Source organism: Lissotriton helveticus, chromosome 12 (assembly GCF_964261635.1).
Source record: "Lissotriton helveticus chromosome 12, aLisHel1.1, whole genome shotgun sequence".
NCBI lineage: Eukaryota > Metazoa > Chordata > Amphibia > Caudata > Salamandridae > Lissotriton > Lissotriton helveticus.
The window spans coordinates 409,449,675-409,521,763 of NC_136073.1; positions in this window are offsets into that span (position 1 = coordinate 409,449,675).

Here is a 72,089-nt window from a genome sequence, read left to right on the forward strand (position 1 = left end):
AGACAGACCTTGGTCCTGATAGCCGCCAAACCACTTCTATTCTATCCACTCTTAATACATTCACTTTCCAAATTGTTTTTTTCTCCTAGTTTGGACAATCTCTCCTTGTTCCACCACTTTCCATCACTTACCCTCACCACCTTATCCTTTACTGTTACAATTTTCATGGGCTGTGAGAACTTAGAATGCCTCTTGGATAAAATTCCAGGAAGTCTCACTTTAACCCCATCATCTTTATTAAAAATTGACTGTTATCGTCCCATGTCAGTGATGGAGCATGATTTTTGTAAATAAAATCTGCTCAATGTAGTCTGCCTGAAAGTGTGAATTAACATAAACTAATAAAATGGATTATAGTGAAACATTAAAACATAATGAAGAATGCAAAAATGTGTAAAGGAGAATCGACTAAAGTTTTCCTGAGTAATGAAATTAACTTAATGAAAACTATACAATGATAGTTCAGAAACGTAGGTGATTGGTATTTAATGAATACATGAAGAATAATCTTGTCTGTTAATTGAATATGATTTATGTCTCCTAAAATGAAGAAACATGACAAACATAGAATAAAAACTTTTCTTCTTCGTGAAAGACTTCATAAATCTTTTAGGAAATTATTTTCCCTTTTGCTAAAAAATTTAGACCTTAGAAAATGTTAGAGGATGTGCTTACGTACTCCTGTCCTTCAAAAGATTCAAATGTTTCCTTAGAATGTAGATATTAGGCTATTTCTGAATAAACTTTTTAGGTTTTTGCTGTCTAGACGAGAGATGAGGTAGTTCTAGGTAGTTCTAGTATAATTGTTTCAACATTTATATACTTATGTATTAAGGACTTTCTTTACCTTCCTCTGAAGTTGATGAAATAAAGTTTAGACAATAGTCGTTTAGAAATATTTGTAAAGTGGAACTTGGAATACTGTCTCCCCATGCAAAATGACCAATGAGGATGCGAGGAGAAGAGAGAAAATGAAACATTTAATGGAGATAAAAGAGTGATGTACTCTAAGAACTACGGTGAGAAAATGTTCATTGGGTCGTTCACAAGATTAGTGACCTGTCCCTGCATTCATTGGTATACTGAATGTCGTGCTGATTTTGTTTCCTGCAATCCTAAAGACTTTCCTAATGACTCTGCACATCATCAGCTGATGCTTGTGCTATACCCTTTCGGCCGAGAGGCTTGCTTTTCAGACTACATGCACGCCATGCATTTGTTTTTCTAGGTTCATATGAGAAACTGATATTCTTTCATATTTGTCTTTACAATGCTTTTTCTCTCTCCCTCTCACACCGCTGTACCTTTTGCTGACGTATTTGGATGTTTTGTTTATTATTGTGAATTTATCCTGTAACATCGAATCTGAGAGCTGACATTCTAATCTATGTACTTGTGTTTGACATTCATATTGTGAACTAACAAGAAGAATTAACAAGATACAAATTAGTGTTTGTCTTTATTCATGAGTTATTGAGTTATTCGACATGGTATTGATGATTACTGACGTTTAACCTATTTCTTTATTGTAGTTTCTCAGGAGTGAATAGCATTCCAACTTTCATTACTTAGACCTTTTAGCTCTATCAAAGATCCATCAGAGGACCTGTGTTACAGCTAACTATGTGATAATGACTTTTGGGTCCATCATTAGAGTTTCTGATCATTTTAAAAAGGTTGGTGTGGGACGTAAGATGATAAAAACCCCCACAGGCTTCCGCTGAATCTGTTTTTGGTAGTTGCATCAGATGGTTTGTTTAGACTAAAATACTAGGTAATGAAGAGGCGGAGTTAAAAACAGGACAGATTCAAACAGTTTCAAACGTATGTTAAATTTGTACCTTTATGTCATATTGTGGTCTGTCTGACCTCAATGGAAAGAAGTTAGTGGGTCCGCCGTAGGCCCAAGATCCTGGCATAAGCCCAAGGGCAGTCTTAGTGTGGCATATACTAAGTTTATGTGCGTTGTCAGCTGTTGATGCGGTACTAGGTGGTAGTCGAACTGAAAGTTACTGCACAGGGAACTTTGCTGAATGAAACAGTGGAGGTTTATTTGGGTCACTTCAGAAAGCGCAACTGGGGAAGTCCCGAGAATTTTCCATTTGTAAGAGAGCATAATCACGCTGGTCAAGGTTGTGCCGGAGTGTAGAATTTCCTTGAGTATATGAAATACTTTTGTATTTCCTTTAGTGGAGCAGACATGCTGTCTTTAAGTAGTTTGCTATTTTAAGTCAAAGACTTGGAAAGACACTGATGCTGATTTTGTAAAGGAAGGGTCAGTAGTAGGAGATATACTGATGTTACAGAGAGCCATGCTGGTATTGGTGAGTTGATGAGAAAACCGTCACTGAGGGGCCGCGCTGCTACAGGTTAGTTAGTGTGAGTCACGTTGGGATTGGCGGCATAAATACCTTTGATTGGAAGCAGAGAAAACATAAGATTTATTTACTAATACAATTCATAGTTAGTATAGCAACATGAAGTTGTTAAAATTGTTGAAAACATTGTTTAGTAATGATGAACCGATACCCGTTAGAGAAGGAATTCAAATAGATCCTGAACGAATGCCGGCATCATACATGGTTTTAGAAAGGGGTTATCATACATGTACCTGGCTAGAAAATTAAAGGAGATATACAGAGCAGGATGGTAATTTGGCTTCTCCAGAAAATAGTACTTTTAATAAAAACATTTTAGAAAATTTGAGAAGACGAATGAATAATTTGAGTGCAAATCCGAGACCTTTGCAGTACGACGTTCTTGAAGAGTTGGTTTATGAGGCATATAAAAGAGAAAGAGAGAGACAACAGAATAGATATATGAATACAGTGAGTAGGTATTCTGAAGCAAAATGGGACGTTCATAAGAAAATGTGGAGAAGAAACACTGTTGAAGGAATTAGAATGTTTCTAGTCATGACAGCTGAAACAAGTGAATGGGGAAAATGTAATGTTATTTATTTTTATAACACGCACAGAACGCGCAAAGATACTCCGAAGCCTTGAGGAGTAGGGAGAGGCTGTTCAAACAAAGACTAATGTTTTCAGATTTATCTTGAAAAGATTGGGGTCCTGGATGCTACGAAGAGCAAACGGTAATGAATTCCAAGCCAGGGCAGCTTTCAAGGCAAGGGAGCTGCCACCCATTCTTTGATGTTTGAAGGGGGAACCCTGGCCAGGGGTTGTGAAGTGGAGTGCAGTTCTCTCAAAGGAGTATAAAAAGAGAACCACATTTGTAGATAGATAGGGCCTGAGCCATGAAGAGTGCGATGTGCAATGACTATGGATTTGTATTTATCCTGTTGTGCAATGGGAAGTCAGGGTAGTGGGCACAGTCGTAATTGTTATCTCACGTTGCTTCTGATAGGGAAATTGAGGAGAAGCCGGGCCGCAGCATTTTGAACTACCTGTAGCTTATTAAGCAGATAGCCAGGAATGCTTGCATACTGGGTGTTAGCATAGTCTAACCGGGATAAGATCAGGGCACAGGTGACCGTTTCTTTAGCCGCCCTCGGGAGAAGAGGAAGAAAATTCCTCAGGGTTTTAACTAGCCCAAAACAATTACCTGCAAGCTTCTTGATCTGGGTAGAGAACAAAAAGTTCTCCACAAACCAAACCCCCAGATTCTAATCAGGTTTCCCTGGCCGGCATAGCAAACTCAGATGGCCAGAGCGTTTCTCTGAACTGAAGGGTAAACTCTCCATAGAGGAGTATTTCTGATTTCTCTTCATTACTCTTAAATTGAGCAGAGGCCAGCCAATGAATGACTGTGGTCAGACAAATTTTGCAGAGGAGAGGGAGCCCTAATTTTTTAACCATGTGAACAGGAGCTGGGTGTCGTCAGTGTAAGCAATAATTTTTGCCCCCAAGTTCTCAGCTAATTGGAACAAGGGGGTAACATAAATGTTAAAAAGAAGGGGACTAAGGAAAGCCCCCTGTGGGACACCGGTGGCCACTATCTGAGGAGATGAAGTAAGATGGAGGGAGCCATACCTGTTGCATCCGCCCCTCTAAAACGGACTTAAGCCAGCCCTAAGCTGCGCCAGATATGCCAATCTCAGCAAGTCAAGTGAGCGGATGTATAATGTTACAACGCGATCATTTAGATCACAGTACATTACATCGCTGTTTTTACAATGCAAGGCGTTACAACGACTTGCGCTGTAGGGCGTCTGCCTTAGGAATAGTATGATTTACTATTCCAACTTCAGCCTACGTACAGTAGCGAAGGTGTTGGAATAGTGAATTACACTATTCATTAATCTAGAGCGCCCTCCAGTGCAAGTCGTGGTAACGACTTGCATTGTAAAAGCAGTGATGTAAATGTATTGCAGTGTTTTGACCTCGTTGTTAAGGTTGTTTCCCCGAGTGAGCAGCAAGGAGTGAGGAACAGTGTCAAACGCCGCCGACAGGTCAAGCAAAATCAATGCCACCCTCCCGCCGGCATCCAGACACTCCGGGGTGACCTCAGAAACTTCCACCAGGACTGACTCAGTGCTATAGGAAGCCCTGAACCCCGACTTGGCCGGATGTTAAAGGCCCAAGCTTTCGCTGAACTCTGTAAGCTGTTTAGTAACCACCTTTTCACACACTTTTGCCACACTGGGCAAAAGGGAAATAAGACGGTAATTCGCTGGGCTCAAAGGGTCAAGTGATGGCTTTTTCAAAAAGGGTAGAGTATTAGTTTGCTTCCAGACTGTCGGCACAAGAGCCTCCTGAAGAGATATATTAATGATGCTGTTAATGTCTGGGTTAACAGTCTCGGCAGTGGCTGCCAGAAGTCTGGCTGTACAGGGGTCCGAGGGAAAGCCTGATTTCAAGCCCTTAAGAATCCTAAGTGAGCTAGACCGTTCGATGAGGGAATGAGTGGGAACAGCCGTTGGAGCCCTAGAAGGTAGGGGCCCAGATATACCTGTGTGACAGGAGGTAAAAGATGCCTGGATAGTATGTATTTTGACCATGAAAAAGCTTGAGAGATTCTCGCACCAAGAGTCTGAGGATGGGAGGGTACTCAATTGGGCTGTGGGTGCCAGGAAACTCTGCACGATGGAGAACATTTCCTTGGTATTGTTCCTGGCCATGTCAATGCGGGCTGAATAGTAAAGCCTTTTAGCATGGGCTAAAACAGAGTAATACATTTTTCCTGCGCATTTGCTTGGCCGAACGCCGCCAGTCTCGTTCTAATTTCTTCAACTCCTGTTTTAGTGCTTTCAGGTCTAGCGTAAACCATGGTTTCCATGGCGACTCCCTAGCAAGCCTATGGAGGGAGTCAGAGGATAAGAACCAATTGTATTTAAAATCCAGTTAGTAAAGCTGGAAATCCCCCTTAAAGGTTCTTAGCAAGAGAACGGGCCTGGAGACCGCCAAGGCCTGACTAAACACAAGCAGATCAATCTTGCCAAACGCCGGTTTGCGATTGGTTAGAGGCAGAGGTCAGCGTTAGTTGCCACCCAGGAGAAATAATTCAGGAAGTGGTCAGACCAAGGTACCAGGAGGGGAGCATCTACTGAGATTGGAAAATTAGAGCAAATTGGATCGAGGATATGACCCTCTCGGTGTGTCAGGAGACTAATCTATTGTGAGAGCTGGGCAAGGTGTAGCATATCGAGAAATTCAAGAGTGTCCCCAGCAGCTGCCTTATCAAGGTGGATGTTTAGGTCACCAAGGACAGTATAGTGGGAGAAGCGAAGAGCCCGGGGAACAATAGCATCCCCCAGCGCTTTGAGAAAGGCCCCAGCTGGGACTGCATGCCTATATATCAGAGACCCTCCCAGAGTGAAGTGAGCCGAGAAGCAGATGCTGAAATCCAAAGCTTCGCATCAACCCCATGAACTGTCTTCATCCTGGTGGAGTACCGACTTGAACTTGTCCCTATATATAATGGCCAACCCCGCCCTCTTCCCCCTGAGCGATCAGCTCTAGAGATCCTGTAGCCAGCAGGAATAGCCATTGTGACAGTTGGATTCGAAAAATCATCCAGCCGTGCCTCCACAATAAACAGGAGATCAACTGGTTTATCCACGAGGAGGTCAAAGTCATCCTGATGGTGTTTTTTCGAGTGAACGTGCGTTCACTCAAACTGGTGGGGGCACTGGGTTGGACTGAATTAGCCAGGCCAGAGCCCAACCTGAAATCACGGGTTGTACAAATGGACTCATGGCACATCCCATCTGCTAACAAGAGGGCATGGCTGAGGGCGAAGTGACTGCAATTGTTTGCTGCTATCGCGCCACCTACCCTCTTGATGGGGGTCATGGCGGGCAGTGTGGCTGGCGTTGGCCGCTTCTGCGATGCTGGTGGACGCAGACAGGCTTGCCTTAGGCGCACCTTAGGCGCGCAAGCGGGTCTCCCGCTGCTCTACCGCGCAGCGCACATATTTATAGTCCCGATTTCCCAACAACTAGAGAGCACACTGCCCCAAAATGCGTCTCTCAATGGCCAGTGGGAGAACCAGGAAGTTGTCACCCCTCCGGAACGCAGCACATCCTATTCAATACTACAGTACAGTGGAATACAAATTTAAATATCTCGATCCATCTCTGGAAATGCGCCCAAAATCTGGAACTGCATCCCAGTCCTTATCAGGACCACCCCCTCCTTTGTAAACTTAAAAAGGCAACTCAGAGACCTCTTTCTCAACTGATCCGTACACAAACTCCTGCACACTGCAGCACTCCGCCACCTGAACACTAAAACTTCTACCTCACCCACCTCCCGAATGGTCCCTGGAAAGGGTCCCCACACAAGTCAATTTGTATACTACTCCTATAAACTGAGATTTCCTGCTAGCAATGTGATATTATACTCTCAGACTTTTAATTCGCCATGACTCAATATGTATAATACTGTTTTTCTTTGATTGATTTCACCACTACTTATGTTGTAAAGCGCTCCAATACCTTCGGGTCTGGCTAGCGCTATATAAAACTCCTAAATAAAAAAACTAAATCAATGGTTAAAATATGTGAAGAGCTCTTAGGAGTAGTAGCAAGTGAAATGTGTAAATATTGCAGAATGAGGAAGAAATCTGAGATTAGTGGACGGAGTAACCCCACAAGGTGCCTGCATCCGCCCAGGGCCATATTTATAGACCCGATCTCCCAACAACTAGAGAGCGCACTGCCGCAAAATGGCATCTCTCGATGGCCAGCTGGAGAACCAGTAAGTTGTCATCCCTCTGGAAAGCAGCACATGAAATTCACTACCGCAGTACAGTGGAATTCACATTTTGAAACCTAAATCAATTGTTAAAATATGTGAAGAACTCTTAGGAGTAGCAGCAAGCGAAATGTGCAAATATCTCAGAATGAGGAGAAATCGGAGAACAGTCGATGGAGTAACCCCTCAAGACGCCTGTGTCCGCGCAGGGCACATATTTATAGTCCAGATCTCCCAACAACTAGAGAGCGCATTGCCCCAAAATGGCGTCTCTATATGGCCAGCGGAAAAACTAGTAAGTTGTTACCCCTCCAGAACGCAGCACATCAAAATGTAAAGGGAAAGAGAAAAACCTTGATCTACAAGAAAAACATACAGGTTGAATTGGTAGTACAGAAGAAATTGATGAGGATTTCTTGAATGAATTATTAATGAACAGACCTCCACCATACCAAGAGGAGCAATGGAGTAATGCAAACACTAGTGTTGTTGTTTCACCAAGAGCTCCTTTAATCCAAATTGAAGAGCAAGTGAATAGCCAGTCTGAAGAAGACAGATTCAAAATTTGAATAGGCAAGAATCAGTGAGATTGAAAAAGCCAATCAATCCAGATGTTTAGTCAGTGCCAGTGATCATTGGTCCAATAGTCCCATTATATAAGGATGGGCAAGGACTTACTTGAATACATGCTTTAGCAGTTCCGGAAAGGAGTAATGAACATTCCCATACAATTTATTGGGAGACAACTAGAATTAATGATAGATCAAATGGAAATAGTGGAATGAATATGAGTGTTGTCACGGGAGAAGTAGGACAATTGACTGATATTTCAGAAAGGTGAAGTGAAACACCAAAACAAGTTATATATCTTGATCCCCAGAAATGAATGCAAGTTGAACAGAGAGTGATGCATTCACAAACACTGGGTAAGCCAAGAAGTGATGCAGATGAAGATATACAGAGATCATTAAGTCCATCGCCAGAAGAATTAGATGATTTGATTGGAGAAATAGCTCCTCATTGCAGTGGGCAAAATAAAGAGGCATATATCAATGTGAGTAAATTAAAAGCAGATTTGGAAGAAATCATTGCAGTAACAATAAGTCCAGAAAGATTGAATAAAGATCAGGAAGATGAATTGTTCTTTATGTGTAAAAATATTACAAAAAAAGCAAGAAGCTTGCATGCTACATTTGCTGAAGTTGCACAAATGTATGGCGTTGATATTGAAAAATCAAAAGCTTTACAGAAGGCATATAGATTAGACTTTACTGACAAAGACTTGGAGAATCTGAATGTTTCAGAGAAGCGATAGCAGATTAAAGAATTAATAAGTACATTGAAACGATGGTGAGAACTAGATAGAGGGAAAGGAAGATGGGCTAAAAAGAAGTATGATGTATGCTGTTTTGCCATTGTATCCTGTAAGAGTGTAGTGTTTTATCTAGGACCCTGAATCGATATTCCTATTTTATGCCCTTGTCCGGTCCGGTTATAATCAATACTATCCATACAACGGCATAATAAACATATCCATAATTCAGTCGTAGCACATGCTGTCACATTAAGCAAGGTTACTTCTCTGGCCCCCTAGTAAGCACACCGAGTTCTCTAAACAAAACAAAGCCTCCAGCAACCTGGGAAATCCCCCTTGCTTTTGTTTTGATTTCATCCTAGAACTCCTGTAAAGCACTGTAAGAACGGCCAGTTCTTAGTGACATCTTTATTGACGTCTTATGTCCAACCTTACGTCAAACCCAGGCACCTTTCAGGTATAAATATACCAATGTTGCCTTAAGCAAACACACGGTGGTGATTCTGGAGCAGAGCAGCTATGTACTTGCCCGAGAGCCCAGCTGATGCGAGAGCCCACGGACGCTGCCCCTCCCCTTTGATGCGCTGAGAGAGACGCTGTCTTTTCTCCTGCCGAGAAATCCAGCTCCAGTGTTTCCAGATACCTTCACGGGTTACTGGGATATCGAGTCCTGAGAAAGAGATACAAGACCTCCTGCTTTCTATTACCCAGGTACGGAACTGACTAAACCCTTACAGAGAATTCTTGAGTCAGATTCTTGGCAAAACAAACTTACCTTAAACTGCTACTTACTTACTCCTTCCCACGTATTAGGCTTAGGTCAGGTACACCGGGGTAGGCGTATTTAGAAGCACCAGTTGAGTATGATTAGTCAATGTATATATGTATGTATATATTTTATCTATTTTAAAGTATCATATGGCTAAGAAACCATATCAATGCTTTTACCATATTATTTTATACTCCTCCTTTTACTGTACGCACTTTACTTTACCATGAGTATTACAATCGTGGCAATTCATTTCTCTTGTATGAGAAAAAAGACTGCTCAATAAATACCACCTTTTATTGAAAACGCCCGTCTCTCTTTTCTCTGCATTCTGGTGAAACTAAGTACGCACATTTGACTGAGTGAAATAGCTGTCTATTGTTTTCACACGACTCTAGAGATACACTCTTATTCAGGGAGAGCAAAGTTGTCATGTTTTATGGTTGTCAGAAGCTAATCCCTTCTTGTCTATCCAGGGAGGTTAAACTCCTCCTTGTTTATTCGAGAAAGTTTCTAGTGACCTCTGAGCTAGCTGGCAAACCTTAAGTCTAATATAGTCAGTAGAGACCTAGATAACCTCAGTCATACGTCTACACTGCTGAATATATTATTCCAATGCGCAGAGCCTATTGGGAATATAGGAACTACACTACATGGCGCCCAACGTTTGGTAAGGCGATAAATCTAACGCAAGACGTTAGAGTAACTCAGTCGTGCTTTTTCACACAGACCCTTTTTCCCGTAAATACTCCAAAAGACGTCTGGAGTGGGTAAAAGGTAAAAAATCCGCCGAAACTTAGTAGGAAGAGATTTCTATGTATAGTTTTTGGTTTAGTCAACGTTGAAGGATACAGTGTTCCAAAAATATTGTGCACCTAATCTTTGTTTCCTTGAAACTTGATCTGCAACAAAAACCTTTCCGCCAGTAAAATGGGAGAAAGTGAAGACGAAAGGGAGGCAGCTAGAATAGCAGCTCGCGTCCTAGAGGATGACACAAGTCTCCTACAGAATGACCCGAATGCAATACTCATTCCGGTCAACATAAGAAAAACTATAACTCTTAAACTTATAGAAAATGGACTAACATCGAGAGGTGGTACAGTCATATTTGTAATTGAGGCACATGAATATCGGCAGACAGAGGTATTCTATTCATGGATAAACTTTCCAGCAGCAAACGCTGTCACGCACGAATTCCACTATTACAAAATAGAGGAACCTCCGGATGAATACACTCCTTTCGAGGAGGTGGAAATCCCATTAAAATACCAAGAGCACCTGCTCTGGTTTAACGGCGCCCTAAAACATAATAATCACATCACCAGGCTCGGTCCACTAGGTAGACCAGGAGCAACGTGGCCGGTTCTAGCCGGTTCTAGCCAGCTACACACCCCATCCAGACATTGAAAAAATGTCAAGTGAAGAACTCTTAGGAAGAGATAGTTTGGGTGGGAAACCAGTAAAACCCCAACTAACTGAGAATCCTGAAAAAATATTTATTAAAAATAATCTAAACACTCCAAAAAACAGCTGGGATGGAAATAAACAATCCACTCCCAAAGAAAAAAGATTCCAGTCCAGAGGAAGGTCTCCTCGGCGAAGAGAAATATCTCTGGACCAAGGATACAAGTCTCCCCAGAGGGAGCCCTCTGAGAAAAGATACAACCTTAGAAATAGGGATAATATGAAGAAACCTGATAGATATCAAGATATTGATACACGTCCCTCTCGATCTTTTCAGACTTCCTCGCAGAAATCGGAAAAAAAAGGACGGTCAGAACACAGGGAAGAGCACGTCACGTCCAAAGACAAGGTACCTGCTCATCAAACATGCCGAGGATACTGAGGACACAGCTGAAAAATGGAGAGTGGGCCCAGGCAGTGCTAGACAGCGCATTAGAAGTGACCATAGCTCGCAAGATCCTGATGAATCATCTGGAGACAGTGGACACGAATGAATACATTCAAGTGGAAACTGCAGACAGCAGAGTTAGCAAACCTCATAGAATATACGAGATAACATTACGTATAGAGGGAGATAAGACTAGGAAGGTAAGGGGTCTATTTTGGGATAACCTTTCCAAAGGCTATGACATCCTTTTAGCTGAAAAGGACTGGCCACCAAAGTTTGTCAGGGAGTGCCCTCATGGCGAAGGAATGATTATGCCTGCATTCTCAAATCACATTCCAAGTCATAAAAATATACACTTGCAAGAAAGTGGGCAGTAGCCCAAGCTCCTGCATTATATAAAAATCATGTAGGATGGGATGAGGACTCTCCTCCTCACAAAATCCAATTAAAATGTCAACCAACTGCACAAAGGCAGTACCCAATTAAGCAAGAAGCTAAAAAACAGGTCAGGGAGATCTTAGATCAACTTGAATACCAGGGGGTGATAGAAACATGCACCTCACAAATGAACAATCCTTTGTTTCCTGTCTCCAAGCCAGACGATTCATATCGTCTGGTTTTGGACTACAGACACCTTAACTCATGTTGCAAGACATTTGCAGTACAAAACTCACACAGTGCAGCACTAATGAATAACATTGTACGCAAAAAATACAAAACAACATTAGACATCTCTAATGGATTCTTTTGTCAAAACATTGCACCTGAAAGCAGGTATTTGACCACTTTCTCAATAATGGTCTCGCAGAAAAATGTCTGTCGACTGCCACAGGGGTTCAAGAACAGCCCAGGATTATTCTCAGCAAGGGTAACAGAGTTACTTCAAATATATGATGATGAGGCATTATCTTATGTCGATGACATCTATCTGACAGATGATGACTTGGATACTCACTTGAAAAGAGTGAACGCCATAATACTTGGGTTCGCAGCAGAGGGTTACAAATTCAACTTTAAAAAATCACGAATTGCCCATCTGACTGTCCTGTTTTTAGGATACAAATTATCAAGTGAAGGCAAAAGCCTAGCAGACAATTTCTTAGAGAAGTGTGCTGTACTCCAAGCACCAAAAACGCTGAGGAACTTACAATGAATACTAGGTTTCCTGAATTTCTGAAGAACTTACATTCTAAATTATGCAGAGAGGGTTAAACCTCTCTATGAATTAATAAAACCTGATTTTAAACCAATCAATTGGACTCAAAAACACACAGAAATTTAGAGATCATTGCAAACAGATATGTTAGCAAAAACAAAATTGCAAACTCGCGATAATACACGCAACCTTGTAATCCGAGTCATCCCAGGAAGATGCGGATTCACGTACCTGACCTCTAATGAGGGAGAAAAGGTACCAATAGCATACAAATCACACTTGTACTCACAAGCTGAAAAAACATTCAGTCTTGCGGAAAATGTTGTAAATGCGGTTCAAACAGCTGTAGCAAAAGAAAGAGCCCAGGCCCAAGGCAGACAGATTACTGTTTTAACAGCAGAATCAGCCTTCGAGGCATTAACAAGCCCACGCAATTTAACTACCGTGGCATTAGATCCAAAATGGATACAATGGGAAAATTCTCTTGCAACAGAAAAAGTGAAATACTATTTTGACCCAGAAATGAAGAAATTAAAATATCTAACTTATGAAAGAGAATATCCTCTGCCAATCGAAATTCTGCCCATACAACCTTACGCCTGTGTAATATACACAGATGGATATGCACAGCCCTCAGTTTGGGGAAAACAGGCTTATAACGCTACGTGCGAGGTTGTCAAATGCCGGTGGCGCGGAGGTAAATTGAGACCACTGGTAACGATGTCACAATCTGTAAAAGACAGTTCAGGTCAACAAACTGAATTAATAGCTTTAAAAATGGTGCTCGACATTGCCGATCGCGAATTCCCGACACTAATAGTGTGCGATTCGCATTCATGTTTCAACTCATACAATAACGACTTGCAGAAATGGGTTCAAAATGGTTACAAAGATGACACAGGTGCCACAATCAAGCAAAAATCGCTTTGGGAACAAGTAGTTCTTTTGAAGAAAGAACTACAAAAGACTCACGTGATCCATACACTGAGTCATCAGCGTGATGGCGTTCACGCTGCAGGGAATTCATTGGCTGAGACAGCCACAGCGGAAGTAACTAATCCGGCTTCTGTAGCCACAAAAAAGCGTTCAGAAAAATACATAGATGGGGAAACCATGCTGGCGGTAAAAACGTCTTTAAAAGGCGACTGTGCAGCATTACCCGTGAACTATCCACTCAATTATACATACATAATCGATGCAAACTCCGTTCCTTTTGCTCGAATCCCTGGAGTGGGGGATAGAGTAATTCCAAACACGAACAGGAGGATCTTCTTAATACAAGAACCACATATGGGATTAGGTCTAAGGCATCAGATGATCAAGGATTCTCTGACAGAATTACAATCAGAATACTGGTGGTCGGGAATGAGCTTGCTTAATCACAAATTTGCGAAAAATTGTGAAAACTGCAACAGAGATCGCAGTGGCGAACCGGCCGAAGTAGTGCCAGAACACCAAATAGAAAGCATAAGGCGATCTATACGCATGATTAAACAGGAAACATGCGTCCCAATGTATATTATTTAAGACTAGATTCACTTAAAATGTAGACACTAGCGCTCGACTGACGCCAGAACTGTTATAAAAGATTTGCGAGTCTATATCGGCACATACGCAATTGGCATGCTACATTCTGACCAGGGTCCTGCTTTTAGCTCTCGAGCTTATAAGGAGGCCATGACCAGCATGGGCATTGCATTGCGGTACTCTTGTCCCTTCCATCCTGAGGGAAACGGGATTGTGGAAAGAAAAAACCGAGACATAAAGCAATCTATAACGGCAAGGGTATTAGGTCGGGTGATGGGTGGGTCCAACATTTAACAAGTGTCCAACGTAGTCTTAACAATCTGCCAAGAAATTCTCTAAAAGGTTTCAGTCTGTATGAACTATTGTTCGGGACTAGAATGCACATTCAAGACCTCGATAGTCAGACTTCAGTGGTAGAAGAAAAATGCTTTGATATCAAAGATCGTTTGGCTATTTTACAGGACTTAAATGAAACAAGAAAAGACCTGAGCAACGTAAAGCTGAAACAGCAGCCAACAGCCACTGAAGAGAACCCACCTGTCCCAGCAAGGCCTGCCTGGATACCAAAGATTGGGGATCTGGTCAGAGAGAAGATCGCGGTGAAGAAGGAATTTAGGCCTTCTTACAGAAAAGCAGTACCTGTCTTAGCTGTCAACGGAACAAGATCAGTTGTACTACCGCCCCTTGCTGGTAAAAAGGAGAACCGAGTTGTATCCATCGACCTGGTAAAACCACAATCATGTGGCCGATAATAAGTAGTAGGCCCAGTGGACTCCCAAGAAAAGGCAGAACACCAAAGTTTGCTACAATACAAGAGGTTCAAACTGAGAGACTAATCACATTTGATAAACCTGCATTGATTAAAAAAGGACTATGCAATAATGCCATGGAACTTGTGCCTCTTGAAACCCAAATTGCAACAGTTCATCAAGAAACGCTTGTCTACAACGATGTAGCCACAGACTATGCTAATGAAACAAAGAAAATTCCAAAAGCAGATACAAATCCGGAAGCGATTCCAACAATTGATAGAACTGCATCTGGCTACTTCATCAATTTTGATGACTTTTCTGAGGATCCAAGCGAGCCTGAAGAACAGCCAACAACTAAATCTTTTAAAAACAAAGTAACAGAACTCTTTCATCAACTCAAAGAAACCTATCTGATTTCTCCATGGATTGAATTTTGGATTGTGTTAGGGGTACCTTTCCTCCTGCTTTGGCTCATCATGGTTCTTTGTTTGGGAAAATTCATTGAGGGAAAATATAGTACAATGCACACAGCAAGTCAGAACATCAACTTGGTCCTAAAGCCACACAAGTCATCGCACGTCGAGAAAAGAGAACTATCGTCTGTGAATGTCACAGCCAAACCAATACCCGGTGGGGCAGCTTGGGACAAAATAAATTATGACATTTATGGCCCGGTCGAACTCTTGAAGTATCCACACCAGTTTAATATTTCATTGAGTGACTTTGTAAAACCGAGCACATTTTCTGATGATTGGGACTTTAAAAGTATTAATGATATGATGTCGGATTTAGTTATGTCAGCAAAATTTACAGAACATGATTACTTGCAGGGTTCATCTAATTATGAAGCTATGTACTGCTACAACCACTTTGCACATCACTATTTGCATAAATCTGCTCAACCTAGAAATGTTTTAAATTATAATCAATTGGAACATTGTGCAACTTCACCAAAAGGCAGTTCAAAAACATTTTATGAGAGATTCCCATACTTCTCAGGGTTTAACACAAGTGAAGCAGAAAACTTTTATTTTAAAATGTTAAATAAGACAGGAATGAAAACGATGCTGACAAACACTAAATTTATCTATTCAGTAGCATTTTATGAAAAAATTACTACATTTGTTTTTGATTTTTGGAAAAACAATATTGAAACAAAAACGATCTGGGGTACCAAAGATTGGCAGGTACAAGGTATAGAATCATTATTCAGAGCCTGCATGATCCCAGAACAAATTATATTCTTGAATGATACCATTCAACTGACAACCTGTCTTGGCCTAGCCAAAATTAAAGACTTAAACAAACCGTCTATTCCAAAGCCAACACCTGACAATAATAGCACTACAGATGTTGAGATAGACGTATCCCATATTTCTAACCGAAACAGAACACATCTGATTGGAAAAAATGGTTGATCTGGCCCACAGACACAAATAACTGTCAAGATAGATTCCTGAACAAAATACAGGGGTTCAAATTGACCAGGCCAGACCCTAGATACTCCCAGAGACAACATCCAGGGATAGTTACAACATACAGTGTAGGAAAACTCTGCCTCGAATGGCTACAGAAATCCACACTGGCAGAAATTAAGCAACACTTGACTTTACTAAAAGACGGTGCTGACTTGCGTGATTTCATAATGGGACCACGCAAACAGCGTCCGAAACGTTTCATAGCGGCAGGTATATATGCAGCTTACAACGAAGCTTGGAAAGAAACGCAAATTGCAACAGCAGAAAAAATACGGGAAATTGACCGTATTAATTTGGAAAAATCACTTTCTGTTGTGGACAATGGGTTAATGACTCTGTCTTCCAGAATATATTCACTGGACAGTATTGTATCATCTGCTATAGATATAATAGAGCAGGACTTGCTAATGTTGCAACACGGTCGTCCCAATTACGTTCTATAGTACAGCTTGGCTGGACGTTACAAAATCTGCGTTCAGGCTACGTGCCTTGGCGTTTAATTAACACAACGTCATTATTCTCTATCTTTAACCTTACTGATACACAAATCAGCTTGGCACAGAAAGGAGCAGAATATACAATTCTGAGCATTGAAAAACTTGAGAGATTACCATTGACAATGTCAGAACGACCTGTCATTGAATGGATAATACACGGAATAATAACAATTCCAATAACAACTTTCCAATTTAAATTCTGTCAACGGTATATACCAGCAGGCCAGTATGAAAGGTTGGGTAAAGGGTACATTAAATCATCATGGAAATTACCTTACACACACACATGTTATAGTGAAAAGGAACAGAATGTATTTCTTAGTGGTAATAATTGTAAAAAGTCACTAAGTGGTATACTTCTGTGTCAAGGTATTAACCTGCATGGGGACTGTGAGGGGACTTCAAATAACCTTTCATGTCACCAGCATGGCGCACCTGCAACTCGAATTGAGCCATTCTTTAGACGGCTTTCTAACGGGAGCTATATTCTAATAGTGGACCACAGATGTTGTGGCATGGTGCCAGGAAAAGCGTATCTCGTGAGCGTTAGTTCCATGGTCACTTGCTGTATGCAAGTATTGTTTCCAAACAGCACTCCAGACAGGGAGGCAAAAATTTGGCCTTTTTTGAATATCTCTTCTATTCGAATTGATACTTTAAGCAGAATGAAGTCTGTCCTTTTGCAGACGACTGTGCCCTTGACGTCATCAAAAGAAACGTATGATCTACAAGTTGCAAGGACAATGGCAGAAATACATACACTATTATCAACAAATTGCCCCCTACATTTCGCAGAAATGTTAAGCCAAATCCTAAATATGTCTGACACGAGCAGTATCCCACATGTATTTAAGAAAAAAAATTCGGGACTGTTAACACCCTTCACAACAGTTCTGGGCATTTTTCCTAATTTTGTCCATTCTGTCTTTGGCAGCCTACCACTCCTGTTGGGACTCATAGCAGGCATTTTATTTTTGATACTTCTGCTTCGTTATGGCAAGCCAAAACGCAGACAAAACTCCAGCAACAATGGAAGAAACGATCCTAGCTATACGCTATCGGGACCGCATAACTAACGTCCTTGGATTAGCCCGGCTAAGAGATCTAAATATGACCTGGTTTCTTTCATTTAGACCCATCTGGCAGAATTGTATCTTACCTGTGCTTCGATGTATGCTATGCGGAGAAGAATGCGTGTTGGACGTCTGTCTTACACTACAATCAGCAGTACCATTGGATACGGATACCTTGCTAAGTCCTGTAACGGCTCATGCATCGTGTTGTCCCCAGCGGTTACCAATCCTGATGACGGCATTCGTTGAGACTTCACCACTGCGATTAAAGGTTAGTGAAGTACGAGATGAGAGCAACATCACCCAGGTACGACCTTCTGTGAGCATTGCTGATCCTGACATCGATGATAGCAATCATTCTCACGACTGCACAGTTGCGGCATTTTCCAACTTGGTCGAACTTTCACCTGAAGCGGTAAACCACTTTTTTGAAAGTCTGTCTGAAATGATGTTTTCCCCCGAACAAAAAGAATAACTTTTAAGCAAACCAGTACACAGCGTTCCCTGAACTCTGAATTCGGCCGTCGGCTTTGATAAACAAAAGCTACTGAACATATTTGGAACAATATTTTTTCTCTCTCCACTGAAAGCTAAATAATTTTTTTTCACGAATCCAAAATATTTACCTTTTTTTTTTGGGCACATGTACTCTGCTTGAAGTAGAACTATTCTTAGAGAACAGAGCTTCTATTTTAGGAACTCTTAAAGACATTATATCACGTCAGCCTCTAGCACATTTACAGCAACTATATTTATATGTGATGGAATGGTCTCGACCCTTTTTTCTGTATTAAGAGCCATTTCATGTGTAAATTTCGCAAATCATTCATGCTGATATATATATGCATCCTTTTTAATGAATGATTACACTGCTTGAAAAGCGTACAGTACCTATAATCATTTTCATGTATTTCACATACACCATTTCAAATGCAAAACTGTATTTTGGGGTGGGTTGGTATACACATGCACCTTTTATGTTTACTATTGCTTAAGTTTTAGTAATGATGGACATTCATTCGTGGAGTGGGTGTAGTGTTTTATCTAGGACCCTGAATCGATATTCCTATTTTATGCCCTTGTCCGGTTATAATCAATACTATCCATACAACGGCATAATAAACATATCCATAATTCAGTCGTAGCACATGCTGTCACATTAAGCAAGGCTACTTCTCCGGCCCCCTAGTAAGCACACCGAGTTCTCTAAACAAAACCAAGCCTCCAGCAACCTGGGAAATCCCCTTTGCTTTTGTTTTGATTTCGTCCTAGAACTCCTGTAAAGCACTGTAAGAACGGCCAGTTCTTAGTGACATCTTTATTGACGTCTTATGTCCAACCTTACGTCAAACCCAGGCACCTTTCAGGTATAAATATACCAATGTTGCCTTAAGCAAACACACGGTGGTGATTCTGGAGCAGAGCAGCTATCTACTTGCCCGAGAGCCCAGCTGATGCGAGAGCCCACAGACGCTGCCCCTCCCCTTTGACGCACTGAGAGAGACGCTGTCTTTTCTCCTGCCGAGAAATCCAGCTCCGGTGTTTCCAGATACCTTCGCGGGTTACTGGGATATCGAGTCCTGAGAAAGAGATACAAGACCTCCTGCTTTCTATTACCCAGGTACGGAACTGACTAAACCCTTACAGAGAATTCTTGAGTCAGATTCTTGGCAAAACAAACTTACCTTAAACTGCTACTTACTTACTCCTTCCCACATATTAGGCTTAGGTCAGGTACACCAGGTTAGGCGTATTTAGAAGCACCAGTTGAGTACGATTAGTCAATGTATATATGTATGTATATATTTTATCTATTTTAAAGTATCGTATGGCTAAGAAACCATATCAATGCTTTTACCGTATTATTTTATACTCCTCCTTTTACTGTACGCACTTTACTTTACCATGAGTATTACAATTTTGGCAATTCATTTCTCTTGTATGAGACAGAAGACTGCTCAATAAATACCACCTTTTATTGAAAACGCCCGTCTCTCTTTTCTCTGCATTCTGGTGAAACTAAGTACGCACATTTGACTGAGTGAAATAGCTGTCTATTGTTTTCACACGACTCTAGAGATACACTCTTATTCAGGGAGAGCAAAGTTGTCATGTTTTATGGTTGTCAGAAGCTAATCCCTTCTTGTCTATCCAGGGAGGTTAAACTCCTCCTCATTTATTCGAGAACGTTTCTAGGGACCTCTGAGCTAGCTGGCAAACCTTAACTCTAATATAGTCAGTAGAGACCTAGATAACCTCAGTCCTACGTCTACACTGCTGAATATATTATTTCAATGCGCAGAGCCTATTGGGAATATAGGAACTACACTACAAGAGAAGCAGTTGGGAAAGAAACAGTTAAGGTTGTTACAGCATACCCAATGAGGTACCGGGAGGTGGTTTCGTTCATTTTCAATGGTCAAGACAGGATATATTATCATTTACGAATAATTTCCCTAGATTGAGAGAAAAGCCTGTTGAGTGGTACAAACAAGTTGAGAGATTTGTTAAAGTTTTAAAGGTTTTGTGGAAAGACTTAGATGGTAATTTTGATATTGTGGTTCCAACAGATTTATGGATTGAGTGTAAAATTGCTGTAGATTGGCCAAAAAAAGAATATCCATGAGCTCGAAAAACAGGAGCATGAAAAATATAATCAGGTTATTACATATTTAAAAGGGAAACATTCTCCAAAAGGAGCAGATTGGGTGAGGATTGATAGGACTACTCAAGTGTTGAAAGAATCAGTACATGCATATTATGAGAGGCTTCTTCAAGTGTTTAAGCAGTTCAGTGGCATAGAAAATATCACAGAGAAATATATGGGGCATTTTATACACAGGTTTGTCTATGGTTTGAGACCAGAAATAAGTGCTATGATTCAGCAGCATTTGATCTGTTGGCAAATTAAATCAATCAATTAAATACTTCATTATGCGAAGTACTGCTGTGATGACATAGAAATGAGACATAAAAAGTTAAAAGAGAAATTAATGTAAGCACAAATGAAAGCAGTAAAGGAAGGAGGATACTAAAACGGTGATTTGATTGATGTATACCAAGGAATTGGTCAGACTACTACTGGTATGAAAGGTGTAGTTTCAAATGGCAATACTGTTATGCAAATGATACCGATGACACAGGGAAGGGGTAGCGGTAATTTCAGAGACAAAGAAGAATTGAAAAAGAAATGCTCTTGTCATGGTTGCGGTAAATTTGGGCATTGGCGACGCAAGTGTAGGGGTCTGCTGATCAATACAGGAGAGTCATGAACATTTGATCAGAATCAGATGCAGAATCAAAAACATCAGGTGCAAGTGAATAAGATAAATCAAATGCAAAACCAAAAATCAAAGGTACAGGTATCCAATGGTAGAGTTCAGGGATTGCAAATATCACAAGCTCATTTGTCAAATCAGGAGATGAATGGTCAAGTACAAAGATATAATTCAAAGATGGGTTTTCATACGAATGGTCAAGTAAATTCAAATGTGCAGGTAGCTTCACAATATTTTATGCAAACAGAAGAAAATGATTCAGATACATCACAATGACAGTGCCTGAGGGGGGAGGAAGAGTGCGTTCTTGGTGCATATCTAGAAGTAGATCACTCAGGTCCCTATGTGGATGATGAGGTTGATGGTAATGCTATTACATTCTTCATAGATACTGGTGCTACCCATTCCACCATGAGAACTGTGGAAATCCCAAACCTACCCCTCTTGCAGAAAGTATCCAAGTTGTAGGAGTTTCAAGCAAATGAATTAAAATGCCAGTAACAAAACTAATGAAAGTTCAAATTGGAAATTTCCAAGAACTGCAAAAATTTGCTGTGTGTGATGCACGTCCAGTTAATTTACTAGAAACTGACATGCTCTGTAAAATGAATTGCTCCATCTATTGTACTCCAGATGGAATAGTATGTCATACAAAAGATGAATATGTTATTTTTAAGTTAGAAAGGCTGGGAACAAAAGTGAAGGATTTGTATACATTATTTACAGCGAATGATTTGCCTGTTGAATTGAAAGATATGGTGTTGTCTGAAGTGTGTGACTTTACAGGGAAAAACATTGGATTCATGAAAGGAGTTGGTCCTATTCAGATTACAGTAAAACCTAATGCAGAAGTTCCAAAATACCACCCTATAAAAAGAGTCCTGAGACCATTGCAGGAGTGACACCTGTGATTGATATGCTAATTGAACAAGGAATACTAAAAGAGATTTTAGGGAGTCATGCAATTCGCCTATAATGGGAATTCTCAAGCCTAACAGGAAATATAGGATAATATAGGACCTGAGAAAGGTAAACCAAATTGTTATACCTTGTTGTCCAATTGTACCGAATCCAGCTGTGATACTCTATCAAATTCCATGTGATGGAGAGTGGTTTTCAGCAATCGATCTGTGTCAAGCATTTTTCTCGATCCCCTTACATCTGGATAGTCATCATTTATTTGCAATCCGGTTCAGAAACTGTGTTTTAGCATGGTGCAGAGTCCCTCAAGGGTATACAGAGAGACCCTCAATCTTTAATCAGATATTGAAGAAATGTTTAGAGACAATGATAATGCCTATAGACTCAGTTCTAGTACAATATATTTATGACTTTTGGTTACATCGAAGACGAAAGAAGACAGTAGGACAGATACAATTGCTCTACTGAACCATTTGGCAGTAGGTGGGCATAAAGTGTCACAGGCAAAGTTACAATTTCGTACTAAAGAAGTTCTTTATTTGGGACATATCATTGAAAATGGAATCAGGAAAGTCTCTCAAGATCAGATTAATGCTATTCTGCGAAGGAATCCACTAAAAACACAGAAATAAGTTAGAATGTTTTTAGGGAATGGTTGGATATTGCAGGCAGTGGATGTTACATTTTTCATTGATAGCCAAGCCATTACAGAGATTGACTCACAAAGATGTGACAGATCCAATAGATTTCGATGATGAATGCATGAAAACATTTCTTGAGTTGCGAGACAGTTATGCAGAGCACCAGCATTAGGGATGCCAGATTTTGAGAAGGAATTTGCGTTGTTTTGTAATGAACATGATGGTTGCACTCTGTCAGTTCTAACGCAAACACATGGAACAGCACAGAGACCAGTGGCATATTTTTTTGCCACTTTGGATCCAGTAGCTGCAGCATTACCAGGATCTTTAAAAGCAGTTGCTGCTATATGTGTGAGCATAGAACAGAGTGAATCAATTGTTATGGGTCATCCTTTGAAAGTGTATGTACCACATTCAGTTGAGATTTTGTTAACACAAACTCACACCCAGCAACTTACAAGCAGTCGGTTAACAAAATATGAACAAGTGATATTGGGTGCAGAGAATGTTAGAGTAGTGATATGTACGAGTCTGAATCCAGCTATTTTGTTACAGACTCTTGGCTGTGAAGTTGTTTTGGACGAAGCAGATCACGATTGTCTGGATGTGACTGAATTATGTACAAAACCAAGGCCTGATATCAAAGATACACCATTGCCAGAGTCTGATATTGTACTATTTGTAGATGGATCATGTTTGAGAGATGCAGAAGGATGTTTACGATCTGCATATGCAATTTGCACAGTGGCGAGTGTGGTTGAAGCTTCATGAATGAAAGGAGTGAGTTCAGTGGAAGTGGCTGAACTAAAAGCCCAGTCAAGAGCCTTATATTTAACAAATAAAATGAGAGTAACCATATTTACAGACAGTCAATATGGGTTTGGGGTTGTCCACGATTTTGGGCAGTTGTGGTCTTAACATCGATAATTGACCTCTTTGGGTTCACCTATATGAAACACAGAGTGTGTAAAGGATCTACTGATGGCAATACAATTGCTGGCACAAATTGGGGTGGTGAAATGTCTAGCTTACAGATCTAGATGTGAATACATTACTTTGGGCAATCACTATGCGGATAAAATTGCACCTTTTTTGTGCTTTAAATTCACATTCAATCAATGTGGAACAGTTAATTGAACAAACTGATCAAACAGAATGTAGATTGATGTTTTCATCTGTTGAAACATGGGATGAAGTAAGAATATTACAAGATGAAGCAAGTGATGCAGAGAAGGAAGTGTGGATTAAATCAGGTTGCACACAAAGATTAGATGATGAATTGTGGATCTATACTGATGAAAGACCAGTAATGCCAGATAGCTTGTTGTCACAAATGGCAAGGGTTTACCACGGACCAACACATATAGAGAGAGGTGCTATTATTAGGCTATTTAAACAAGTGTGGTTTAATCCAAAATTCTGAGTTATTGCAGAAAGTCCCTGTCAAAGACGTGTAATTTATGAGCAACAAAATGCAGGAAGGAAAAAAGTTGTTAGCATGAGACAAATTGGCAAAGCTTCAGGTCCATTTACAAGAATGCAGTTGGATTTGATTGAGATGCCTCCTTGTCAGGGTCTAAAATACATCCTTGTTATTGTTTGTCTTTTTCTCGTTGGGTTGAGGCATGTCCAACAAGGCGTAATGACAGTTTAACAGCTACTAAATCACTTCTTAGAAAGAGAATTCCTAAGTTCAGTTTCCCAGTCTTGTTAGATTTTAATAATTAAATAATTTGCATGATTTGTGCTGCATTGCAAAACAAAAGGTGCATTGTGCCTGGTGACCTGAGGCTTCAGGTGCAGTTGAGCAGTTGAAAGGCACAATAAAATCTAGATTGGCTAAAGTTTGTGCATCTACAAGACTAAAATGGCCTGATACATTGCCATTGGTATTAATGAGCTCGAGAAGTATCCCAGACAGAAGAACAGGACTGCCCCCTCATGGAATTGTGAGAGGAAGGGCTATGAGACAGCCAGCAGTCCCAGAAAATCAACTTATAAATATTACTATATATTTGGAGCACTGATACCTTCAGTGGGGTGATTCTAAATTTTCAAAGAATAAAAAAATTATCTACAGTGGTTGTTTGTTTATCAACGGATACTGCTGGTGGGTGTTTGATAATTGATATTGAAATGGTTGCTATGAGAACTATGATTTTTCAAAGTATACTTGCCCTAGACGTATTATTGGCAAAAGAGGGCAGAGTCTGTAGTATGTTCAAAATTCTACAATTTTGCACATATACTCCTGATTAGAGTAGAGATTTGCAGAGATATATCAGCAACATTACACATTTACATGATGACTTAGCTGAACTGAAGGTTGAAGGAGCTTGGGAGAAACTTGGTAAGGATTTCTCTTCAGTAGGTAACTGTGTTTTACCATTTACTAATAGCTTATTAGGGAGGTTACTAACTCCGACAATTGCTATTTGCACTGGCATACTAATGGTAATATTGCAAAAATAAAACAAACACGTGAAACGAAGGACAAGAAAAAGGAAGAGAGAAGAAATCAAAATAGAAGATCAAAAAGATTTTAATTACGATATTATGAAAGTTATTGAAGGTGATAGATTAAAACAGATGAAAACCATGACATCTACATTCTGAAAAATTGTTATCAGATGGTAATCTGATAAGTGATAGGGTGATGGTTTATAATACCATCAGATGGGGGATTAGTGGAGCATGATTCTTGTAAATAAAATCTGCTCAATGTAATCTTCCCAAAAGTGTAAATTAACATAAACTATTAAAATGGATTATAGTGACACATTGAAAACATAATCTATAATGTGAAAATGTGTAAAGGAGAATCAACAAATATTTTCCTGAGTAATTAAATTAATGTAATGAAAATTATATCATGATAGTTGAGAAATGTAGGCAATTAGTATTTAATTAAAACATTAAGAATAATCATGTATGTCAATTGAATGTTATTTATGCCTCTTAAAATGCAGAAACACTACACACATTTAAGAAAAGCTTTTAATCTTCGTGAAAGATTTCATAAATCTTTTAGAAAATAATTTTCTCTATTGCTAAAAAATGTAAGCCTTAACAAATGCTAGCAGATGTGCTTACATACTCCTGCACTTCAAAAGTTTCAAATGTTTCCTTAGAATGTAGATATTAGTCTATTTTTGAATAAACTTTTTTGTTTTTTCCTGTCTAGGCGAGAGATGAGGTTGTTCTAGTATAATTGTTTAAACATTTATATACTTATGTATTGAGGACTTCCTTTTCCTTCCTCCGAAGTTGATGTTATCAAGTTTAGACAATAGTGGTTTAGAAATATTTGTAAAGTAGAACTCGGAAAACTGTCTCCCCATGTGAAATGACCAGTGAGAATGCGAGGAGAAGAGGGAAAATGAAACATTTAATGGAGATAAGAGTGTGATGTACTATAAGAACTACTTTGAGAAAATGTTCATTGGCTCGTTCACAAGATTGGTGACCTGTCCCTGCCTTCGTTGGTATACTGAATGCTGTGCTGATTCTGTTTCACAGGCTGACGTGAATCCTGCAATCCTAAACACTTTCCTAATGACTTTGCACATCATCAGCTGGTGATGGTGCTTGTGCTATACCTTTTCATCTGAGGGGTTAGCTTTTCAGACTAAATGCATGCTGTGACTTTGTATTTCTAGGTTCTTATGAGAAACTGATAATCTTGCATTTTGTCTTTGCAATGATTTTTCTCTCTCCCTCTCACACCGCTATACCTTTTGTTGATGTATTTTGATGAGGTGTTTGTAATTGTGAATTTATCTTGTAACATTGAATCTGGGAGATGACATTCTATTCTATGTACTTGTGTTTGACCATTCATATTATGAAATAACAAGAAGAATTAACAAGATACAAATTAGTGTTTGTCTTTATTCATGAGTTATTGAGTTATTTGACATGGTATTGATGATTACTGATGTTTAGCCTAATTCTTCATTGTAGGTCCTCATGAGGGAATAGCATTCCGACTTTCATTACTAAGTCCCTTTTAGCTCTACCAATGATCCATTGGAGAACCTGTGTTACAGCTAACTGTGTGATAAAGACTTATCGGCCCTTCATTAGAGTTACGTTTCCGATAGTTTTATAAAGGTTGGTGTGGGACGTAAGATGATAAAAAAAAACACTGCTTCGACTGCATCATCAGTATCCTTGCTTACATATTTCTCTTGTGCCTTCACACAACTGTCCTTCACTTGTTCCAACCTTTTTTCAGATACATTCAAATCACTCATCTATGGTCTGATCAGTTTAGTGACCGCCATCCTGCCTTCCAACAGAGCAAAAGATGACAAATTTGTGGTTTCACAATAAATCCTTGAGTTCTTTCTCCCAATCCAAATCATTTGCCACCGATAACTGAATACTATCCTTGATAACTCTGCTACAGCGCTCCACATGCCACTGCTACGAGGATGATAAAGAGACATTGTTATGTGTTTAATTCCCCAGTGACAAACAAGTTTTCAGAACTCTTGGACATGAATTAAACCTCATTAATCATAACCAACTCCCCGTGGTCTCCCTCTCTGATGAATAAGGATTGCAAAAACTTCAACACCTCTTCTGTGTTTGCTGTCTTCGTGAACTGTACCTCTGGCCAACGTGTGCCAAAATCCACCAACACCAATCCATACCTAATAATTCATTCAAAACATAGAGAGGACCTATGATGTCCAAACCCAACTTAAAGCAGGGTTTCTCCGAGAACAGGTATAGCTTCCACTGGACTGCGAAAAGTCACTTGTGACTTATCACTCACCGCACAGACAACACAATCACTAACAAAGTGCACCAATTCTCGACCCATACCTGGCCACCAGAATATCTCTCTGATACTCCTCTTCATTGCTCTCATGCCCACATGTCCCTCATGAGCCAAAGACAGGCTGTTAGGTTGCATTTTTGTCAGAACCACAATGAAATTCACCCTTCACAACAGACCATCCTTCATACTTAATTCAGGAAAGGTATGTTTAAGTGAATTCACCTTTGTTCCAGAATCTTTTGGCATCCATCCTTTGCCCAGCATCTCAATCACCTCTAGCATTGCCTCGCCATCCAAAATAGCCTCTTTCCATTTCTCCTCCAATGATACAACCATGGTATCTTCTCCACAATCCCCACTAGGTCCTTCACTCACAAGCGGTAACCTGGATAGACAGTCGGCAAAAATATTTCTTGCACCTGAAATAAATTCCAGTTTGCATTGATACTTCATCATCCTGTAATACCACTTGGCAATTCGAGAAGTGGCTCTGCCTGCTCCTTTGGTGGTAAACACAGTGACCAACTTCTTGTGGTCCTTGCGAATGACAAACTTTGAACCCCACAAGTAGTTCCAGAATCGATCCACCCCCTACCAGCAGGCCAAAGCCTCTTGCTCGATCATAGAATACATAGATTCCACTCCCCGCAATGCTCTGGAGGTGAAAACATCTACTTCCTCCCCACCTACTCTTTTTTGTAAAAGTACAGCTCCTAACCCATGCTGACTAGCATCAGTAAAGGCAATAGACGGGTACTTAGTGTCAAAAGGCTGAAGAGGAATAGCATTTCCTAATTCAGGTTTGACTTTTTGAAACTCCTATTCCTGCTCAGTATCCGATACAACCTGTTGAATTTTTGTCATCAAGAATTAATTGTATGCATTTTCTCTCTACAGCTTGGAATTAATCTAGAATAGAACTCCAACATTCCACACCACAAGCTGATACTTTGTCCACAGCAAGCCTTCATTTCTCCACTTTCAGTGTGACTCCCCTTACTGTTAATAGAGACAATACTTTAGCTAACGTCTTCTCATGAATTTCCGGGTTTTCCCATTGAATAAATATTGTCGTGGAAACATTTTACATGAGGAACAACAGCAAAAATAGCTTCCACAACTCTCTGAAATACCTCCAAGGTGAAACCAAACCAAATGGTTTAGTCAAATATAGCAATATCATGGATCCGATTACGATACACCGTTGCCCTCTCATGACTGACCGACCTCCGGTCGGCGGTACCGACATTGCAATTACAACATGGTGCCATTGCATTCTTCCATTTCCCTATGGAAGCTTGTGCTACAGCTGTAAACTGGCTGTAGCACAAGCCCCAGGAGAGAAATGGGAGTTTGTGTAAATCCCTGCACTGTGTGGCAGGCTTCTCAAGGTGACTGCCACATGGTGCAGAGATTCACCCCCTCGGCCCCCAACTGGAAGCTGCAGGGTGAAGGTGTCCCTGCTAGGGGCCACCAATGTCAATTTCCAACAGGCTTTCCATGTCGGAAAGCCCGACATGGAAAGCCTTCCAGAAACCGACATCATAATCCCAGTGGCGGAAACGCCATCCATTGAGATTGCATGCCGGTCTCTGACTAGCCGTACATAAACAACAGGGGTATACCCAAATTACCCTTTAATACCTGGGTATGGGACGTAGTTTTATACAATAGAGAAATGGTATCAAGGGACCAATACTAAACACTTTTCTGAGTAGAGCACATTTAATTACTCTCTTAGCAATATTAATTCTTCATAGCGAATATATCAAAATCAGTATATGACACACACAGGCAGTGACGCCTATTCAAAGTGAAACAGTTGACATCAATGACAATATGTTTTACATTACAATACTAAACAAACATGAAACAAATGACAATAACCCTAAGAAAATAATTCACACAAGTGTCCTCCTTATACTTCCAGGCGAACCACTTAGAGGTAGTTTGAAAAAGTGAAACACCAAATGGCTATTACACTGATTACCCTAACTCTAGTGTAACACAACACAGTTCCAACAATCACTGTTAATCCATAGACTCCTACAAAAGAGTGTCTCCGACTAGCTGGCAGGATCCTTGAGCCCATCAGGATCCAGCTGGAATGACTCGCCAGTTTCACTTTCGACCACCTAGATTGTAATTAGGTGGTCAGAAGTGAAAGTGCGATGATGCTTGGAAAACCTGTGACCCGTGGTCAGAGGTTTTCTGAGCCTCATCCTAATCGGGCCCTATATGTTTAGATGAATTCTGACAACTTTTGGTCCTGGAGCTACTGCACCTGCTGCACCATTCAAATCATGACCCTGTTGTCTGCAAGGTAACCACACTTGTGGCTGCCTGTTTAGTAGTAAAATATAGCATAGCTCCTGTATGCTAACTTTATATTTAATGTGCAATGTTTATTACACCATTTAGAATTTGATCATAATGACCAAATAGATTACGTTGAAAAAATATATCCGATAATGCCTACAAAGTGCAAAAAAAGGTACTGAGGCATGAATAGGAAATTCCACAAGCTGCCTAAGGCTAAAGCATCGGCTTTACGCAACTAAGAAATAAAAAGCAAGAATTCCAGCATACTGTTAGAAGCTGTCTATCTTTTCCGTGGGAAGAAATCTTATCTTGGCAGTGACTGGGGCTTAAACAGTGTGAACAGTGTGATATCTAGGGGTGGACGTAGTTCGCGAAGTAGCGCTACGCGTAGCTATGCGAAGTGCACTTCGCACTACGCGAGCTACGCGTATCACTACGCAAACTGCATAGTAGCATGTTCGACTGTGCAAGATGGCACTGTGCAATCATTAAAAACGGCATCTTGCACATTGCGAGCTGTACTTTTCTGCCGCTCAAGTAGATTTTTACTCAAGCTGCAGCTTTCTCAACGCAGACTGGTAGTTTCTCATCGTTAGCGGTCGCAAGCATGCGCGACCACTCGCAATGAGAAACCTGACCCCCCCCCCGCGTTGAGAATCTCGCCGGGAGGTTTATTTTCCATGCTCGCGATCGGCAACTTGGTGTTGCTGACCGCGAACAAGGAAAAAGTCTTGCGAGGATGCCATTTTGCTTGCTCACAGTCTCCAACTTGACGTTGAGGACCGCGAGCAAGCAAAAAATGACCGCTGCACTACGCTACGCTATGCATGTTTGCACTGTGCTACGCGCAGTTCACGTAATGCGAAGTTGCGCAAACTTTGCAAACTACGCGAACGTAGCGTAGTGCTTTGCCCAGGGTTAGAGATAACCTCATGGTTACATATGGAATCTTGACATGAGTTCCAGATCATTTAAGGGGAAGGCAAGCATATCAAGATTCCAGACTAGGCGGTAGTTTTAGGTTGTCCCTTCTGTAGAAAGGATGTACTTAACTCATGGTGTGAAGGAGATGATTCATTGAACATTACGGCATTGACAATGAGTGGTAACATAGAAGGGAAGCTTGAAGGGAAGCCTGGGACCCAAATGAAGAAGTTATTTTAATTGAGGTGACCTTCAACGACATTCTGGAGCTGCATTCTTGAAGAGCTGTCATTTTCATGGACATAGTAGCTGGCAGTAAGGTCAACATTTTTGTTTATAATTTTGGATGATATTTGTTTGGTTGTTATTGCAATCATGCACGCATTGTCAAGAGCTCAGTGGGGACAGGTTGGGCAAGGCTTGCTCAGTTAATGTCAGTATAGCCGAGCGGGAGACTGGCCGTCTGAGGGATTCATGACAAGTGCTTTTTCTCAAAGCAACATGCGCCTCGAAGTGAAACGTCGTTGCTGTGTGAGGAGCAAGCCCAACGTTACTTACAAAATTAAGTATTACGATATTTGTGTTGGACATTTTACAGCATTGGGCAGAATATCTAAGTTTAACAGAGATCACGGTGTATGGAAAAATTATTTAAAAAGTGTTTCTATGATCAAGCACTACAGGGTCAATAGGGTTGTGAACATCAGTAATTCACACACTGCTTATAAGGAGGAAAAAACCTTTTTGAGTCTCACAGCAATTGTGAATACTGGAAACCTCAGTGATTTCCACACTACATAATATATTTGAGCGAACACAGTGATTCACACACTTTGAGAGTTGTTATACTCTAATTTATTAACAATACCTATTATATTTGAGTGGATACAGTGATTCGCACACTTTGAGAATGTATTTGTTTATTTATTATTGATGGTTTTGGTAGTTTATGTTTACTTATTTTCGTTTCCTGTGTTGTTCTATTCTGGTACTATGGAAGGGATTAGAGCTCTTGCACCTTTTTTATCCAGCCCTGGGGAGCCAACGCTTGAGTGGGAACAGTGGAGAGAAGGATTTGAAGCTTATCTGGATGCTATTGTAGGGGACAAATTTACCGAAAAAAAGGAAATTGGTATTTTTAAATTATTGTTTGGGGTCTGAAGGAAGAAGAGTTTTACTTAATTTACCAAAAGTTATTCCAGACGAAAGTGAAGATAACACTGATGTATATGAGATGGCTATTCAGCAATTGAAACTACAATACAAAACGAAAATGAATGTTGTTGTAGCTAGACACAAATGAATTGGAAGAGGTCAACTACCTAATAAATGTATTGACTCATTTGTCAGTGATCTAAGGGTACTAGCTGAAAACGTGATTATGGTGCCTTTAGTGATCAGATGTTATGTGATCAGTTATTGCACAAGGTAGCTGACATTAAATTACAGGAGAAACTGTTATTGGTGGATGATTTGACATTAGGTAAAGCAATAAACACTGCTTGCCAATTCGAGGAGATGAAATTAGGAATGAAAGAATTAGCTCATAAAGCTATAGAACATGTACAGTTAGTAAAAAGAAGTGAACCAATGTTCAAATCTAGCAAAAGTGGGGAAACAAACCCAAACTTATGGAACTGAATGATATAGCTAAGGAGAGAATGGGAATTGATGGTTTTAAATATGGTCAGTTGGGTCCTTATGCTAATGACAGAACATGTACGCCTGTGGGACAGTTTTGTTGACACTACAAAGTTAAAGCTCATTTTGCTAGAGTTTGCAAGAATAGGAATCACACTATTATTGGTGAAACTGGTCAACAAAGTCAAATTAGAGTGGTTACAGAAGATGGAGTAACTAAGTTGGTGGAGTATCTACTAGGTGTGTATGTAGTGATAGAGAATAAGAAGGATGCATCGTTTTGCCTGGTAGAAATAGGAGGGGTGGAAGTGAAAGTTATGGTGGATTCTGGAGCAAGGCATACTTTAATTGGTGATGATTTATTGCACTGTTTCCCTAATGTGCATATGTCTCCCCCAGACATTAAATTGGTGGGTTACGGGAACAAACCCATAGATGTGATTGGCTATTTTCTGTCTTCTTTGGCACACAAAGGGAAAATAATTGACGCAGAGATATATGTTGCTAAAGAAGGTTCATGTTTATTGGGGTGGCCACAACAAAGTGATTTCATGAATAAGCTAGATCCCAACCCTCCTTAGAAGGTTTTAGGGTATGAAGATTTGATTGCTTAGGTGAAAGTAGATAGTTCCAAGGACTGTGAAAATATGTTATGTAATGTATTTTCAATGGATTTAGGATTACTGAAGCATTTTGTTCTCATGATTATTCTGAAAGAGGGAGCTGAAGAAAACGTTTATAAAGTTTGAAATGTGCCCATATCAATGAGCACAGCAGTGAAGGAAGAATTGGAAATATGATGTAATTTCAGATATCATAGAAGAAATCGAATCATCAGATTGGTGTCCCCAGTTGTCGTGGTACACAAATCTAATGGAAAGATTAGATCATGTGTGGATTTGAGGAATTTAAACAATGGTGTGTGGGTAGATCACCATCATCTGCCCAATATTGTAGACATTTTTGCGAAGCTAAAGGAGGCCACAGTGTTCACAACACTAGGCTTATCACATGCATATCATCAAATTGCATTGCATGATGATAGTAAGCCTTATACACCGTTCATTACTCCAGAGGGAGCGTTTCGGTATAAGAGAATGCTGTTTGGTTTAATTTTGGCATCAGCAATATTTCAACGCATGATGCACAAATTGATATTGAAAGATATTAACAATGTAATGCACTTTAAAGACAAAAATTTGGTGTAGGGAAAATCAAAACAAGAACATGCCGAGACACTAATAAATATTTTAACCATTCTTGAGAATAGTGGATTGATGTTAACCAAAGAGAAATGCAAGTTTGAAAGAGATTCTGTTGATTTTTAGGTCATAATATTTCTAGGCACGGTATTGGACTCAAGGATGGTTTAGCAAGACCCATTGAAGATGCATCAGAACCCAAAGACGAGGATCAGCTAAGATTATTTATAGGTTTAGCAGAATATTATGCAAAATGTATTCTAATATTTCCAAATATGACTGTACACATGAGAGAATTACCATTAGAGCATGAATTTGACTGGAATAATGATTGAAAGTATGAATTCAGCAATTTGAAAAAATGCATTGCTAGTGTACCCACAATAGCACCATTAGACACCAATTGTAAGTCTATGCCAGCAATGTGGGTCACGGTGCGGTACTAATGCAAGAGCAGGATGGAAAGATGGTAAATATACCTTTTGCTCCAAGGCGTTTGGGGGGTGAAGACTAAGTATTTAACTTTAGAAAAAGAAATTCTATCATGCTGGTGTGCAGTTGAATATTTGAGAAAATATGTTTATGGTACTGAATTTGAGATAAGGAGAGATAATCGCCTGTTAACTGGTTTATTTACTATGAGTGGGTGTTGGAGAGCTACACCGAGAATGGCGAAATGGCAAAATATTAATGCAAGATTTTCATTTTCAAGTAAAATACATTCCAGGAGCTAGTAACATCTGAGATGGTTGTTTATCAAGGCTACCAATATACGCAGGTGATGAATTACAGTTAGGTGATTCTGAAATGGATAGAGTAATATTGATTTCTGAAACTTCTAAGGGTGTTTAGCTGAAGATCAATGGAGGGAAGCTGGTAAAAATGATATTGAGATACAGCTAGTTTTGAAATACATTAAATCTAGGTGGCCAAATAAGAATGTTTTAGATGAAAATGTATTAGCATATTGGCATGGGGAGCATACATTTTCTGGATTTAACAGGATGTTGTTACGAGGAGAACAATTGGCTGTTCCTAGCAGTTTAAGACAGAGCATTTTAGAAATGGCTCATGAGGGACATCCAGGTATGAATAGCATGAAATGGAGGGTAAGATGTGAATTTTGGTGGCCTAGTGTGGATATGGAGATTGAAGGACAAGTAAGATTATGCATAGAATGTGCAACGAGTGATAAATTGCAGAAAGTTGTCAAGTATGAGAAAAGATCCATGACAAGACCCAGCAGAGTTTGGGAGAGAGTATCATTGGATATTGCAGGACTTATGTGTCTAGCCAAATGTCAGGTGTTTTGTTTAGTTTTCATTGATCAATTGTCCCAGAGGCCGGAAGTGAAATTTGTTAATCAGGTCACATCCAAAAATGTCATTCTATTTTAAAGGAAGTGTTTGAAAGAGAAGGTTACCTCAAAAGTTTTTGATGGATAATGGAGTCCAATTAACATCTCAGGAGATGAAATGGTTTTTATCGTGTGATGGAATTGAACACATTTGCACATTTATGTATTATCCACAAAGTAATGTCATTGTGGAAAGGTGGATAAATACATCTCACAGGTGTAAGAACTTCCTGATTCTTGGAGTGGCTCAATAGTTTATCCAATACACCAAGGTTGGTATTCAACAAAACCAAACACAATTGCCAGATCTCCCTGATTGACATAGAAGCCAAATATTTTGCAACAATACTATTAAAGGACCTAGAGTACTGAGCAAATAATCATGGGATCATTCCTCTAATCAAACAGTGTTCCACTAAAGCCAAGGCTGTTTATTGGACCGACTGGGTATTTCAATGTTAATGGATCATGTGATCCAGGCTCGCTGTCTACTTTATGTTTGTTTCATTGATTTTTTTAAATTTAATTTCTTTTATTTCATATCCAGAAACATCATATTACACAAAAATAGCTGTTAGTTAATCAAATAACACAGGTAATTTAGTAGGTCTATACATTACCAAGGGATAAAAATCATTTAAACAGTTCATAAAAGTTGTACATAGCTGGTAAAAAAACAGGGTCAACCTTTATCGCCTTATCGGTTTTAAGACCATCCGCTAATATATTAATTAATCAAGCTATACAATTCTAACGATTAAAACCAAGGTGTAACAGTTCATAAAGTGCCTGACATACAATACAAATCGGATAGAAGTTACAAGAACATCTGTAGCAGCTTTTCAAAATTAAAAAAATATATATATATTTCTAGGATATTATATAAAATTTTAACACTTAAGATCAGGATGTAAAATCATGTGCAGTACTATTCGTTCTTACTCTATCAGCCTCACATTATTCCTCCCCCCATTTAGGAATACATCTTCTTGCTGCAACCCCCTAGTTTATTTGTTCCATTCAGAAATGAGTGCCCAAATTTTCCTCCCCGGGTTGTAGCCTGTTTGCCCCTACAATCATACAGAGCCTTCTCTTGAATATAAATTCCAAGCAGTCTGGCAAGTCACATCTGAAAAGTTGGAGGCTCTGCATCTTTCCACCTGGCAGCTAGAATTATTCTAAATACTGCTGTCCCCAGAAAAAAACAGTATTCCTGTACAGTGTTGAGGGCCAGAGAGCTATCACATCCTAACATCAGCAGTGTAGGAGTCAGTTCGAATCTGAAATCAAACAGTTTCTCCCAGAAATCAAGCAACCCCTTTTTTAGTACACATAATTTGGCACAATCACAAAACATATGCATCAAGGTTGCTGGACCTACCCTGCATCTGGGACATTTATCATCCTGCCTTTTTCCCCACAAAAATAACTTAGAGGGTGTAAAATATAAGTAAAAAATGGTTTTATAAAAGTGTACCTTTAAATTTGTGGATACAAATAGCTTGGCTGATAAGGATAAACTCATGTATATATCCACCTCAGGATTGTTTAATTTTGATGCCCAGAATGCCTCATTTTTTTCCAAATCTTCTGGTAGTTTTTCAAGTAGTAAACTGTAGCTATTCCTGATTCGGTTTGATCTCCTAGTGATAGCTTCTAGCAGTGGTATCCTTTCTAAATTTATCGTTAGCCTACATATAGTTAGAATACTCCTAATCTGTAAAAATTTAAAATAACGATTTGTTGTAATTCTAAAATCACGCTGAAGCTGTGAAAATTGCAAAACTTGTGCCCCCCCATAAAGATCACCAATTGTACCTACCCCCAGCTCTTCCCATATTTTCCCTATATCATCATATACCTGATGAGGAAATAGCGAAGAACGCCAAAGGGGAGTATGTCTGCAGATTTTAGGAATCGTCATACATTTTGAAACTTATTTCCAAATTTTCCATGAGCTATATGTTACTTTAAAATGAACTTTTTTGAAATAGCTTGGCTCCGTTTGTCTCAATAACAGACCCTGTGCCTCCTTCCTTAAAGCAAGTTCATATACTGTAGGCACTCTTAGATCCTCCTCCAGTTAATTATTTCTAGCTCCATTTGCAATGAACAAGGAGATCATCTGATGTAGAAGGGCCGCCCAGTAGTAAAACGCAATATTGGGGATTGCAAGCCCTCCTTTATTTTGTGGTAGGGTTAGATATTTTAATGCTCTCCTCACTTTCCCATACTGCCAAATAAAATTAGAAAAAATAGAGTCCAAAGTTTTCAATATGTGGTCATCCACTGCAAGGGGTATTGAACGAAACAAATAGAGTATTTTAGGCAACATTGCCATTTTCAGATAGATCACTCTTCCTATAATAGAGAGATGTAACCCATTAACTCTCTTTAGTTCTGTAGCTATCAAATTAACCGAAGGATCAAAATTATTTTTAATAACATCTTCCACATTTGCACTAACTGGGGCCCCCAAGTAGAATGCCGAATCTCCTCATCTAGGATCATTAAAATCAATATTATCCATTCAGATAACATGGGTCTTTCCATTGTTTAGAGCATAACCTGAAAGAATCCCAAAACCCTCAGCTATCTGAATCATTTCCTCAATTGCCTCTGCTGTATCCTTAGTTAATATAGCAACATCATCGGCATAAGCCAGGACTTTTGTCTCATATCCCCTGGTTACTACTGGCTTAATCTTCTTGGAATATAAAACTTTCACCAAAAGAGGAATAATATACATGGCAAATAAAATGAGGGAGCAGGGACAACCTTGCCTAGTCCCCCTGGTTATTATAATATTACTAGACTCCTTCACCGTTATTTGTACCCGGGCTTTAGGTTCACTATACATAGCTTTAACTGCCCTTATAAATTGATATCCAAACCCATTCAACTCCAATATCCCCCATAAAAACACCCGATGGAATGCCTTTTCGGCATTAAGGCATCGAGCCCTTCAAATATGATCTGTTGTTTCTTCCCCGGGGATGAACCCATGTTGCCAAGGGGAGACCAGACGACCTTTGACCCTCCCCAACCGATTAGCCAATATCTTGGAATAGATTTTTGTATCTGAGTTAATCAGAGAGATCGGTCGATACGATGACGGATTGTCTGTTGTTTTTCCTTTCTTTGGAAAAATTATAATAATAGTCTCTCTCCATGGTTCAGGGGTTCTCCACTATATTGGACACCCCTAAACAGATCCAATAAAAGAGGGACTATTGCTTCTCCTAATGTCTTATAGATCTCTAGCAGAATCTTATTGGGACCAGCAGCTTTCTCTGATGCCATTCCTTACAGTGCTACCGGGACTTCCTCTAGTGAAACTTATTTTTCTAGATCATCCTTAGTTAAAATATCCAACCTTTCACCTAGTTCGAAGTTACTCACTAAGCGAGATATATCCTGTAATACTTCAACTGTATCCTTATCATTATACATGTCCTCTTGATATAATGTTAGATAATAATCCTTAAATACCCCGATAATATCATCTGGATCTGTGTATGTATGCCTATTCATTTTAATAGAGGATATTACATTCAATGAGTTCTTCTGCCTAGTACGAAGAGCTAACATCCTCCCAACTAGCTCACCATTTTCATAGCAGCTATTCCGCTGGGATTGGAATTCCTCTGCAAATTTTTGTGTTAACCAGCTATTAATTTCTGCTTTCAGAGTTATTATTTGATACTGGGTTTGAACCCTTCCAGCCCCTGTTCTATTAAGCAGACATGCTTTCTTCCACCTCCGCTAGCTCCGCATTAGTTGTTGATTCCTAATCCTCCGCGAGGTCCTAGCCCTTGCAACGAAGGAATCCCACACAGTCCCCCTACCAGCCCTATATCTATTCATATCAAAGAATTCCTGAGACCAATTCAAAATATGTTCGATATATTCATTATTTACAAGGAGTTTCCTGTCAAACGTCCATTTCCTCTGGTTTCTCATAAAGCTTGCAATTTCCATCTCCATGATTAGAGGATTATGATCTGAGATCACCTTCGGGAGTTTCTTAATGTTTGCTACATTTAATAGATCTCTTGTGCAGAAAAAATAATCAATCCGATCATACTTCCTGTGCGGACAAGAATAATATGTATAGCCAGCATTATTTGGATTGTTCAATGCCCATGCATCCACAAAACCATGGCTATTTTTGAGGGAGTCTAGTGCTCTATAAGCTCTGGGCTTTCAACTGTGATACCCCCTTGATTATGCTGTCCTTGTCTTGAGTCAAGTGAGATATTAATATCACCACATAAAATTAATGGGCTGGGCCATGACGAAAGCTCCAACTCCAAATTCTCGAATATCTGAGGATCATCCTGGTTTGACCCATAAACTGAACATAAGGTGAATCCTGCCTCTAATTCTACTATAGCCCACCTCCCAAATGTGTCCTCTGCCTTTTGTTTAGCCAGTCCCAAACTTATCTTAGCTAATATAGCCACTCCCCCCGTATTTGAAGTTTGGGAGGTGCATGCTAGTAGATTATATCCTCTAATACCCAACAGCTCCTTTCCCCCCAAGGAATATTCGTTTCTTGTAAACACACTACATCAATAGCATTTGTTCTCACTAATTCCGATAAGCTCACCCTTTTCACTCTATCATATAGCCCTGTTACATTCAAAGAACATATATTTATCCTCCCCATCTAAATTAGATTTTTGGAACTCCACATAATCCCCTGCCTCTCTTTCTTTCCTCTACCATCTTTAATAAAATGACCTGTTTGCTCTCTCCTATTTTTAATAATATATGGTTTGTTTCATCAATACTGGATATGTTTTTCTCCCCAGGTTTTTCCAACCCCCAACCACCCTCCTACTCTTCACCACATCCTCCCTCCTCCCCCGCCCATGTCTTCACCCACCACCCTCCACGAGAGGCGCTCAGACCTAGGTCTGTGCATAATGGGTGCGTTGTGCAACCCAGAGAACCCTAAATGAACCCTTAAATTTTGAACAAGTGCTACTTTCCCATCCAAATACCATGATCCCCAAATCTTACCTCCAAATCACCCCCTTCTTAAGCACTCCAATGATATTCCTTAAACCATTCCAACGTTTACCCACAATTAATATTCCTTAATCAGATCTGTTTTAATCATAGATCTGTAACCTAACCCGTCAAGCTATCCAGGTATTCATTTGCTTTAATTTCTCAAAGAAAGAATTGTGTTACCCCCCCCCCCCCCCAAATTACTTTGAGTCTTGCTGGATTGTTCAAGTACGCTTGGGCGTTTCTATCTTGAAATGGTTTTATCAAGTGTCACAACCTCCACCGCCTTTTGACGGTAGAGTGACAAAAATCTGGTCGGACAAATAGGAGACCTCATTCAAGGTTCTTTTTGCTTCTGGCCTAGCCTTTTCAAAAATAGCTTGGCGTAGCAAAAAATTGCCAATGTAGACCAAAATGGCTCATGGCAATACTCCTCCCTTCACAGGCTGCTTCTGCACAAAAGGAACGCAATGAGCGTGTTGCACATCTCGATCCCAATTCCAGTCCGTAAGTTCTGGGAATGTATCTCTAAATAGTTTCACAACAAATGAGCAGATATCAGCCCCTTCAGCCCTCTCAGGAACCCCAAGCACCCTCAGATTGTTCCTCCTCTGGCGGTTCTCCTGCTCTTCTAACTTCCATTGTCATCTACTAATTGAGCCTCATGGTATTTTTTAAGTGTTAGGTTTGCAGTAAGATCTGTTTCGGTTGCAACAAGCCTTGATTCCAAGTCGGTCAATCTCTGCCCAAATACAATACAGGTTTAAGTCAATTTACGAACCACTCCCTGCACTTTTTGCATTGCTGCTTGGGCCTTGCGTCCATCCTGTCACGTCTCATCACAATGCAGCGATATGGCTTGAAAAATTGCTTCAAGCGTAGGGGGGTGGGTCCCCCCTGGTGTGAAACATGTTGTCCGCTAGACAAATGCCCTGCAAGTTGATTTGTAGGGGTGTAATCCCAAGTAAGGACCTTAGCTCCCGACTTTCTTTTTTTCTTTTTCAAGACAGTTTTTACTTTGCCACATCAGCCTCATCCAAGTCGCTGTTGCTCAGCTTTGTGGAGATATCTGAGAGATCCTCTGACCATTCACCCCATCTGACACTGAACAAAAGTTATCACTCGGCTCCTTGTCTGGCTCTTTTCCATCCCCAAAGTCCTGTTCCACATTCCCATTATTTACACATCCTGCTCCTAGAAGCTCAACCATCTAAGAAGTACAAATTACCGAAAGCCCTGGGAAGAGGTGATGACTGTATTGACCTGAGAGGAATCCTGCCCTCCAACACCCGCATTAGCTTCGCCTGGATTCTCTTAATTAATTATTACATGAAAAATGGCATCAGGAGCATGCCCGGTGTTCCCCCTCTCATTCACAGTCACAGTCATTTGGGGGTTATCTCCAGGCCTACCTGTTAGCTCATCCAGCTTTGTTTCCCGTAAAACCATATGCGAATTGGGGAATCCTTCATCTTCATTTCAACAAGCCGCGCTCCTGGCTCTGCCCAGTCAAATTGTTCTGACACATCTCGCCGTGACCCGGAGCTGCTTTCCCCACAGGGCCTCTCATTAGATCAACAACCGAGGGGCCATTTGGTTGAATCTTCACTGCTGCCCCGCCTCTTCCTCTTTTCTCCGGGCATGAGTCCGCAGGTTGTCCGCGGTGTCCCTGCCTAGGAGTCTGTGCCGGAGAAGTCAACGCTAGTGCTGCCATTTCCTCACTGGCATCTCCTGTCTCCTTCTGGCCTCGCATAATGAGTCATGCCGCCCTTATCTTGGCGGCAACTCCCGCTATTTTTGGCCCCATCACCTCTGCCTCGATCTCAGTCTCGGCGAGCGTGGATTCCCGGTAAGGGTCACTGCCACTGACATAAACTTTGGCAATCGCCGTAGAAAAGCGCCTCAGTATTGCCAGTCCAATTAGTGTCCCTGTTAAGCGTAGATAATGTCCACAATTCTTTGGGGTGATTGATGCTTCCTCATGACAAATCTCTGGGGTCATTGCTGCGTCCCATCTCTATTCCCGCATAGATGATTCAAGCTCTCAGTTGGGCCGCACGCTGCTACGGTCTCAGACGACCGCCATCTTGCCTCACACATCTCGCTCTCAATGGCTTGTGTTTCATTGATTTTAAGGCAGCTTTTGATTGAATATCAAGGAATTAACTCTGGAAGAAGTTAAAAGCTTGGGGGTGTCAAGGAAGCTCCTAAGACCAATACAGTCATTATGCACAGGAATCTGGTACACACGAAGCTGGGTGCTGGCAGCATCAGGTCAAGGAAAATTGTCACCACAGAAGGCCTAAAACAAAAGTGTGTTTTGCCCCCCCTGCTTTTTAATATATTTATCTCCAACCTAACGGGGGAGGTAGATAAAGTTAACTTGAACCCCCAATCCTCGAGAACAAAACCTTATTCAACTTGCTCTACGCAGATGATCTGGTCATGCTGAGCCACACCTGAGTGGGTTTACTGAGCTTAATAAATGCTCTGTTTGAATATACAAAGCAAAATAAACTGGGCATGAACCTGGGAAAAACTAAAATTATAATCTTTGGGAGATGATAAAAGAAACCATGCATGTGGCAAAAGGATGGAGCTAATATCTAAAGGGTGCCATAATATAAACACCTCAGGGTATCGCTAGATGCAAATGGGTCCTACATGAAGGAAAAGACTGCCCTATTTTGGAGCAAAATATTAAAGATATATTAACAATAGACTACTGACATTCTGTCATGGAGCCCTTCCAACTTTGGACCATTGCCCGAAGGGTGCAAACCCAGCCGCCAGAGACACAATACAGACATTCTAACAAAGAGCAGGATACCCTGCTGCATATTATATGCATGTGCCACATGTTACTATGCCAAAATACACACAAATTATAAACACTGTTTGGTATTTATACAGTTTGATGTTTGGTGGGAAGGGTGACAGACACACCAGGCATTGGGGGAGTGGGCAGTTCTACACTTGTAGCCTGGGGATGTAGAGTGGGGGAGTTTCATGTTAGGAGGCATTGACACTGACACACTGTATCATGATAACCACATGGGCAGGGCTGAGGGTCCTGATTTTAGACATGGGACCATCGGAAGCAGGGTAGGCAGCTGATTGAGGTGGGATGGGGTTACCCTACTAAACTTGAATGTGAATGGCCTGGGAATCAAATAGAAAAGGGGGGCTGACACGGTACCTGAAGAGACACTATCTGAACATAATACTTCTTCAGGAAACCCATTTGGTGGGAAACAAGTGCAACGTCCTAGGGAGGGGGCACTACCTGTGGCTGGCTCACTTGGGATTTACCATGGCCTCCAGGCGTGGACACATTGGTGAGGAGGTACTACCCCCTGGTAGTCCTAAAGGCCTGGACCAACCTGGACGGCTGCTGCACCATGATCCTGGAAAAATGGAATAGGGAACGGATCTTGATTGCTGTAGGAAGCTGGGGTTCTGTTGCAGTAACCCCCCCACCCTTTTTGCCAGACTACTGACGCACTTTGACTTGATGTGCCCTGGGTCCCTGCCAATCAGGTACCTAGGGCCTGTGTTCTTTCCCAAATACTGTACCTTGTAACCCCAATTGGCACCTCTCTGGCCACATGTCAGTCCCTTGTAAAAGGTACCATGATTACCAAGGGCACTGTGGCCAGGGAAGGTCTCTAAGGGCTGCAGCACTTATTGTGCCACTCTTAGAGGCCCTGTACCTTTACACACACACACTGCCATTGCAGGCTGAGTGTTTTGGTGCAGAACAAAATGAAGAGTCGACATGGCAACATACCTGTGTGCCATACCTACAACCCACTGCCCTCGCATAGGTCAGCTACCCCTCTAGCTGGGTACAGTATACCAGTGATGAGGAGAAGTGTGGCTCACTGGTTAGAGGAGGTAGATCCTGAAGCAGAGGTCAGACCCGGGGCCAGGGTTCAATTCCCGACGCGGCAGGGTCTTGAGCCCAAATATCCACGGACTCGATAATTCTCGTTTCGGTACCTACTCGAATCACGGGTTCACACTCTGCAGCTCTGGGCGTCAGCTTGCTTAATCTCCACTATGGCCCCCCGCGGCGGGATGCCTGGCTTCCACCTTGGGGATGCCCAGTACGGGTATCTCACAGGGAAAAAGCCAGGACGGGTTCCCAAGGCAAGCGCCGAGATGCCTACGGGTAATCGAGCGCTATATAAGAACGCATAATAATAATAATAATAATAATAATGAGGGTACATGTGCATGATCCCTGTACCCCTACAGTGTCTAGACCAACTCTTAAACATTGTAAGTGCAGTAATGCCATTAACAGTATATGGTGTTGGGAGTTTGTCATTACAAACTCCACAGCACCATAATGGCTTTACTGAAAGCTGGGAAGTTTGGTATCAAACTTCTCAGCACATTAATCCCACACTGTGTGGGATTTAATGAAAATGCACCCAGAGTACATCTTAGAGATGCCGCCTGAAAATGGACCAGCCTCTGGTGGGTTCCCTGACTGGTGCACACCAGCCTGCCACCATGAGACATGCTTCTGGACCCTGGGGTGGGAGACTTCGCTCCCTGAGCCTAGAAACAAAGCCTTTTCTGGGAAGAGGTGTTCACACCTCCCCCAGGCCAGGAAGAGCCATCTGTGGCAGTGGAGCTTCAAAGGCCCTGCAACCTTTGTAATGTGACCCTAGCCTCTCCTGCTATCAGAAGCAGGCCCCCTTCCTGTCTCCCCTCCTTTTTGGCTGGGAGACAGGCGGGAAAAATTAGCCAGCCCAGAAGGTGTGCCCACCTCTGCCAACCCCACTCCTCGGATGGGGGAGGTGAGGTGAAGTCCACTCTTCAGTGCCCGCCATCTTGCAGATGGTAGGTAGTCCCCAATCACGATTAGAGATTGTGCTCACTCCCCTATGTGGGGTGAGCATACCAAGGGTGTAGTCACACTAAGGTCAGTAGCCCATACTGACCTCAAGACACCTAAAATGCACCCTAAATACAGAATTTAGGGGGCAGCCCTTAACCAAGAAGTCAGACAAGCAACGACTAAGAAGAAAAGCAGAAGAAGGACCAAACAGCAATGCCGAAGCTAAGAAGAGGAGGACGCCTACTGATTGGCCCCAGCCCTGCCGGCCTGTCCCACCTTGAACCTGCAGAAGAAAAATTCCAGTTTGTCCTGCAGCCAGCAACCTCAAGAACCCCGAAGACCTGCCCTTCCTTCCAAAGAAAAGACTTTGTCTCCAACTAGCACCAAATTTGTTCACCAAACAGACTCCTGCTCTGCTAAAATCCGGGAGTCTGCACTACTCTTCACCCGACGCCCCTGGTCCGAGTTTGAGTAGCCCAACACCACGAGGAGGTCTCCCCTGTGATCCTGACCTGAGATCCAGTGATTCCTGACCTGCTTCAAGCCTCCAGCCGAAGCTTGTAGCCTCAATCCGGAGGATCCCCCCAACCGCGACCAGGAGCTGGTAAGACACCCCTGCACCCGACGCCCCACGGCCTTGGGTGGCCCAACCGATGGTGTCTAGCCAACACCCAGTATCCCAACTTACCTCTTGAAGTGGTGGGCGCTCACAGAAGACCTTCTCCCCGAGCCTGCAGTGTGTTTGAAAACCAGCGAATCCCCATTGAAAGTAACAGAGCACCCGACGACAAACCAGCACCCTGCACCTGGACACCCTTGTGCCACTGAGGGTGTACCTTTGGTGCTATCTTGAACTGCCATTTGTCCCACTGCCTTGTGGCCTTCTCGTCAGCAGCCACCAACTGGAGGCCCCATATCCCCCATTGGATAACATTGGGCCTCTGCACTCTGCACCTGGCCGCCCCAGTGCCACTGAGGGTGCTTTGAGAGTGCATCCTCGACCCTGGGGGACCCCTAAGTCTAACCCCAGAAACCCAACTCCCACAACAAAGTACTTACCTCTGAACTGATAACATTATTTTCTCCCATAGGATAATATTGACTGTTTTCTGTTTCTAAGTGTGGAGTTGGAAAATCTATAAAAGTCTCTAAAACTGTAACCAAATAACCAAAACGCTTTTACTTACCAGTTTACAGGAAATGTACCAATGCAGTATCCAGGTATACTGCACTGTGTACGAAAAGTAATCTGTAAAGTAATTTACTCGACATCCTATTGAAAAGTCAATACAAAGTATATGTACAATATTTCGAAATATTGCATTACCAGTGACTCTGCTGTAATCAAACTAAAGTATATATACAACTGCAATTCAAACTGTATTATTACTGGAAAGCATAAAACACTTTCCTGTGCAAGGCTTGCTTGGTTCTAGGAAATAAAATAACTAGAATAATTTTTATATACAAAACCAATTGGTCTGAAGTTCAGTCTTTGAGTGTGTGCAATCATTTGCTGATTCAGTGTGTACAACAAATGCGTAACCCTACCCTCTAATAAAGCCTTACTGCTCACCCACACTACCACAAATAGAGAGTAATGTGCTATCTTCTTTTACCTCTGCCTACCTTTGGTTTTCCACTGGGCTCTGTGCACACTATACCTCATTTTGGTATAGTGTATACTGAGCCAGCTTCCTAAAATTGCCTTGAAGTTTTTCCCAACAGGTCTACAGGGAGAGATGATGAGGATGGCCAAAGATTTGCTAACATAGCCACAGGCAATTTCAATAGTGGGGGAGACTTGAACCCTGTACTAGACACATAACTAAATAGTGTTATACGTTGTCAGAGTCTGCCAGGTTAGGATACATGGGTGAAGGCCTTCCTGGGGGCAATGGGACTGATGAATCTGTGGCAAGACGCAAGTGCTACCAATTTTTTTTATTCATATGTCACTAGGAGAGTCGGTTCCATGTCCCAGCTTGACCATCTCTTGGTCCCCCAGTCCCAAGAGGGGGGACTATGAAAACCAAACTGCATACCTACCCAGGAGCATCTCTGATCATTCTCTGGTGTTCACACACTTGAGGGAGGGCCAAAGAAAGACTGGGATACCTGGAGGCTAGATTTCTGGAGATTGAGAGACTGGGACATGAGGAACATCCTCACTTCTGGTACAGAACTCTCTTTTCAAGAGAATGTCATCTCAGTCCCCTCTGATGTTACGATATGGGAGGTCTACAAAACAGTACTGAGGGGCGACCTTATTGCTCAAATAACCGGGAAAAAGAAGGAGACATAAAAAAAAGGTCACTGCACTAGAAGCACAACTGGCACAACAAGAGTCTGACTGGGAGGAATTGCCCTACACCTGATCAAGTGCACTGATTGGCACTAACAAGGTAAAAGTACCACCGTTTTGCAGTAGGGGAAACAAATGCCAAATACCAACCAAAATAACATAGACTTCATGAAGTGGGTAATAAGGCAGAGAAACTGATAGTATGTTTGGTTCGATGGAAGGAGGGGAGGAGATGGATACACTATACAGTGAACAACCAGAGGTGCGAGATTGGTGAGGCCGTACAGTAGGCCCAGGGGGGAAGGACCACAGGGCCTAATGGCTTCCTGCTACAGTTTTACAGATGTGTGACATGCCTTGTGAATTATCCACTATGACAGATGTTCTATGCTGCAAGAAAGGACAGCATACTCCCCCTAAATTTGAGAACTATCACCATTATCCTGATTTATAAGGAGGGAAAACCCCCGGAGCAGTGTGATTCATAACAGACCAGAACTCTACTAAACATGAAGGTTGAAACTCTGGCATGAGTATTTGTGAACAAGCTTATGCAAGTGATTGACAAACTGAGAGACTCAGACCAGTCATATTTTATGGCAAAACTCTTCCACCTGACAGAACCTGCGCCGACTCTTGGATTTCTTAGAACAGAGCCATGAGGTAATGGAGCACATTGTGTTTCTCTACCTTTATGCCGAGATTGCATTCAACTGCATCGAATGGGATTTCCTGTGGGCAGTACAGGGCAAGATGTGATTTGGAAATCAATTTGTGTCATTGATCAAACTGCTGTACACACGTCCAAAAGCCAGGGTGCTGGTGAACTCTGACCCAGAGATTCCCCATAGGACGAGGAAAGCAGCAGGGATGTCCGCTTTCCTACCTCCTCTTTGGACTGGTCCTGGAGCCACTGGTGTGTTGCGTGAAGGCGGATGCCCAACTCAGAGGATTAAGATTATCTTAGGGGTGGAAAACATTATCTTTCTGTACACAAATGATATCCTACTGTACTCAGCTGACCCATACCGACTTAGTCCAGGACTTTCACAATGTTTGACAATTTTGGTACATATTCAGGGATATTTATTAACTGGCAGAAGTCTGCCATATTTCTATTGATTCCTTGGTGTCTCCCAGATAAATGGTTGTACCCACTACGTTGGCCTTCCAGGAGCATAACTTAGGTCAGACGATAAAGGGATATAGAAGTGATGTGGGATACAGAAGGAGTCTCCTCTTGTCCCTGATGGGCAAAGCTACCCTATATAAGATGATCACACTTCCTAATTTCCTTTACCTGCTCCAAAACAATATAGGGTTTCTTTAATTTGCTGGATGCGACTACACAAACGCTACTGTGAGACGGCGGGACTGCCTGCATTACGCTGCCAACCTTGACCAGAGGCCCGTATGATGGGGGATTGGCCTACTGGATATGCGGTTATACTTCTGGGCCAAACAATTTAAAAAGTGGTCAACAAGTGGAAATGTACCCCACAGACTAAACCCTATTTGAACGAGGACCAGAGATGGATTTTCCCCAAGGGATATCAATGTTACCTTAACGATGACTACAGACCCCTTCCTCTGCCCTCCTACACAGACTTAAAGATTACAATTTGAAAACGGTGACAAGAATGGGAGGTTGGGGGAAACTCATATTAGAAACCTGCTTATCTGATTCAGCTACCCTAAGGGCCCTCTGGGGGCTAGATTGGAGACACCAGTGGGACCTGACAGGGATCGCAAATTTAGAAGATATATGGGGCCCTGGCCCTCTTCCTCCTCTTGGAGCTGCAGGACCAATACCAGACTGTAATCTGTCAATAATTGAATTTTGTGACAGAAGATGTGAATGTGGCTTCCATAACACTGCTGAAAGAAATAAAGCTCCACAAGAGAGGAATGCATACAGAATAGGTTGGTGGGGGGAGTAGGGCATTGCTAAATACCCTCTTAGAGCCATAGCATTTAAAAAGTTGGTGCGATATGGAGTGCCTTATTCTTATCTTTAGAGATGATAAAAAGGTGAAAGGACTTCTAGGTGATTCTATATGCCCAGTTGAACTGTAATGTGCAGTCCAAGGTTGTTCAGTTTGCAAATCTGTATGTTTACTGCCAGACCTGTCATCCTTAGGGTGGTATTCCCCCAAAAGGTTTGCTATTTACCTCCATGATATACAGAATCTTTTTGTTAGCCTTAGGACTCTGAGCACTTTACCACTGCTGACCAGTGTTAAAGTGCATGTGCTTCTTTCCTAAACATGTGTGCAATTGGTGTATACTTGATTGGCATATTTAATTTACATATATAATGCCCTTGTAAAGTGATGTACCATATATCAAGGGCCTGTAAGTTAAATGCTAATAGTGGGCTAGCAGCACGGATTATGCCATCTCCAGAAGTAGATATTCAAGCCTGTTTCAGAACTGCCACTGCGGGTCCTGTGTCTGCAGTTTACTGCCACTTCACATTGTCATTTACAACTACACGCCAAGCCTTAGACTCCCCTTTTCTCACATATAGGCCACTCCTAATGTACGACCTAAGTAGCCCAAAGGGAGGGTGCTTAATAAGTATAAGGTAGGAAATTGACTTTTATGTTTTACATGTCCTGGTACTGACAAACAGCTATATTCATTTTAACATTGGGAATTCCTCAATACACTTTTAAGCTCTAATTCCTGATCAGAGAGGAGTAGTCAGTTCATCGTTTATATCTTTAGGATGGTAATGATAAATCCACCTTACTCGTGAAGTTTGATTTAACATTACTGTTTTAGAAATGTCACTTTTAGAAAGTGGGCATTTCTCTCCTCCAACTGCTCTGTGTGCCTCGCAGGCTGTCTACAATAAGTGTCTGCGGTGAGTAACAGCTACACTTTGTGCATTCTCTCTAAACAGCCACAAGCACAGGAAAGCTAGGTGTTTCTGAATACCCATCTACATACATCTACATTCTGATGGCCCTGCCTGGACAGGATGGACGGGAGGAGCTAACTCCTCACTGAATACGTAGTAAGCTGTCTCCACACAAAGGGCTGATTTACCCCCATAGATAACTTATCAGACAGCACCGGATTGAAAGGATAGTTGTGTGCTTTAAATGCCACTCTTTAAAGTCACCCCGACTTTAAGAGCAATTTTGGGTGTAAGTTTTGAGTCTCTGACGCCCTAAAATCAGACACTACTGGACTTGCAACTTAAGCTCTGCCAGAAGAGCTGCTTTGCTGCTTAGAGGACTCAATTGGACTGCTGATCTGGAAGTCCTACATTTCTGTGTTTTGCCACGCTGCCTGCTGCTCTCCTACTTTGCTGAAGGAGAGCTGGACTCTGTCTTCACACCAAGTGTGCTGCAAGGGCATGTTGGCTTGCCTCCTGTTGCTTGAGATTCAGAGATAGCAAAATCTCTACCCCCACCCCTGTGTGTGGCACATTGGAAGTGGAACCAAGATACTTGCAACACAGAAATTGAAGCACCTCCTGTCTGCATGTAGCACAACCAGAGCATTCCATCTGGTTATCGGAATAAAAACGGTGCTTTAATCTCAGAGCCAAAGCAGCGCCTCGAGAGCCCTGATGCATCGGAACCATGCATCACCATTGCTGCAGCTCAGAGAGTTCGACACATCCCTCGACTGCTTTAAGAAACCGGATAATCGCTCTACAGAACAAACGCATCTTAGCCTAGCATCTCACCTTTGGAACCGATGCATCGCCATCACTATGTGTAGAAGAAGAGACACATCCTCGACCTGCTGGATCAACATCGGCACAGCTCCCAATGCTTCTCACAGTTGCGACCAGGAAAGAAACTTTGGTCACCAGGACATGCATGGGTCCTGTAGCTGGCTGGTGCTCCATTGCGGTCAGCCCAAACTTTGAATTTGCCCCGGTCCAGCTCAACCTCAAGTAACCCCTAAAGTGCTATTTGCTTCTAAGTGCTATGTTTCACTTATTCTTTTGAAATTCCTATCTCAACCTATTTATAATAGATTTTTGTTGTGTTGCTCTTGCTTTGTTCAGGATATAGTAATCTATGTTTCTAAACCTGTGTGGAGTCTTTTTGTTGGTGTATTCATTCTGTTACTGTGTGTGTATTGCACAAATACTTTACACATTACCTCTTTAGATAAGCCTGACTGTTCTTTGCCAAGCTAGCAGAGGGCGAGGTCTGGCTATCTTTTACTGTGTAGTTAGCTTACCCTGACTAGAGTGTTGTTCCTGCCTTGGTATATACCACAGCCAACCAGGAATCCCAGTTCTAACATTGGTTATCAGCGGTGAGGTTAGGACTTGTGGTTGCCCAATACCATATAGTAACTCATTGTTCACTACAACTCTCTACTAAGAACAATTTGAGCTTGTTTTCAATTTTCCATAAATTAACATCCTTGAGTTCTCAAAAGTCATTTTGCCCTAGAACCATTTGTACTGCAATGTCTGTGGGCTTACCAGGCAAGATGGAATTTGAGCTGACCAATCTGTAGACCTATACAGTGGTTCAATTCAAGGGGTCCTCCAGGGGAAAAGGCTGTTCATTAAGGGAAGTACCAAGAAGGCAGCACTTCAAACAACCTTAAGAGAATGAGCAGCAGCCCACCAGGCTGGTTCAGAGGATGGGGGATCTGAGTCTGAGGAGCAGTTGGAGCAGGACCTTTCTGGAGGTCTTATCATGCAGCCTACTGAGGGAGAGGAGAATATCCTCCCAAAACTGGAAGTCACCCCCTAGATCAGGCGTTCCTTCATGAGCTTGTCCTGAGAGGAGTTGGAGGCCAGGAGGGAGGAGAGGAAACTGAGACTGGAGCTTGCCAAGTTGAAGCAAGAGCAGAAACTTGCTCTAGCTGAGAAGAAACAGGTTCTAGCGGAGAAAAGATAAGCCATAGAGGAGAGGAAGACGTCTCATGAGCTCAGTCTCAGAGAGCTGGACATTAGAGCCTTTCAAGATGGGTCCGGCAACAGTATTGGTGGCAGCATACCTGCAGGGCCTGCTACAGAAACAAGAGTCAGAGTCCCAAAGGATTTGATGCCCAGATATGTGGTGGGGGATGACATAAACAAGTGGATTGCAGCCTATGAAATGGCTCTAAGAGTGCACAATGTCCCAGAGGAGTCCTGGTACGGATGCCTTCTTTGCTGTCTATCTGGATGACATAGCTGTCTCCAGTAGCTGCTGAAAGTACCACCTTTTTCACCCACCTCCAGGAAGTGCTCAAGGCTCTGAAACAGGCAGGCCTGACTATCAAGGACAGTAGGTGGGGTCAATGGTGTTCTTGGAACACCTGGGGCCATATTACATAAAGTGCCCCGATGGGTAAACAGACATTCGTGCCAGCTTTGTTTGCTCCTGGGGCACTTTGGTATTACAGAAGGGGCCTCAGACGGTTGTGACGCCCCTTTTTTAATATCAAAGCACTGGCGCACATAAAGCGTGAGATATATCTTCAAGGGGACTTTCCCTCATTTGCATGGTGGCGTGGCCCATGCAAATGAGGCAATCCCTTTGACTCTTGGCCCATGCCATATTACTGATGGGTGTATCTGCAACAAATGATGGACGGAATGCTGAATGATTCAGACTTTCTCCCCCAGTCAAGAGATCTAGGTTAAATCCATTGTTCTTTTGCACACTATGCCACCCCAGTTTGGACCCAGCCATATGCAAATCAGTCTTGACCTTGTGCCTCATGGGAACAGTTCAGACCGAACTGCCAAGCGAGGTCCTCCCTGGACTGGAAACAAGCATCCTGGGACCGGTTTCAGGGAATGTCACTCTTCATCAGCCAGGCTAGCTTGAACCTAGTGGCACAGTGATCAAGGGACCCACATCTGGGCATACCCATCCCACTTAGGGCGAAACGTGTATCTGCAACAAATGATGGACGGAATGCTGAAAGATTCAGACATTCTCCCCAGTCAAGACATCTGAATTAAATCCATCGTTCTTTTGCCCACTACCCCACCCCAGTTTAGAACCAACAATATGCAAAGCAATCTTTTTTTAAACTTCTTTTTATTAAACATGTGTCAGTATCAATATACATTTTACACAAGCAATGGTTAAAAAGTACAAGTTTCTCATCATACTTCAAAACCTTTGACATATGGATATTAGGGAACATTCTATAATGTAAGTCATGTTACCCCCATCCACCACCCCCTCCCCTTCTAGCAGTCAGATACCCCCCAATTCCCTCTATACTCTTCCCACGGCTGCAAAACTTTCTCCCACTTTTTGGAGCAGCCCCGGCTCTAATGGATTGTCTTTTCAGCAGCACAGCACGTGTCCATATCTCTCTTCCATTGTGACACTTTCAGCGGTTGAATAGCCCCCCGGGCCCCAGAAATATTTCTCTTGGCCACCATTGCAGCCACTAGCAGCCACATTCTTTGGTATTTGAGCCATATCTGTTCCCCAGAGATGCATAGCACATGCCACCTAGCGTCCATAGGGACTTCCTGTTCAATCACCGCTAACATATTCGAGTCACCTTCCTCCAGTATCTCTGTATAATTGGGCATTCCCACAGAATATGGAAGAAGGTACCCCTCTGAGTACATCCCCTCTGACATTCTGACAGTTTATATATGCCCCAACTTAAACATTAGCGTGCTGGTGGAGTACGACCTATGCAGGATTCTCAGTTGGACCAGTCTAAATCTCGCCCGGATCGCCACCTCCCTAGGACTCTGCACCGCCTCTGCCCTATCATCATCTTCTAACACGACCACATCGGACTCCCAGGCCTCCCTCGTCTTTGTGAGTAGATCTTGTGAGTTGTTTATTATCTTCTTGTACGTGCTTGACAGTGCTTTTGCTGGAATTTGGTCTAATACTAATCTGTCCTCTAGCAGGCTATAATCGGGGATCTGATCCCCATCTTTGAGATGTCTGCCCAGCGCATAATTCAGTTGCAAATACCTGTAGTGTTTTGTGTGCGCCAATTGATATTCTTTCTGTAGTTCAGGGAATGAGAGCACAGCCTGTCTCCTCAACACATCTCCTAGTTGTACGATATCTATCAATTTCCATTAGGAAAAGCCCTGCAGTCTACCTACTTCCTGAAGCATTTGGCTGTTCCACAGAGGGGTCTGTTCCATCAGTTGGTTGGCCCAACCCAGAAATCGATTGGTCCTTGACCACACTTTCAGTACTATCTGAGTATGTGGTGACATGCTTCCTTTCCTTCCTCGCCCATACAGTGCCCCTAAGTAGCCGGTAGCCCCCATCGCCCAATGATTCACCTTATGCATGGGTGATTTCTAGCCGCAAATACCCAATCATTAATGACCATTAGATGCGAGGCCCAGTAATATTTTTGAAGAGCTGGAATGGCCAGACAACCCTCATGTACTCCTTTTGCAGTTTAGCCAATGCGAATCGTGCACCCCTGCCATCCCACAACAGCGTTCTCAGTTCACTATCCACATCCTTACAGAATTTATCTGGTTTTTGACAGGGGGTGTTTTGTATGACGTATAATATTCATGGCAGGGACATCATATTGAAGAGGACTGCTCTTCCCATCATGGACATAGCTGTCTCCAGTAGCTGCTGAAAGGACCACCTTTTTCACCCACCTCCAGGAAGTGCTCAAGGCTCTGAAACAGGCAGGCCTGACTATGAAGGCAGTAAGTGCCAGATAAGGCAGGGGTCAATGGTGTTCTTGGAACACCATTATGGATATGGGTAGCATCCTCCAGTGAGCTACGTCTCTACGCAAATGCTATGGTCACTTATTCTTTTGAAATTCCTATCTCAATCTATTTATAATAGATTTTTGTAGTGTTGCTCTTGCTTTGTTCAGGATATAGTAATATATGTTTCTAAACCTGTGTGGAGTCTTTTTGTTGGTGTATTCATTCTGTTACTGTGTGTGTATTGAACAAATACTTTACACATTACCTCTTTAGATAAGCCTGACTGTTCTTTGCCAAGCTAGCAGAGGGCGAGGTCTGGCTATCTTTTAGTGTGTAGTTAGCTTACCCTGACTAGAGTGTTGTTCCTGCCTGGGTATATACCACAGCCAACCAGGAATCCCAGTTCGAACATTGGTGATCAGCGGTGAGGTTAGGACTTGTGGTTGCGCAATACCATATAGTAACTCATTGTTCACTACAACTCTCTACTAAGAACAATTTGAGCTTGTTTTCAATTTTCCATAAATTAACATCCTTGAGTTCTCAAAAGTCTTTTTGCCCTAGAACCATTTGTACTGCAATGTCTGTGGCCTTTCCAGGCAAGATGGAATTTGAGCTGACCAATCTGTAGACCTACACAGTGGTTCAATTCAAGGGGTCCTCCAGGGGAAAAGGCTGTTCATTAAGGGAAGTACCAAGAAGGCAGCACTTCAAACAACCTTAAGAGAATGAGCAGCAGCCCACCAGGCTGGTTCAGAGGATGGGGGATCTGAGTCTGAGGAGCAGTTGGAGCAGGTCCTTTCTGGAGGTCTTATCATGCAGCCTACTGAGGGAGAGGAGAATATCCTCCCAAAACTGGAAGTCACCCCCTAGATCAGGCGTTCCTTCATGAGCTTGTCCTGAGAGGAGTTGGAGGCCAGGAGGGAGGAGAGGAAACTGAGACTGGAGCTTGCCAAGTTGAAGCAAGAGCAGAAACTTGCTCTAGCTGACAAGAAACAGGTTCTAGAGGAGAAAATATAAGCCATAGAGGAGAGGAAGACGTCTCATGAGCTCAGTCTCAGAGAGCTGGACATTAGAGCCTTTCAAGATGGGTCCGGCAACAGTAATGGTGGCAGCATACCTGCAGGGCCTGCTACAGAAACAAGAGTCAGAGTCCCAAAGGATTTGATGACCAGATATGTGGTGGGGGATGACATAAACAAGTGGATTGCAGCCTATGAAATGGCTCTAATTGTGCACAATGTCCCAGAGGAGTCCTGGTACGGATACCTTCTTTGCTGTCTATCTGGATGACATAGCTGTCTCCAGTGGCTGCTGAAAGGACCACCTTTTTCACCCACCTCCAGGAAGTGCTCAAGGCTCTGGAACAGGCAGGCCTGACTATCAAGGACAGTAAGTGCCAGATAAGGCAGGGGTCAATGGTGTTCTTGGAACACCTGGGGCCAAATTACATAAAGTGCCCCGATGGGTAAACAGACATTCGTGCCAGCTTTGTTTGCTCCTGGGGCACTTTGGTATTACAGAAGGGGCCTCAGATGGTTGTGACGCCCCTTTTGTAATATCAAAGCACTGGCGCACATAAAGCGTGAGATATATCCTCAAGGGGACTTTCCCTCATTTGCATGGTGGCGTGGCCCATGCAAATGAGGAAATCCCTTTGACTCTGGGCCCATGCCATATTACTGATGGGTGTATCTGCAACAAATGATGGACGGAATGCTGAATGATTCAGACTTTCTCCCCCAGTCAAGAGATCTAGGTTAAATCCATCGTTCTTTTGCACACTATGCCACCCCAGTTTGGACCCAGCCATATGCAAATCAGTCTTGACCTTGTGCCTCATGGGAACAGTTCAGACCGAACAGCCAAGCGTGGTCCTCCCTGGACTGGAAACAAGCATCCTGGGACCGGTTTCAGGGAATGTCACTCTTCATCAGCCAGGCTAGCTTGAACCTAGTGGCACAGTGATCAAGGGACCCACGTCTGGGCATACCCATCCCACTTAGGGCGAAACGTGTATCTGCAACAAATGATGGACGGAATGCTGAATGATTCAGACATTCTCCCCAGTCAAGAGATCTGAATTAAATCCATCGTTCTTTTGCCCACTACCCCACCCCATTTTAGAACCAACAATATGCAAATCAATCTTTTTTAAAACTTCTTTTAATTAAACATGTGTCAGTATCAATATACAATTTACACAAGCAATGGTTAAAAAGTACAAGTTTCTCATCATACTTCAAAACCTTTGACATATGGATATTAGGGAACATTCTATAATGTGAGTCATGTTACCCCCCATCCACCACTCCCTCCCCTTCTAGCAGTCAGATACCCCCCAATTCCCTCTATACTCTTCCCACGGCTGCAAAACCTTCTCCCACTTTTTGGAGCAGCCTTGGCTCTAATGGATTGTCTTTTCAGCAGCACAGCACAAGTCCATATCTCTCTTCCATTGTGACACTTTCAGCGGTTGAATAGCCCCCCGGGCCCCAGAAGTATTTCTCTTGGCCACCATTGCAGCCACTAGCAGCCACATTCTTTCGTATTTGAGCCATATCTGTTCCCCAGAGATGCATAGCACATGCCACCTAGCGTCCATAGGGACTTCCTGTTCAATCACCTCTAACATAATCGAGTCACCTTCCTCCAGTATCTCTGTATAATTGGGCATTTCCACAGAATATGGAAGAAGGTACCCCTATGACTACATCCCCTCTGACATTCTGACAGTTTATATATGCCCCAACTTAAACATTAGCGTGCTGGTGGAGTACGACCTATGCAGGATTCTCTGTTGGACCAGTCTAAATCTCGCCCGGATCGCCACCTCCCTAGGACTCTGCACCGCCTCTGCCCTATCATCATCTTCTAACACGACCACATCGGACTCCCAGGCCTCCCTCGTCTTTGTGAGTAGATCTTGTGAGTTGTTTATTATCTTCTTGTACGTGCTTGACAGTGCTTTTGCTGGAATTGGGTCTAATACTAATCTGTCCTCTAGCAGGCTATAATCGGGGATCTGATCCCCATCTTTGAGATGTCTGCCCAGCGCATAATTCAGTTGCAAATACCTGTAGTGTTTTGTGTGCGCCAATTGATATTCTTTCTGTAGTTCAGGGAATGAGAGCACAGCCTGTCTCCTCAACACATCTCCTAGTTGTACGATATCTATCAATTTCCATTAAGAAAAGCCCTGCAGTCTACCTACTTCCTGGAGCATTTCGCTGTTCCACAGAGGGGTCTGTTCCATCAGTTGGTTGGCCCAACCTAGAAATCGATTGGTCCTTGACCACACTTTCAGTACTATCTGAGTTTGTGGTGACATGCTTCCTTTCCTTCCTTGCCCATACAGTGCCCCTAAGTAGCCGCTAGCCCCCATCGCCCAGTGATTCACCTTATGCATGGGTGATTTCTAGCCGCAAATACCCAATCATTAATGACCATTAGATGCAAGACCCAGTATTATTTTTGAAGAGCTGGAATGGCCAGACCACCCTCATGTACTCCTTTTGCAGTTTAGCCAATGCGAATCGTGCACCCCTGCCATCCCACAACAGCGTTCTCAGTTCACTATCCACATCCTAACAGAATTTATCTGGTTTTTGACAGGGGGTGTTTTGTATGACGTATAATATTCATGGCAGGGACATCATATTGAAGAGGACTGCTCTTCCCATCATGGATATGGGTAGCGTCCTCCAGTGAGCTACGTCTCTACGCAAACGTTCCAGCTGTGGTTGTAGATTCCCTGCCAAAAATGCTGAATCGGTTTTGGCAATCAGTATACCCAGGTATTTAAAACTATCTTTAACCTGTAGTTTGGAATCTGCAACCAGTAGGGGCGGTGGCCCGTTCAATGACATGTTTAGGAGTGACTTATCCCAATTGATCTGATATCCAGAAAACCCTTCAAAGAGCTTAAAGATCTGCAGTAGCCGGTTGATTGTTTGCATACAAGAGGACATCATCTGCGTATAATGATATCCTGTCTTCCCGCTGATCTCCCCCATAGATGCCCAATATCACAGGGTCCCCCCTTACCCATGCTGCGAGTAGCTTGAGCATCAATGCAAATAAAATCAGTGATAGAGGACACCCCTCCCGCAAAAGAGCGGGACACTGAACAAATCACTGGAACTCTGGCCAGGGGCTGTGTGTACAGCAGCTTAAACCATGACCGGAATTGAGGGCAGAATCCAAACCGTTTCAGGACTTTGAATAGATAGTGCCTCTCTATACTATCAAATGCCATATGGGCGTCCAGCAACAGCAGCGCTGCCTCCACCCCCGGGTTGGTCTTTACCAGGTGCATCACCACATAGAGCAGACAAAGATTGAGCCTGGTACTTTGGTGGGGCATCAAGCCCGATTGGTCTGGGTGTTTCAGTGTTGTGATTGGCGCCAGAAGTCTGTTCACCAGGACCTTGGCCAATATTTTAACCTCTAAATTTAACAGGGATATCGGCTGGTACGAACTACACTGATCCGCTGGCTTACCTGCCTTGGGGATTACCACAATAAATGCCATCCGCTAATCAAGCGGCAAACACCCCGTTCTCTCACCTCATTAAACATATCTAAGAGATATGGGGCCACGGTGTTGGCCGTGCATTTAAATAAAGAGATCCGCTGGCAGACCATTAGGTCCTGGTGCCTTCCCTGCCTGTCAATCCTGTTTGGCACCCACTATTTCCTTGTTGTTATGTCCCTCTCAATATCTTCTCTATCTTCCTTTGACAGTACTGGCAGTTGCCTTTCTTCCAGCCGCATACAATAGTCAGTGGCTGACCTAACAGGGTTCGTCTTATATAATTCCTCATAATAATTGGCAAATACTCATGCCTAGGCCTCCCCAGTGGAGTGTGCATTTCCACTTTTGTCTCGTATTTCCACCACCCAACTCCTTTCTCTGTCTCGTTTTTCTCACCAGGCGATCATTGTATTAGCTTTATCTCTCAGATTGAATACTCTTTTCTGTGTTGCCAGTGCAGCTGATCTTGCAGCAATATTTGCCAACTCTTGTAACTCATGTCTCTGAAGGTCTAACTGATGGGCTAAGTCTTTATCTTTTCTCCCACTTTTCGCCCACCCTCCAGAAGGGCGGCCTCCATCTCCATTATTGTCGCCTCCAACCTATCCCATCATAGTCTCTTTTCTTTATTACCGCCTCCTATGCAGGCTTGGACGTGCCCCCTCATAACAAATGTTGACTCTTCCCAGAGAGTACAGGCCTCCGCTACCGACCCCTCATTTTCCTGAAAATAAAGTTGAGCTCATTCCTGGACCTTTTGAGCGTTATCTTTGTTTTTAAAGAACCATGCAGTCAGTTTGGGTAGCAGAGTATATTGACCAACCGGACCTCTCACCATTACCTCCACTGGGGAATGATTCGGAATACCCCGTGGCCCTATCTGTGCATTGGAAACCATACCTCCCCTCCTCTGTGTGTCAATATGTGATCGAGCCGCGAGTAACTGCCATGGGCAGCTGAGTAGAATGTATATTGGTGAATGCCTGGGTTATGCAACCGCCAGAGGTTGATCAAACCCATGGCTTCGATGAATGCCCGAAGCGGCTCAACCCCTCTCTCCCTCGCCAATGCAGAGTCCCTGTCTAGCCCCGGGTCTGTAATAGAGTTCATATCACCACCCAGCTCCAATAGGCCTGGTGGAAGATCGACCAGCAAAGTTCCCAGCGCTGTGAATGCCTCTGAGCGCGCCACTGGGGGAATGTAACTGGAGACCATATTGACTCCTTGCCCGTCCCAGTTCTCTGCGAGGGCCACAAACCTACCCAGGGGATCATGCCAAATCTTGTCAATCACCAGGGGGAGACTCGATTTGACCAAAATGCCCACACCTTAGGAACCGGATGCATAACCAGCATGGGCAATCAGCTTATAACCATATCTATCTAATGCTCGGTATCTATGGCCTTTGAGATGTGTTTCCTGAAGCAACACAATACCTGGGGAGTGTTGATGCAGATATCGGAGCACTATTCTCCATTTATTATGGCTCCCCAGGCCGTTTACATTCCAGGATAGAATTTGTTGACTGGTAGCCCCTTGTTGTCCCTCCCACGGCCCCCCGGTGGTATCGGTCCTGTTCCCTGCAGTATTACCCACTCGTGTGGTACCATTCCTGTAATAAGTGCCCCATTCTATATCCAACCTGTTGTATCAACCCATTGCCCTGATTGTGTTTTGTAAAAAACTGACAATAAAACAGTAAAAACATACAAAATGTAACATTTCCTGAAATACCCTCAACCATCTCTGCTGCCCTGCTGGTGGGTGAAGCAAATCCCAACACCCCAACTTGCAGAGTGCCTGTCGCCCTTAACAAATAATCAAAAATGGGGGTTGGTCGATGCCGAGCTTCTATGGCCCCTTACCCCAGGTCCCGACCCCCCCTCCCCATAACAGTATGTGTGTTTCAGTCTAATAGCAACATTGAAGACTTCTGTGAAACAGAGGGCCTCCCAAGCATAGACTCCGTATTCATACTTACTTTTCTCACCCCCACCCAGAACCGAAACACAATGACATTATCTCCACAGTTCTCGATTTGACATATCACTGTGATCCCGGTTTCCAGACCCTCCGCCATCCCATTTCAGGTGGTCCTGTCATTCGAATCCTCTCCTGCCATCCTACGTCTTTCTCGCCATTTTCCTCGTTGAGAGTTTGTGCCCACACTGCGCCACGGATCTCTGACAGAATATCGAGGCTGAAAATATCGACAGACAAAATATCGACGCTGGAATATCGAAGGCAAATATATCGACACCCTATCTACAACATGGTAAGTACAAAAATATCAAAACAAAAATATCGATGTTAAAAATACCGTAATTAAAAATATCGTTTTAAAAAAAAAAGGTAAAATTAAGTAAATAGTACTTATATATATTTTAAACTTATGTTAAAATGTGTTATACTGTTTAAAATGAATAAATAATACATATTTACTATTAAACATTTAATTATAATTAAATATATATTATATACTTAATTAATTATAATATATACATTAGTTTTTAAATAATTATAAAATATTAACAAATACTACAATTTGAAAATACATCAACACTCATAAAATAATAACATAAATAACATAAATAATAATAAATAATTATATTTAATAAATAACAACAATTAAATATACTTTCAATATTTTTAAAATTAATTAAATACAACTTTATGTAACATCTTAAATACATAAATAAATATAAATAATATTGAATAGCATAAGGGTAAAAATTACTATTCAAACTCCAGAGGGTGCAACAGTAGATAAAGCGTTGGGTAGCGTAAGGGTAAAAATTACTATTCCAACTCCAGTGAGTGCAACAGTAGGGAAAGCGTTGGATCACAGGTATGTAAAAATGACTATTCCCACTCCAATGAGTACAACATTAATTAAAGCGTTGGATAGCGTAAGAGTAAAAATTACTATTCCCACTCCAGAGAGTGCAACAGTAGGGAAAACGTTGGATAGCGGGTGGGAAAAATTACTATTCCAACTCCAGTGAGTGGAACAGTAGGGAAAGCGTTGGATAGCGTAGGGAGAAAAATTACTATTCCCACTCCAATGAGTGCAACATTAGGGAAAGTGTTGGATAGCGTAAGGGTAAAAATTACTATTCCCACTCCATAGAGTGCAACAGTAGGGAAAACGTTGGATAGCGTAGGGGGAAAAATTACTATTCCCACTCCAGAGAGTGAAACAGTAGGGAAAGTGTTGGATAGCGTAGGGAGAAAAATTACTATTCCCACTCCAATGAGTGCAATATTAGGGAAAGTGTTGGATAGCGTAAGGGTAAAAATTACTATTGCCACTCCAGAGAGTGCAACAGTAGGGAAAGTGTTGGATAGCGTAGGGAGAAAAATTACTATTCCCACTCCAATGAGTGCAACATTAGGGAAAGTGTTGGATAGCGTAAGGGTAAAAATTAATATTCCAACTCCAGTGAGTGGAACAGTAGGGAAAGCGTTGGATAGCGTATGGGTAAAAATTACTATTCCAACTACAGAGGGTGCAACAGTAGGGAAAGCGTTGGATAGCGTAGGGAGAAAAACTACTATTCCAACCCCAAAGGGTTCAACAGTAGGGAATGCCAATTAATAAATATTTACAAAATATATTACACATAAAAAAATGTAAATATTTACAATTAAATTACTTCCCACCCTATTCCCCTATAAACCCACAACCCACTCTGGTACTAAAACATAACATTTAATAATAATTAACATTAATTACCAATAAAATAAATAATTTATCAATTAAAATAATTAATTGCCAATTAATAATTAAATAAAAAATTAATTATTTATAATTAAATTACTTCCCACACTATTCCCCTATAAACCCACAACCCGCTCTGGTACTAAAACATAACATTAAATAAAAATTAACATTAATTGCCAATTATATAATTAATTGATCAAATAAAATAATTAATTGCCAATTAATAATTACTAATACATTACTTCCCACCCTATTCCCCTATAAACCCACAACCCACTCTTGTACTAAAACATAACATTTAATAATATTTAACATTAATTACCAATTAAATAATTAATTTATCAATTAAAATAATTAATTGCCAATTAATAATTGAATAAACAATTAATTAATTATAATTAAATTACTTCCCACCCTATTCCCCTATAAACCCACAACCCGCTCTGGTACTAAAACAGAGCATTCAATAAAAATTAACATTAAGTACCAATTAAATAATTAATTTAGCAAGTGAAATAATTAATTGCCAATTAATTATTACAATTAAATTACTTCCCACCCTATTCCCCTATAAACCCACAACCCGCTCCGGTACTAAAACATATAATTTACTTAAAAATACATTTATTAATATAAAAAAATAATACACATATAAAATAAATTAATCTAAATACTTAACAAAAACATATAACACATACATAATAAAAATCAAAAAAATAATACAAATATCGATATTAATAACATCGAAATTAGTTACATCGATATATATGCTATCGATATTACTAACTTCGATATTACTTACAATGATATAAATGATTTCGATATTACTTACCTCAGGGTCGATATTCTGTCCTACGATATTCTTGACATCGATATTCTGTACCTTCGAAATTTTAAACACGATATTTTGGTAGGTCGAAATTTTCAACTCGATATTTTGACTGTGTACCCTCTCCAGCCACTCTTTGGCCTCCTCCGGGGAGCCAAAGAACCACGCTTTCCCTTCGGCAACTACTCTCAATTTGGCAGGGTACATCTTAGAGTACTCAAGCTCTTTAGACCGCAGCTCCTTTTTCACAGTTTCAAAGGCAAGCCTTTGCCGTTGCACGTTTACCGTGAACTCCGAGAAGGATCTGATCACAGCAATCTCACGCATCAGGTCTCCATGTTGCAGCGCTATTTGCAAAATAACATTCCTATCTCGAAAATTGAGAATCCTGGAGATGATTGTCCGTGGTAAAGTGCCAGGTTTGGGCTTAGGGATTGCAGCTCAGTGCGCCAGCTCAATAGTGAAGTGGACAAAGAGACGTTTTGGCTAAAGATGATTCAGAATCAAATCCTCTAAGAAGAGGTCGATGCTAGGGCCTTCCATGCCTTCTGGCACGGTAGGACCCACCACTCTTATGTTGTTTCTTCGTGCCTGCCCTTCCTGATCCCCTAGCTTTGCTGTCATGATTTCTTGTTGTTTCGTGAGAGCCTGGACCCTCTCCTCCAGACTCTTCGTGCTGGTTTGCAAGTGTGCCACTTCTTGCTCAGTGGCGGTGACTTTGTACAACATTTTTGTGAAGTCCGCTCTCAGGAGGTTAACACCCACGATCACAGCATCGATTTTAGGGTCAATTGTACCCTTAAGGTCCGCAATGGCCGCCGTGATTGAACTCAATGAGTGTTCTACCTGTTCATCTGGTTGTGAGGCCTAAAATGTCACCGTCTGGAGTGGCACCGTGTACTTGTCCATTTTGTTCATCTGCACCCCCGCTTGTCCTCGGGGCTTTATTCGGGTGGGCACACTGGTACTGTGGAGACCTTGCAAGAGGGAGTCTAGAGTCCTTCCACCACGTCTTTTTTGTCGCTGAACCCTGTTGGATAGGTAGGATCACCACTGCGTCAGGCTGAGTCCCCCTGCACTCAACCGTGTCTTGCGATTGTTATCATTGGTGTGTGTCAGACCCCGACTGAAGACATCCAGTTGACTCACCCTTTGCTGACTTCCCCGAGCATCCACTGTGATCCTGCCAATGGGGCCCGAGATCACCTCTGCGGTTGTTTATTCCCTGTCGCACAGGCCTCTGACCTGCTCGAGTAATTCCCGCCTTGGGTCTGTAGAGTCACTCTTTGCTTGTTTGCGTGACTGTCTGGCATTCCGCAATCACTGCATGCGTCTTCAAATGATCCCTCACTAGGTCTACAGTCTTTGTGGGGGCCACTTACGTGTCTCGTGGCTCAACGTGGTTCTTAGCCTCCTATAACTATTAACTTGCAGTTGACCTAGCCTCCACAGATCCAACACCAACGGCTTTCGTGAGGGAAGTTGCTCCCTACTCACAGTCTATCTGGCACCCCTCGTAGTCACCTTCAACGCCCACTGTGCAGCGAGAGTTCTTCCATGCCCATGGCTATCTTATTCATTTGCTTTCTCTTTGGTGGGTATTAACGGTCTCACTGTCCCACAGCGACCCTGGATGCTTTCCTTCAGCGATCCTCGAACGGTACCACAGTCTCACTTCATCTATGGCCGCAGGGCCTTCTATTTGCCAATGCAGTGGCACCACTGAACAGGTCTGCGGGAGAAGCCAGGCCATGCCTGAGTCCACCAGGCCCTGCCGCTTCCCGCACCGTTCACCGGTGTCTCACGCCGCGGCAGCACCTCACCGCAATCTTGTCTCTCCCGAGGCATCAGGGCTGCCAAACTGCTCCCTTCGTGACCATTTCAAACAAGCGGCCCGGGGGAGGAGCTCGGCCCCGTCCACAGCCGCCAGGCTCAGTCGCTCCTCTCGTTCTCTGCCGGAGCATCCCTCGAAAACAATACTGCCCGCTGTGGCAGTCACTCAATCCTCTGCGCCATGGCCTCAGGCACCCCAACGCCGTGGGATGAATCTATTCCCGTAACCTGTTAATGACTCCGGGAGTTTTTTATGATGTGGTGAGTGGAGCCTCGTCACACAGGCCAGCGAGCCGCCGATTTCTCCTAATCAAGATTTTTCGACTATTCACTCGTGACCCCGGTATTCCACTTATAAGTGCTGTCAATTGTGTTGCTTTTTGGTAGCTGAATGTGCAGCCATTTTGGGTTTTAGGGATCCGCGAGGCAGAGCTCCCTTTAGGACGCCGCCATTGCTGTTGGCTCCGAAGCTACGCCCGATGTGCAAACCAGTCTTGACTCTTGGGAACAGTCCACACCGAACTGCCATGCCAGGTCCTCCCTAGACCAGAAACAAGCATCCTGGGACTGGTTTCAGTGTAGGTCACCCTTCATCGGCCAGGCTAGCTTGAATCCAGTGGCACAGTGAGCAAGGGACCCACGTCTGGGCATACCCATCCCACTTAGGCCAAAAAGTGTATCTGCATCTGGACGGAATGCTGAATGATTCAGACATTCTCCCCCAGATCTAGGTTAAATCCATTGTTCTTTTGCCCACTACGCCATCTCAGTTTGGACCCAGTCATATGCAAACCAGTCTTGACCCTGTGCCTCACGATTGTCCCCCCCCCACCTCCTTAGATAGCCTGGGAGACAGGGATGTATTGAAAGGATACGTGTGCACCTCAAATACCCCTCTTTGAAGCCACCCTCACTTCAAAGGCACTTTTGAGTATAAGTACTGTGTCTCAGACCCCTTAAAATCAGACACTACTGGACTTGTAACTGAAGCTGTGCCAGAAGAACTGCTGTGCTGCTTAAAGGACTCAATTGGACTGCTGATTTAGAAGACCTGTTTTTCTGTGTGTTGCCTTGCTGCCTGCTGCTCTGTGACTTTGTTGAAGGAGGGCTGGACTCTGCCTTCATCTCACGTGTGCTCCAAGGGCTTGTTGCCTTGCCTCCTGCTACTTTAGACTCGTGGATATCAAAGTCTCTATTCCTGCTCCTGTGTCTGTTTAGCTGGAAGTGGCCAAAAGATACGTGCAGCACAGGCATCAATACATCTCCTGTCTTCATGTAGCATGTCTCCTGTCTGACACATTGACCCGGTTGCTGGAAAAACATCAGACTTTAAATTTTGGAACCAATGTAGCACCTCGAAAGCCCCGACGCAAAGAGAACCATGCATTGCTTTTGCAGCAGCTCAGAGAGATCGACGCATCCCTCGACTGGGTGGAAACATCCTGTGCATCGTTCTATGGAACCAATGCATCTTGGCCTGGTATCTAACCTTCAGAACTGCCACATCGCCATTACTGTGTGGAGAAGAATTCTCCAGGATCAACATCAATAAATCTCCTGACGCATCTCTCAATGGCAACTAGGACAGGTATTTTGTTCACCGGGCCTGAGTGGGACCTGTAGGAGGCCGACACTCCATTACAGTCTGTCCAAACTCTGACTTTTCTTGGATCCAACACGACCTCAAGTAACCCCTAAAGTGCCACTTGCTTCTAAGTGCAATTTGTCACTATACTTTTAAAATTCCTATCTCAACTACTATATATTGGATGTCGGTCATTGTGGTCTTGTTTTGTTCAGAATATAAAGATCAATGTTTCTAACCCTATTAGGAATCTTTTTGTGTGAGTGACCTTTGATTCTGCTCGCAGGCAGGTCGCTCTCCACGCTGCTGTATGGCTCTGCCTGCATTGTTTTTGCCTAAGCTTGTGTTTTTCCCTTGTGCCTAACTTGCTTACTTGCCCAGACGTGTTTTTATTCCTCTGTGCCTGTACTTGCTTTCTTGCCCAGACTTGTTTTCATTCCTCTGTGCCTGTACTTGCTTCTTGCTTTCTTGCCCAGACTTGTTTTTATTCCTCTGTGACTGTACTTGTTTTCTTGCCTAAAGTTGTTTTTCCTTCCTGTGCCCAGTTCTCCCGCGGTCCCCGCCTGTTTTCCTTGCCGCTGCGTCCCTGCGGCGCCGCCCCCCTGCAATCCCATTCGCCACCCAGCTCCCAGCTGCTCCTCCCTCCCACATCCCCTCATATGGAGGCCGCGCAGCGATGAAAGGAGCGACCTCTGACCCTGCTCGCAGGCAGGTCGCTCCCCACGCTGCTGCACGGCTCTGCCTGCATTGTTTTTGCCTAATCTTGTATTTTTCTCCTGTGCCTAACTTGATTTCTTGCCCAGACTTGTTTTTATTCCTCTGTGCCTGTACTTGTTTTCTTGCCCAGACTTGTTTTTATTCCTCTGTGCCTGTACTTGCTTTCTTGCCCAGACTTGTTTTTATTCCTCTTTGCCTGTACTTGTTTTCTTGCCTAAACTTGTTTTCCTTCCTGTGCCCAGTTCTCCCGCGGCCCGTCCATTTTTCCTGCCCCTGCATCCCTGCGGCCCCACCCCCCTGCAATCTCATTTGTCGCCCCGCCTCCCAGCTGCTCCTCCCTCCCACATCCCCTCGTATGGAGGCTGCGAAGCGGGCGCGCCACTGGCGCGCCGAATGCAAGCCCATCTGCGCCTGGACTGCGCCCAGCACCAGGACCCCTGGACCCCGCAAACGCCACAACACCCGACACCTCTACGATGCCGGAACCCTCCACGCACTCAACACCGGACAATCACACACATGCTTACTGGCCACCCCAAAGCGCACCCATGTAGCTTTCACCTGCTGCAAGTGCAGCTTCACAAGCATCCGCCCCACCATGCTGATGACCAGAAAAGAACACAACCACCTCAGATGCATCTTTCTCAACACCAGCTCGCAAACACGCCGTTGAACTCTGGGATCTACTCGAATCAACCTCCCAAGACGTCACCTTCCTGATGGAGACCTGGCTGAACCCCGCCTCGGCACACGAAATAGCCATAGCCGTCACGGAAGGCTACAAGATCACCCGCAGGGACCGCACAAACAGAGCAGGAGGAGGAATCACCATCGTCCACAGGAACACTCTCAGAGTCTCGACCAACACCGACGACACCCTCAGCACCGCCGAAAACCTGCACTTCCAGAGCCACACTGACCCCAACACCACCCTCAGAGGAACCCTCATCTACAGACCCCCCAGACCCCGACCACAGTTCAGCAACTCCATCGCCAACTTCGTCAGCACACACGCCCTCACCTCCATGGACTACATCCTCCTCGGGGACCTGAACTTCCACCTCGAGAACAACAACGACACCAACTCCACCACCCTGATCACCAACCTAGCCAACCTCGGACTCAGACAAGTCATCACAAAACCCACCCACTCCGCCGGTCACATGCTTGACCCCATCTTCTCTGCAAGCCCCCACGTCTCCTTCAACCACACCACTGAACTCCACTGGACCGACCATCACTGCATCCACTTCACCTTCAAGAAACCCACCACGCACCACCACACCCAACAGATGCCTCACCGCTGCTGGAGCAAAGTCACCGAATACCAGCTAACCACCACCCTCACCCAGAGCCCACCCGCCGATCCCACTGACCCAACACCGCCGCCCGCAACCTCAGACAGTGGATCAACGACTGCACCAATACCCTCGCCACGATCAAGAAACCCCCCCAGGTCACACCAACAAGAAAGCCAGTTGGTTCACTGAAGACCTCCGGGCCTCCAAGCAAACCTGCCGAAGCTGAACACCGGACAGCCACACAGCCCACAAGAATGCCATCCATAGACACCATCACCTCTTCAGATCTGCCGAAAGGGCCTCCTTCAAAGACAGCATAGACAACAACGCACACAACAGCAAAGAGCTCTTCAACATTGTGAAGGAACTCTCCAACCCCAGCTCCAACACCAACGACGTCCCACCCACGCAAGACCTGTGCGACTCACTGGCCACCTTCTTCCACCGCAAGATGGCAGACATCCACGACAGGTTCAACGCCATTACCACCCCGACAACCACGACCACCATCCGCACCAACCGCCTGCTCTCCTGGACCAACATCAACGATGACAACACCATCAAGATCATGAACACATCCACTGCGGATCTTGGTCAGATCCATGCCCACACCACATCTTCAACAAAGCCAGCACAGCCATCGCACCCCATCTCTGGAAAGTCATCAACACCTCCTTCGAGGCAGCAACCTTTCTGGAGAGCCGGAAGCACGCCGAGATCAACGCCTTACTCAAGAAACCCAAGGCGGACCCCAAGGACCTCAAGAACTTCCGGCCCATCTACCTGCTCCCGTTCCCAGCAAAGGTCATCGAGAAGACCGTCAACGAACAACTGACCTGCTACCTCGAGGAGAACAACATCCTGGACCCTTCCCAGTCCGAGTTTCGCAGCAATCACAGCATCGAGACTGCCCTCATTGCCGCCACCGATGACATCAAGTCCCTGCTGGGCAACAGAGAAACGGCGGCCCTCATCCTCCTGGACCTGTCAGCCGCCTTCGACAGGGTCTGCCACCACACACTACGAACACACCTCCACAACACCGGGATCCAAGAGAAGGCCCTGGACTGGACCACCTCCTTCCTCTCTTGCAGAACGCAGAGCGTCCACCTTCCCCCTTCTGCTCTGAAGCCACTGAGATCATCTGCGGCGTACCCCAGGGCTCATCCCTCAGCCCAACTCTGTTTAAGATCTACATGGGACCGCTCGCCCACGTTGCCCGTCGGCACGACCTCAACATCATCTCCTATGCCGATGACACCCAGCTGATCCTCTCCCTCATCAAGCACCCCCTCACCGCCAAAACCAACCTTCACGAAGGAATGAAGGCCATCGTTAAATGGATGAGGAACAGCCGACTGAAGCTGAACTCTGACAAGACGGAGGTCCTAATCCTCGGCTCCACCCCTTTGGCCTGGGACGATTCTGGTGGCCGACTGCACTGGGAATGGTCCCAACACCCACTGACCACGCACGCAATCTAGGGGTCATCGTCGACTCCACCCTCTCCATGACTAACTAGGTCAATGCCGTCTCCTCCTCCTGCTTCAACACCCTCCGCATGCTCCGCAGATTCTACAAGTGGATCCCCACTGAAATGAGAAGAACGGTCAACAAGGCCCTCATCAGCAGCAGGTTGGACTATGGAAATGCCCTCTATGCAGGAGCCTCGGCCAAACTCCTGAGACAGCTCCAACGCATCCAGAACGCCTCTGCACGCCTGATCCTCGACATCCCTCACTGCAGCCACATCACACCCAACCTGAGAGACCTGCACTGGCTCCCGGTCAATAAGAGGATAACCTTCAAGCTCCTCACCCACGCACACAAGGCACTCCACAACACTGGACCAACGTACCTCAACAGACGACTCAGCTTCTACACCCCCACCCATTAGCTCCGCCGACCTCGACCTCACCACAGTCCCCCGCTTCCAAGGAGCGACCTCTACGTCAGCTCGTTCTCCCACCTCGCCGCCAAGACCTGGCACACCCTCCCCATCCACCTACGGCAGACCCAAGACCTGCTGACCTTCAGAAAACTCGTCAAGACCTGGCTTTTTGAGCAGTAGCAGCATTCCCCACCCCAGCACATTGAGACCCTCACGGGTGAGTAGAGCGCTTTACAAATTATATGATTAATTGATTGATTGATTGTGTTGTATGCATTGTGTTACTGTGTGTGTGTGTGTGTCTGTTGCACAAATACGTTACACAATGCCTCTTTAGATTAACCTGACTGCTCTTTGACAAGCTACCAGAGGGTGAGAGCAGACTATCTTTTAGTGTACATTTAGCTTACACACACTGGAGTGGTGGTTCCTGCCTGGCCTAGGTGCATACCTCAGCCAACCAGAAATCCCAGTTCTAACATTTACCTTCAAGAAAAATGTTTTCTGATAATACAGGTTGAATGTTTACACTGTTATGGTGTACACAGAAGTTACTGAAACATTATTTTTTTTTTGGTCTGCTCTCAGGTTCAGAGAATTTGGGTTACAGCATAGGTATGCTACTAGACAGTGAAATAATATTGGCAGTGGGTGAGGCTTCACATATGGGTCATTTGCATAGGGTCTGTTCATAATATCATTTTGTGGGGAGCTAAAAATGTGACCTTGTACATCGATGGTGGGATGGAATTGATGCTAACATTCAACAGTCTGTTACTTGTGGGTGCTACAGGAGCCTAGTTTAACAGATATACCCCAAAGGTAATTTCTCTGGTACATCTTTATCAATATTTATGGGGGCGTGGCTTCAGAGCCAATGAGGAAGGATGCATGATCCTGGAGCTCCGGACCGACCCCATTAATTATCCTGTTTAGGGAACTGGAACCAAACCCCTGAACACCTGTGCTGATCATATCGCTCACCGAAGACCCCCACACCACCAAAGCCAACCTCCACAGAGGATTGAAGGCCGTCGCCGAATGGATGAAAGACAGCAGGCTGAAGCTGTATTCAGACAAGATGGAGGTCCTCTTCCTCGGCCCCACCCCCTCAGCCTGGGATGACTCCTGGGGGCCAACATCGCTAGAAACAGCCCCAGAATCCACCAACCATGCACGCAACCTGGGGGTCATCCTCGA